The 66,101-nt window shown below is 41.1% G+C and overlaps 4 protein-coding genes across 8 annotated transcripts; 1 reads left to right on the top strand and 3 right to left on the bottom strand.

Moving 5' to 3' along the window:
• Positions 1–2,459: 2,459 nt before the first annotated feature.
• Positions 2,460–6,244, bottom strand: cfap263 (cilia and flagella associated protein 263). 2 transcript variants are annotated; one of them, XM_078256137.1, is made up of 9 exons: positions 6,161–6,244; positions 5,506–5,644; positions 4,953–5,108; positions 4,719–4,868; positions 4,165–4,275; positions 3,898–3,996; positions 3,639–3,746; positions 3,243–3,398; positions 2,460–3,029 (listed from the first exon to the last, which is right to left on the bottom strand). In XM_078256137.1, the coding sequence occupies exons 1-9, from the start codon at positions 6,232–6,234 to the stop codon at positions 2,889–2,891; spliced, it is 1,134 nt and encodes a 377-aa protein (XP_078112263.1). In that variant the 5' UTR covers positions 6,235–6,244; the 3' UTR covers positions 2,460–2,888. The 2 variants fall into 2 exon arrangements, with proteins under 2 accessions (XP_078112263.1, XP_078112264.1); XM_078256138.1 differs by having other exon boundaries at positions 2,938–3,094.
• Positions 6,245–6,625: 381 nt separating this feature from the next.
• parp12a (poly (ADP-ribose) polymerase family, member 12a) lies at positions 6,626–12,821 on the top strand. Its single transcript, XM_078257627.1, has 11 exons — positions 6,626–7,041; positions 8,530–8,665; positions 8,815–9,079; positions 9,164–9,313; positions 9,426–9,615; positions 9,786–9,960; positions 10,122–10,357; positions 10,487–10,574; positions 11,053–11,183; positions 11,622–11,773; positions 12,022–12,821. The coding sequence occupies exons 1-11, from the start codon at positions 6,722–6,724 to the stop codon at positions 12,276–12,278; spliced, it is 2,100 nt and encodes a 699-aa protein (XP_078113753.1). The 5' UTR covers positions 6,626–6,721; the 3' UTR covers positions 12,279–12,821.
• tbxas1 (thromboxane A synthase 1 (platelet)) lies at positions 12,818–26,605 on the bottom strand. 4 transcript variants are annotated; one of them, XM_078257630.1, is made up of 15 exons: positions 26,566–26,588; positions 26,035–26,110; positions 25,650–25,800; positions 23,913–24,006; positions 22,735–22,787; positions 22,457–22,553; positions 22,216–22,332; positions 19,775–19,863; positions 19,538–19,686; positions 19,088–19,218; positions 17,923–18,276; positions 17,695–17,783; positions 17,385–17,522; positions 14,579–14,741; positions 12,818–13,613 (listed from the first exon to the last, which is right to left on the bottom strand). In XM_078257630.1, the coding sequence occupies exons 3-15, from the start codon at positions 25,763–25,765 to the stop codon at positions 13,500–13,502; spliced, it is 1,704 nt and encodes a 567-aa protein (XP_078113756.1). In that variant the 5' UTR covers positions 25,766–25,800; positions 26,035–26,110; positions 26,566–26,588; the 3' UTR covers positions 12,818–13,499. The 4 variants fall into 4 exon arrangements, with proteins under 4 accessions (XP_078113756.1, XP_078113754.1, XP_078113757.1 ...); XM_078257628.1 differs by lacking the exon at positions 26,566–26,588 and adding an exon at positions 26,217–26,537; XM_078257631.1 differs by lacking the exon at positions 26,035–26,110 and having other exon boundaries at positions 26,566–26,605.
• Positions 26,606–28,992: 2,387 nt separating this feature from the next.
• On the bottom strand, positions 28,993–39,961 carry LOC144522511 (protein NLRC3-like). The gene is made up of 10 exons (XM_078257632.1): positions 39,892–39,961; positions 39,165–39,267; positions 36,926–37,051; positions 35,287–35,365; positions 34,442–34,670; positions 32,395–34,198; positions 32,111–32,284; positions 31,530–31,703; positions 31,113–31,159; positions 28,993–29,923 (listed from the first exon to the last, which is right to left on the bottom strand). Exons 2-10 carry the CDS (start codon positions 39,263–39,265, stop codon positions 29,391–29,393), a joined length of 3,267 nt encoding a protein of 1,088 aa, XP_078113758.1. The 5' UTR covers positions 39,266–39,267; positions 39,892–39,961; the 3' UTR covers positions 28,993–29,390.
• Between the last annotated feature and the right edge of the window lie 26,140 nt (positions 39,962–66,101).

Genomic DNA, 66,101 nt, shown 5'->3' on the forward strand with positions numbered 1-66,101 from the left:
ATCAGATAGCATTGTGCTTTCTTCACTAGCGTTTAACTTTCTTTGGCAAGGCATACCATCCGTTTGTGTCTCAGAAATGTACAAAGATCACCTCTGTGCTGGATTCACTCCAATTTATTTTGAACAGGTTTCCATATTGCCTGGAATGAGATATAACTATTGGATAAAACCACTACTTCATTTATGAACTTTGTTTGAATTTGATGCATTCTTGAATTCCTGCATCAAAAACTCATGATGCGTGGATACAATATGCCTCATAATAACTTATAACTTTGCATCTGTATAACAAATGAGGAGCAGTGTGAAAAATGATGATGACCAATCATCTCCTATCTTCAGAGTATATACAACACATACGCTATTATACAGTGTGGAACACATGCCATAGCTACTTTTACGCCTTGCTTGGCTTTATCTACCCAAAGACATGACTGGGGTCTCGGCCCTCCGTATATGATGTAGGCATTCTTCATATTGACTCGTGTATAGACTAATGGCAGCGCCCTGTGGGACCGCTGCCGGTAGCCATGGACCTAATGACTGTTAGTTTGAAAGCCTCCTAATATGCTCCCCCTGCTTCCTATGCTTTTCTGAAAACAGCAGCTTGCTTTGTGTCCCTCCAGTCTGTTTTATGTTCAGGTGAGAATGTCAGTGATGTGTTTTTGTATTGTTCTCTGACTGAGAAGAGTCTCTCTCTCTCTGTGTGTGTGTTTTCTGTATTTGTGGATGAGGACACCTCTAAAGACCTGGCGTGGCAGAAAACGGGAGTCTCCCACAACCGGTAAAAACGGCCCTTATGTGTGCCGTTTGAGTAATCATTTCAAATGCACTAGCCACATACAACTGTATGTGCCAGAGCTCCAACTGTGTGACTGACAGCACCCCCTGTATTTGGTTTTTAAATAACCTCAGTACTGTAGAAATAACAGAACTGGGTGCATGTCCTGGGATTGTTTGGCTAGCATAATAACACACAGAAAAGACTTGGGTTTGCGATGAATAAGCAATGCTCTCTAACGGCAGGTTTACACTATTCTTTGACTTGACAGATATTGTGCATAATAATCAAAAGAGGAATAGGACTTACTAACTTTCATTATTTTTGTAATCATTTTTGTTATTTTGTTTTTTCTGACTTAGAACAAATGATGTAGAATAAATATCCGGAGATACAGCATGAAGCCAGTTGTAACCATGTTATCATCAACAGTAGGACTTGTAGGCTTAAAGCTACTCTGTAGTGTTATGTACATCTGTAGTATGTACTCGTGAAAGTGCCTTTGAAGATGTTTTAGAGGAACTTCAGACATTCTGTACTGTTGCATTTTCATGTCGGATGCTTTTTGTGTTGAGAAAATGCAGTGCAGAAAGAAGATGCGTGAATAAGTAACGATGCCATTTCCCAGTTATGTCAGAATTAATAATAAACAGCTTACCCATTGTGACATTGCACATTTGATGTATATAACTGTATATATGGCATGTAACATCTTAACATCTAGAGTTCTTTGAGGGCTTATACCTCCAAGGATTTCTTTCTAATAAAGGAAATAGTTTGTCGAGTTTGAGGTGGATTTCTTTGCTTTTTTTTTTATTGAGTTACTTCAACTTTAGTTTATTTATAATCAATGGTGGGAGAAGTATTCAGATAATTTTACCTGGGTAAACATAGGAATACCACAATGTAACAATAGTCTATTCCAAGTAAAAGTCCTGCTCATTATGCAGAATGGCTTCTTTTCACAGCGTCATATTATATATGGATTATTGTATTAAATATTATACATTATGTAAAATGCTGCTTTATTGCTGTGGTTGGTCAAAACCTATGAAATCTGGTGGAATAGAAGTATACAGTAGCCTAAAACGATAATATTAAAGTAAAAGTATAGCAGCCATTCCCACATCATTAACAGTAACATCACCCGAGGAGTCTCTGCACACTTTACAGTATAACACACGCATGCACACATACACAGTGACAATCATCAGAGTTAAAATATATAATACATAAAATGATGGTATTGTCATGGTATGGAGGTTACTGATCAGAAGGTAGAAGGCATTTGGAATGTTTTCCGTCAGTGAAACTATAAGGGACCAGAGAAAAGATGTGTTGTAATAAGCCTAGGTTTAATAGAATCTTGACAGCTGCAGTGGGAGCTTTTATTCCAAACGAGCAGCGCAAAGGCTCAAGATTTTCTGTTAAATCTAGGAACTTTTCAAATAGCCAGCATCAGGAGAGCATACATTACAGAACAACTGGATTGAGTACACCATATTGATGGCATAGAAACCAATATAGTGTAGGGAATATATATATATATTTTTTTATCATTCAATATAATTCAGGCAGGCACAGACACAGCCGTTCTGCTGCTGCGCTGGCTACACGCTTCTCTGTTCACAGCACTGCCTGTCTAATGCTTTTTTGAAAACGTAAGGCTTTCTTCTTCATAAAACTTGTCAGACATCATCACATTTTTGTATACATTTTTATTCATTTACATTAGTAAGCTACAGGACAGCGTCTTTCAAAACATGACTTGCGCAAAAGAGGAAAAAAAAGAATGAATGCGTCTCTGTCCCCAGCACATTTCAAACCAAACTGACGCCCATGGGTGCATGGTAAAAATCTCCCAAGGACACACAGTGAGTGTCAGTGGGAAAAAAACTAAAAACGAGACATGATAAGGATTAAAGCTTCAAGACAAAAGTACGTTGTTTTCTCTCTACGTTTCCCAACATGCATTAAAAGAAAGTATGGAATGATTGTGACAAATCATCAGATGTTAGATGACAGGGCATTTGCAACAGTAGCAAAGTTTCCTTTCCGCCACACAGATTTTTTTTTTTTTTTAGGCTTTTTTTGATTCTCTATTTCTCTATTTGCGGTGTTGTGCTATGTTTGGGAGCTTCACTGGGATTTGGTGCTCTCCTGATCTAGCTCCAGCCTCAGATCTGTATGCAGGCGTGAGAGGGGCTCTCTGTACGCTCCAGGCTTTAGTGTGGTTCTTCAAGGCCATCTGGTGAAAACAGAGAAGAGAGAGCCCATTGTTTTGACTGCTGTCACGCTGCAGCTGGGCTGAGGCTTGGTGTGGTATGATAAAAGTGGAGAAAACAAATACGGAACTTCAAAATCTTATCCCATTTTTCTTTTTACACGGTCGACAGAGAATCCTGGAGAGAATTTGGGGAGAGAGCTGGTTTCTATTTGGAGGAAATAAAATATAGTTTACCTCAGCGATCCCAACCTTCCTCTCCCAAGTGTGGATGCTCTGCTGCAGCTTCTTGTGTTTGTCCTTGACACGCATGTACTCGGTGATATCAGGAGCCTGATAATCTGTCATCTGGCGCCGCAGGTGTTCGTTGAGAGCCTCTGCCTTCAAACGCTCCTGAAGAGGGAGAAAATGAAGTGGAAGGGCATGAAGTACACAAACATAATTAGTTAGTTTAAAGAGCAGGAGATACAGTAAGTATGTGAGAGGGAGAGACATAAAGTATTGAACAGATTTATGTGTTTTGGTATTTGGTATACAAACCATGTTGGAATTACTACAATGGATTTGGGTGGCCACATTGGACTTAAAGTTGGGTCAATAAACGTTTGTCTAATGTTTGGACTTGTAACAAACCTCTTCGGCATGTTGTATCTCCTCCTCAATCTTTGCCAGCATCTGCTTCCTGTTGGTGATGTCATTGCTCAGCTCTGTGGACTCCAATGTCACTCTCTGCAGCTTCTCCTGTGGACACGCACGCGCACACACACACATGCACACGCCGATGTAACAAGCTGGAGCTGTACTGCAAAGGTGCTTTCATACTGTACATCTACACTAAATTACACAAAGGACATGACCTCGCTCTCCCACGCGCGCATGTCTAATGAGATACCTTGTGTGAACTGAGGACACGTTGTACTTTCAAATTGTTGACTTGAAGTTCGTCCAGGTTTTTGTCAATTCTCTGCTCGCTGTACTCCTGGAAAATGTCCTGAAAACGACACATAGTATTTATTACCGAGCTATGTTCTCTTGCGTAACAGTCTTAACTGACAAACCACACAATCCACTGACAATCCACTGAGACCTAATTGATGTCTCTTTTCCCAGCTTTCTTTTAGCCTCTCTGGATATGCACCCTCACACTCCGATTCTCTACCTCGTACTCGGCTTTTCCCATCTCTTTTTTCTGTTGTAGCTGCTGCTGGAGCTTCTTCTCGTGGGCCTTCAGCCCCCGGTTCTTCAGATTAAACTTCTCCAACTGGGGGACCTGTTTGAGTTTGTGAACAGAGCAGACAATGTGGACAAAGGGAGGAAGATGATGAATATTGGTAGGGGTTAGGACCATTCCCTTTTAAAGGGATATGAATATTATGTGTTATTTGACCCCATCTGACTTTTCTGCAGCATGAAGGAACAACCGGTGAATCAAAACATCAGACTACGGAATAATGATCATGCTAAAATAGCATTTTAAGGTGGAAAGGTGAATGCAGGAGCTGACAATAATGATGATACGTTGACAGAAGAAAAATAACAGACTCAAATTCAAAATGTCTTGAAATTGTATAAACGTAAACTATGAGACGTAACACAATGACATATGTTGTAAGTTAGGTTAAAATGAGCAGTCCAGCTATTTTTTTTAACAATTTATTCAAATCCTACTTTGCACAGGTTGATGTCATTAGACTGAACCTAAGCTATTTCTACCTTTGACTTGTCTTCGATGTACTGGAGCACCTTCTCAGGCTCCGTCATTTCCGACCTGTTGTCCTTCATAGGTTTGAGCAGTCTGCGTTCAAACTCGTTCTTAGCCTTCGTGATTTCTGCAAGACGCAATTCTGCTTCTTTCAGAGAGGCCTGGACAGACACGCAGAGTTACTGAAGGAAAGAAAATGCTCTGTGAGTGTGCGTTTTGTGTTTTGTGCAAGGGTGTATTAAAACCTTGTAGTTGTCCTGAATTCTCTCATATCTCTGTTTGAGTTTCTCCTGGTCCCGTCGTGTCTCTGTTACTTCCGTCTGTGCCACATACAGTTTTTGTTCCAAAGTCAGCTGATGGAGGCGATCTGATATGTTGGACCTCTGCCTCTGTCCACGACCCTGCCAAGGCGCGCACACACACACATATACACACACACACACACACACACACACACACACATATATATAGAGAATGATGTGGGGCTTTCAGGAGTAACAGTGCAGAAAGGTCATCTGTCCAGGGAACAGAATTAGGATCAGGATTGCCTCTAAGATTGTGGCAGGCCGCAGAAAGGGTCGCAAATATGCAGCATGTTCTGTCATTTTTTTCAACCTAAAAAGTATTAGAGTAATCCTGTTTTGTGACTTTGCATGAGTCTAATCCTGAAGAAAAAAAAATGTAGCTCTCCATCTACATACTGTTGTCCTTTTGTTGCTGTCTGTTCATTGTCAGTGGGAAACCTACACTCACAATATGTATGAATGTAGAAGTCTTGGGTCACTGGGTGGCACTTACCCCGCCCTCCAGCTGGGAGGCTCCCCCTGCTCCCCCTGGACCATCTTCCCCAGCATGGGACGCCAGGTCCTGAGGGTCCATGCGGCCGATGAACCGTTCAAACATGTCGATCTCTGCCAGGAGGGCTGCATTGGAACATCTTGGTGGAAGTGAATATCAACAATTTTAAAGTCAGCTAAAGAAACAGCTTGAAGCTAAAAGTTTGTTTGCTTCAGCACTCACATCTGATCATTTCTCTAGGGAAACATATTGCTTATCTTAATATGCAGTAACGTTAAGTTAGTTAACGCTAGTAGCAAGCTAGCTACATAAGACTGTATAAGACAGTCGTTACAGAAGATACAATGCAAAAGATACAAAAAAAAAAGTATTTTAACATGTCACATTGTGAGTCATAATATAACCTAACCTATTTTAAAGTATGTGACTCTATTCTTAGCTAATAGTTCTAGGACACAGCTAGCTAGTTAGCTAGTTATGCTTTTACTAACGTTAACTAGCTAGCTAGCTAGCTAACGCTAGTAATATTTAACTGCTACTAACCATATTGCTCAACAACAGAACTAACGTTAGCTTTAGCGGGCAACGTTAGCAGGCTGCGCAAAATAGGTAAACCGACTTTAGGTTGACAGACTTTAATCATTATTTTCATTACTTTAGTTCTTCGAGTTGGTCGTTGAGTTCTTTCTGTTCTTGTGTGACATCTTTGCCGTTTTGCTCATCCTCCATGGTTGCTAGGGTACACTGAACCCTAGCAGTGGTTGCTAGGGCTAGTGTTGCCTTCAAGTGCTTGCGTAAACCTCTGTAATCTGCCTTATTTAGCTAAGACTAAATACAGAAAAGAAGAAGAAATCGTGATTTTAATTTTCACAGTCGATTGCCTTTTATTTATGTGGACACTATATGGTGGTTATTAGATGTGGATTTATCTTAAAATAGTAAACCTATGGAAACATTGGCGTAAACCGTATAACGTTAAAAGAAAATCATTTTTCATCTTTGTTCTCTACAAACTGTTCCCATTTCCTCTCAACTCATCTCCTATAACTGAATGTGTAAAAAATATGAAGAAGCGTGTTATTCTTCTAGAGCCGTGAACTACCATTGCTTTTTTAAGTTTCAGTTTCATTTCTCTCTAACCAGGCGTCGCTAGAGCTGTGATAGCTTACTCAGTCTAGTCCAACAGTGTAGGTGACAAGGCGAAACTCATTTCAAAATGACTTCTGTAATCTCTAAATTTGTCATCAAGACTCTGTGCGACCATCACGGTTCTTTGGACTTTAAGTGCCTGGATGAGAAGATCGCACAGAGTTTCACTGTTGCGGAAGAAGTCCTGCGGACTGTCCTCTTCGACGATGGTAAAATAGCTATTCAAGAAGGCAGACAGAAAGTCGTCGGTAATCAAATAGTCAGCCCGGACAGTCTGATAGTGGCTAAAACCAGCCTGCGGCTCTGTCAGAAAAAACCCGGAGAGTGTCCACAGTGCGATGGGTTACACCTGTGCAGGTATTTTGTTTGCGGAGACTGCACGTTCGGGTAAGTAGCCTACTGCTGTGCTACATTTGGAAGGGTTTGTTGTGTTTTATCAAGCAGTACGCCTAGTTACAATGACATAACTTATAGCCTACATATTACTGTACAATCAAATTGGTTAAATTAAAAGACTTCGTTGAGTCAACATCCCTTAATCATACAGCCGATATCAAACTGTACAGAGACGATATGAGATATGAACAGAGGAAGTGGGGTTAAAAGTTTTGAAATGTAAAGCTCTACATCTACACAGGTGTTGTCACTTTTATGTCTTGATTAGAACTTTTCTGGTGACTAGCTGGTCGCTTATGGCCTACCATATCGACTGAAGGGCCTATGTAGAGGATGATATGTCCCTAACTTTCCATATTGGTGCATCTGTTGCGGCAGGACAAGTCAACTCTTTGTCATCTTATTGCTGCAACAGGTTTAGTAACTTTATGTAATTTCCAGTAAAGCTCCACCCAATTTAAGCCTGAACATAGGTCTAATCAAGAGTAAATAAACAATATACATTATTGTAAGTCCTTTACTGAACCAGAAGATGGCAGTAATTTGCATCATATTATGACCTAGAACAGTGGTTCCCAACCTGGGGTCCGGGGACCCCTCAGGGGGGCGGCGAAGATCACAGGGGGGGGGCGCAAGTCTTTATCTGGTTTGAGGTTGAGGTAAAAAAAATATTTGCACATGTTAAACAAATTATGATAATACACTAGAATATATAATGTATACAAAAGTCTGTATAAAAACTATATATTTTTGTTCTGGCTTAAAATTGTAGGCAGGCTACTTAGTAGGCCAACCCTCCGGGACCTCTTAACCTGGGACCCTTGCTGTCATCAGGTCAGCTGTTAGCTGCTATCATCCTCATTTTCCTGCCGCCACGGCATCACTATTTTATGAATGAAACATGACGGAGAAACGTAAAAGTGCTGATAACTCCTCTGTATCAAAAAAGAAAGTAAGGCTCTATCTCGAGAGTTACCTCAACTTCGGTTTCGGAGGGGGGGGGGGGCTCAGCTTTTCTTAGGAAAAAAGGTTGGGAACCACTGACCTAGAATAACCCACTCTAACTGTAAGTAAACAACTACAAAGCACCAATGAGTGCTGTTGTTCACAAAGGAAGTGTAGTTTAACCCTCTCTAGACTAAAGGGGGTTATGGCCAAAATGTGTCTTGCAAACAAACATGAGATTAAATAACATGGCCGCTACATGGACAGAAGAATGTAGGGATATTTATGGAGTTGATTTACTGTCCCAGTAAGAAAAGACATGTAGTATCCCGGCCGATCACCCAATAATAACATCAACCCCAAAAAATACTAATTAGTATTATTAACACCTAAATATACACAACACAAACCTAAAATGCCTGTATATTGCAGAAACCAAATGGAAACTTGTAACCCTTTTTCCAGTGGTAAATTCAGTAAAACTAAACCCCTTCGCCGACATTATATTTTATTCCTTTTTTGTTCATTTTTCAGACCCAAGTGTAAAAATCCCCATAGTCTGGCTTCTCCATACAATGCAGAGCTTTTGAAAAGATATGGTCTTCACGATTTGACGGAGAAACAGCTGTTCCAGCTGTTACTGCAGAATGATCCATATCTGCTTCCTGAGGTAGGTTGTACTGGCAATGGTACTGCATCTATTGCTATTGTGTAGAAAACGATGTATAATTTTGAATAATCTCTCGTACATTTTTGGTGTAATGACATGGTCGTGTCCCCACCCCCCCCCCACCCACCCTCCCCTGCACACCCCTCTAGATCTGCCCACATTACAACAAGGGCGATGGTTTGCACGGTTCCTGCAAGTTCACCACATCCTGCAGCAAGCTTCACATATGCCAGCACTATCTCCAGGGTGACTGTAAGTTTGGCTCTTCCTGTAAGAGAACCCACAATGTTGAAACGCATGGAATGAAGATTCTGCGAGGATTCAGTCAGGAGAATATCAAAAACCTTCTTGAGATCTACAGAAATAAATTCATCGTCATGGGTCAACAGGAGAGACGAGCTACTGCTGTTTCTGGTAAAGAATAAGGATTTTAGAAAACATTTTCAAGTGGGTGGTAGCCTGCACAATAGATTTTATTTATGTATGCATTTCCCACAGCCCTGCCCAAGGTGAGAACCCCCACTAAGCACCCTTCCCACAACAACCCTGAATCCCCCACTAGTTCTGCTTGTCTGTTTAAACCCATGAGCGATGCTGACAGGAATGAAATCTGCCTCTTCTTCATTCGCAGACACTGCAGCTTCAAAGGTAACTCTGAAACTAGTCATATCTACAGTAACTTCTTAATACGTGTGTGTGACGAGAAGATGACGTTTACCCCTACCTAATGAGTGCCTCTGTATGATGGTTTTTTCCCTAGAGAAGTGTGTTCGTGTCCATTGGCACCTGCCTTACAGATGGCAGGTGTTAGACAGTGATGGTGAGACCTGGAAGGACCTACAAAACATGGAAGACATTGAGAAGACCTACTGCGACCCATATAATGACACAAGCTGCATTGATACACCATCGCCCACATTGGGGATTTTCAGATTTCTGTCTTTACAAAGGTGCATGAAGAAACGGAACAGACCACTGCAGCGTACACACACTTCTCTGGTTTATAAAAGTATTCTTGAGCAAAGAAACTACATTTTTAACCATTTTTTCACATCAGTTCAAGTCTTTAGAAAGGTTGACTCTCTCCAATTGGTGATTTACTTTCACTGCTTTCTTTCAGCTCTGCATCGCCCGCTGTGCAATCCATTGACTTCAGGACGATGAAATACGGAGGGTCTCCAGTTCGTCGCCTGTCCACCGCCTCCTCTGTCTCAAAGCCCCCTCACTTCATTCTTACGACACAGTGGCTGTGGTACTGGAAGGATGATAGCGGGCAATGGCAGGAATACGGACAGGTCCGTCAAACGTGTACCAATAATGCAGCTACGTGTCTTTATTCTGATACTTTTATAGTACCACTTTAGTAATGCATTTTTACCATTTCATCACTGACACATCATTACATTAAAACGTTGATAAATTGCTGTCTGCTCTGTTGTTGTTTTTTTCTCTATAGGGTGATGGTGATGTACCAGCCTCTGTCACTTCTCAAACTCTGGAGAATGTCTACCTGGCAGACAGAGATACAGAGATTCCCTTTGGTGCTGGCAAACAGCAGTATATCCTCCACTTCAAAGGTGAACTGGGAACAGAGCAGATGTTTCAGCAGAATGTAAAATTCAAAACCAAGAGGGAGGTCAGAAGGAGGCCTCACTTTGTGTCTACTCTTGATGTGGAGGTGAAGCTAAAGAGGTATTTTTTTAAATTTAGTTTTAGATGGAAATTTAAAGGTTATGCTTGCAATTCTGACATTGCGGTTTTGGATTTCTCTGTGTCTCAAAGTAACTTCTCAGACAATTATTATGTTTGTCACCTCTATAGCGCGTCGTCAAACAGCTCCAGCTCCTCCACAGCTGAATGTCTCCCATCCCACTGGGACAAGACTGCCCAACCGGATTTTGGATACAAGGTATTTTTATGGCATGTATTACTTTGTGGGAAAAGGTTGCTTTTCTCCCTGTCCCCCAAAATTAACAGTGGTTTGTTCATTTGAGAAATTATGAATCAGGTTATTGAAACAGCACAAGCTTGTTTAACGTAGTTGTTTTATTGGGTTTTTTATAGTATTAGGATCGATTTTAAACCAGCTCTGTTTCATCATTGTGTTGGCAGTGCGTTTAAATGAAAGGTGTATGGCTTCTCTTTGTGGCGCCAGTTCACGGAGCTGCTTGCGGAGCAGAGCAACGGAGGTCTGCCGACGAAATGTGTCCAAGAGGTCCGCGTTTCGTGTCATCAAGCGGATCTCAGCAGACCTCCGCTGCTCTTCTCCGCGAAGCCAGAAACAACGTTCATCTAAGCGCAACTGCCCACACAGCTATGACGCAGAGCTGGATTTAAATCAGCAAAATATCTCACCTGTTTATCTGCATTGTACTCTTATCTTTCAGCTCGTACATCTCTCCAAATCTGCGAAGGAGTATATTATGATTGAGCAGCTGTTTAAGCGCACCATGCCCCAGGGTAAAATTAACAGCATCCATAGGATCCAGAACCCCTCTCTGTGGAAAGTCTTTCAGTGGTAAATCAATGTTTTCATAATAACAATGTCTCAAATGACAAAGCAGAGGCAATGTAAAAGTGATCTCACGTCTCGCAGTGACGAACCTACAGATTACTTAACCCCTGAAACTGCAGCTCCCATTAGCTTTACAAAGCCCATAGTGAGTTTCAGCTCATTTGTTTTTTCCAGCCCGCAACTTTTCTGTTTTAGGTCACTTTCAACCATAGTGTCGTTTTCAGTAGGAAAAGCTCTAAAACAGTAGACAGCAGACAGACACAGTAAGTGATAGCTGATGGAACGTAGTGGAGCATTTAGCAGCTAAAGAGCCAGATATTTTTCTTCAAGAGTTGGTAGAGACCAAAAACAGAGCGAAAAATACTTTTTGGGTTAATCAAAAGTGAAAATAATAATTAGTTGCACGTCATCGCATTTATGTTTTCTGTATTGTGTGTTCAGGCAGAAAGATCAGATGAAGGGGAGGATCGGAGGGAAAGCTGTGAATGAGCAGTACTTGTTCCACGGGACCGATGAGTCCCTGATTGAGGCCATCTGTGAGCAAAACTTTGACTGGAGAATGTGTGGTGTCCACGGCACGGCCTACGGCAAAGGTACGGTAGCTTCAGCAGCCTTTCCGGTAATAAGATGAATATACAGTATACAATATTGACAAGCCACAAATGAAATGTCTTTTCCTCAAATATACTGTTACGTTTTGGTGTGGGAGCATTACACTTTAATTCCAGGTTCATCAGGGTTTTAGAACTCATAAAAAAGCATTGTACTTTACCACAGCAGTAGAAAAGAACCTAACGCACACTTGGGCTGTGTCAGTAGTAACGCTCTCCTATTGCTTTAGGGAGCTACTTTGCCAGAGATGCATCCTACTCAGACAGATATGCCAGGGTCAAAGGAACCCTGAACAAGATCATGTTTGCTGCTCTGGTCCTGGTGGGGGAGTATACCAGAGGAAGAAGCAGCTATGTCCGGCCCCCGTCAAAAGGAAACAGCACAACCCTCTACGACAGTTGTGTTGACAGCGAGAGCGATCCCAGCATCTATGTTGTCTTTGAAAAACAACAGATTTATCCAGAGTATCTAATCAAATACTCGTAAGTTACAATGCCGTTGTTTCTTTTGCTTGTTGGTCAGGGGTAAAACTCTATTATGAAACGCTCTTTACTTTGACTGAAAGAACATAGTGGCTTTGTTAAAGGTTTGTGGAGTTTTACAGTGGTGTAAGAAGTATTCAAAAGAACAAACCATCATTTTATTAGCTGATAATGTAATAATGTCACAATTGTTTCCTCTGAGGAGTAGTGGAGTAGAAGTCTAAAGTATGGAAATGCTCAATGGGATTTTTCTCTGTAGTTGTGACAGTGTGTTTGGGGGAATTAATGTGTTACCAAATACTTTTTGCAGAATGTATAGAAACACAAAATAAGGCTTTTCCTTGGAAAATGTCTATTCTTATGATGGGAGTCTATGTTGTGATAAAAAAATGTCTGCCATTGTCATGAATGAAGTCTAAATGGAGGATACTGAAGGTTACCAATAATACTGTGATCAGATCTGGAGTGAAATGGTTATGTAATAAACATATTACAAATTGGCATTAAAGTAGTCAATGTAATATATAATAAAAAAAAAAAAGAGAAATCTCACATTATTTAATTACACACAGGTGGTTCAGTATATTCAAATATAATCAGTAACACAAGTGACAGGTCTGTCCTTTTGTCAGAATATGTACCTCTGTCTATGTCAACCTTGGAAATCTGTGGCTGTATGGTGGTAATTATAGTTAATTAACTGCCATTAATGGGACGAAGAAGAGTGAGCAGCATCAATGGGAGCAGCTCAGTTGAACACACTGGCCATTTGGTGGAGTGTGCAAAGGTCTAATTCTACAGTGCAAAGAAGAAAAAAAGAAATGGTAACCTGGTTAAAGTGAAATTAAAACCATTGTTCAGAATAATGGTTAATGAAAGAAAAGGTTCCCCTAAATAACCTTTTATGACAGACAGCAATGTTGTAGCCTATTCAAAATCGATTTAAAAAAAACAATATTGCTACATACTGAGGTAGAGGCTGAGAGACTAAAGTAAAGTACCCCTACTTTCCTTTATACGTTCCTCTCTTTATTCGCATCTCATTTACTCAAACTCGTGTATTGTAACTTCTAATTTACTTGATCATGTTGTTACCTATGGAGATACCTATCTGTCAAAGGAACAGATCTTAAAAATTGGGCCATTGTTACAACATGGACCTGCAGAATGCTTTGTAACTGTTCATAGGGTTTTTCTACCATCCAAGAAGAAGAACGGTGAGTTTCTAATCGTCTGGTGGAGAATTCTCTTGACCTTCTCGCATGTCTCTTCTTCGAATTTTTACAAATATGCCGTTTTTTGGTCCTAGAGTGCTTGCTGACTTCAATTCAAGAGGAACCTGCACAAAGAAAAGAATACCATATGTCAGGAGTGTCAAACTCAACTTCTCTAAGGGCCACACGCATCGAGGGCCAGACAGTTAATTGACAATGAAAAACATTGAAAATAGCACCAGAAATGTCAGAAATAGCGTACAAAATTACGGGAAAAGCGCCAAAAAGGTTTAACAAAAACACCACATTTTCAAAACATTTCCCCAAAACATCTAAAAAAAGGGTAAATAATGTTGATAAAAGCCCACAAAATTTCAAATAGCAGCAACAATGTCGAAAAAAGCACGGAGACTGTCGGAAAAAGCGACAAAAACTAGGCGGGCAAAAAGTTATTGTGAACCTGAATTGATATACGGGCCGGATCTTCCAAACATTTTACATATATTCTAAATGAAAAATTACATTCATTTAGATGCACATTGAATTTTTATCATAAGTAATTGGTTAATTTGTGAAAATGACAGCAATCTCAAATGTGTATTATTGATAGTTAATTATATATGTTGACAGGAGAACCAATTACATTAATATGGAGTCCAAGCAGCTGTGGCCCAGCCTAACACTGAGAACGAAACAGCTACACATTCACTCTCTGTGTAGGCAGTGTTTTGTCTTTTTGGATTATCATATCTGGGTAAAACAAACCAACTACAATAAGTGAACATAACAGCCGTGACTACACTCTCGCATCCCTTTGTTCTTGCTGGAATTATTGACACAGATGATGATGGGACGTTAATTGATGTAAATGGCAGACATGCTGTATAGTTATTTTCACTGCTTCACCAGAGTAGCTACTAAATGTGACCGGCTGTACCTTGGCCAGTAAAACGTACACGGACAGTTCCCTTTTTTTCCTTCTTCAAATACGTGTGTAGTGTGTAAATATGTCTTCTGTGTTTACGAATCATTTCTAAGACTCAAAAAGTTTTTTCACAGATGTCTTTAGTGTTGAAAGTGTCCGACCCACCTTGGTCTCGGAGCAGGCCACAATGCTGAACCTGCGGAACAGACGCACTAGAGCCATTTTGATTTCCAGTTGCGCGAGCCTCATTCCCACACAATTACGGGGACCGGCCCCGAATGGCAGGTATACAAATGGATGTCGATTGGCTTTGGCCTCTGGTGTGAATCTGGAAATCAAAAATTCAAATCATTATTAAAATAGTGCGTTTCATTCAGTGCTATAAAGGGACTTTACTACCTTCGTTATAGCCGGGACACGTAGACAGAAGAAAGTTTCAAGGTGGTATATACTGTACGCGTTAACGCCTAAGACTTTAACTGGAAGAACTAAAGAAATGTAGTTGGACAAACTTGCACTGGTGAATTGCATGCAACTTAACTGTTAACAGAAAACAAAATAGTCCAAAAAAAAATTGGGTGAGGTCCAAATTGATCGGATGGCCCTGAGAAGGGACCCCTCACCCCATACTCCAGAAGTGTGATACTCCTGTAATTGGCACACACCCTCTGGTCCCCCTTTTTAAACAGGGGAACCACCACCCCGGTCTGCCACTCCTTAGGCATCGTCCCAGACTTCCATGCAATGTTGAAGAGGCGTGTCAACCAAGACAACCCCTCCACACCCAGAGCTTTAAGCATTTCTGGACGGATCTCATCAATCCCTGGGGCTTTGCCACTATGGAGTTGTTTAACTGCCTCAGCGACTTCCACCAGGGAAATTGACAACAATCCCCCATCATCCTCCAGCTCTGCCTCTACCATAGAGGGCGTATTAGTCGGATTTAGGAGTTCCTCAAAGTGCTCCTTCCACCACCCTATTACCTCCTCAGTTGAGGTCAACAGCGTCCCATCCTTACTGTACACAGCTTGGATGGTTCCCCGCTTCCCCCTCCTGAGGTGGCGAACGGTTTTCCAGAAGCACCTTGGTGCCGACCGAAAGTCCTTCTCCATGTCTTCTCCAAACTTCTCCCCGCTGCTTTGCCTCTTTCATGGCAGAGGCTGCAGCCCTTCGGGCCCTTCGGTACCTTGCAACTGCCTCCGGAGTCCTGCGGGATAACATATCCCAGAAAGACTCCTTCAGTCGGATGGCTTCCCTGACCACCGGTGTCCACCATGGTGTTCGAGGGTTACCACCCCTTAAGGCACCTAAGACCCTAAGACCACAGCTCCCCGCCGCAGCTTCAGCAATGAAAACTTTGAACATTGTCCATTCAGGTTCAATGCCCCCAGCCTCCACAGGGATGCACGAAAAGCTCTGCCGGAGGTGTGAGTTGAAAGTCTGTCGGACAGGGGCCTCTTCCAGACGTTTCCAATTTACCCGCACTACCCGTTTGGGCTTACCAGGTCTGTCCAGAGTTTTCCCCCACCCCCTGACCCAACTCACCACCAGATGGTGATCGGTTGACAGCTCCGCCCCTCTCTTCACCCGAGTGTCCAAAACATTCGCCCTCAGATCAGATGAAACGATTATAAAATCGAAAATCGATCATCATCCCTATGTTCGAACATGGTGTTTGTTATAGACAATCCATGACTAGCACAGAAGTCCAACAACAGACAACCACTCTGGTTTAGATCAGGGAGGCCGTTCCTCCCAATCACGCCTCTCCATGTATCTCCATCATTACCCACGTGCGCGTTGAAGTCCCCCAGCAGAACTATGGAGTCCCCGAGTGGAGCCCCATACAGGACTCCATTCAAGGTCTCCAAGAAGGCCGAATACTCCGAACTCTTGTTTGGTGCCAATGCACAAACAACAGTCAGTTGTCAGAGTTTTCCCCCCCACAACCCGCAGGCGTAGGGAGGTGACCCTCTCGTCCACCGGGGTAAACTCCAACGTAGCAGCGCTCAGCCGGGGGCTTGTGAGTATCCCCACACCCGCCCGGCACCTTACACCCTGGGCAACTCTGGAGAAGAAAAGAGTCCAACCCCTATCCAGGAGTATGGTTCCAGAACCGAGACTGTGCGTAGAGGTAAGCCCCACCAGATCTAACTGGTAGCGCTCCACCTCCCGCACAAGTTCTGGCTCCTTCCCCCACAGAGAGGTGACATTCCACATCCCCAGAGCCAGCCTCTGCCACGTAGCTTTTTCGGGCTGTGCCCGTCCGTCCGTGGCAAACCCGGCCACCAGGCGCTCACTGACGGGCCCTCCATCTGGGCCTGGCTCCAGACGGGGGCCCCGGGCTTCCTCCAGGCAGGGTCACTCTATCTCTTCCTCGATTTCTCATAGGGTTTTTGAACCATTCTTTGTCTGGCCCCTCACCTGAGACCACTTTGCCATGGGAGACCCTACCAGGAGCACAAAGCTCCAGACAACACAGCTTTCAGGTTCATAGGGACACACAAACCTGGTGATGGTTCCCGGAGATAGGAAATATAATAGGAAAATGTTGGCGTTATTTTGTCACTTATTGGGAGCAGTAGGCTAGATGGAGCCGGTTACCTCCAGGATCTGTGCTAAGCGAGGCTAGCGGTGGGGGCGTCAGACAGAGTTACGACATGCACGGAGATGAGAAGGGTATGTATGGACTTATCAAACTCTGGGGGATACGGTGAATAAGCTAAAGTCCCAATAAGTCGGCGTGTTCCTTTGAGTTATGTAACACCATATGAATATTTTGATTGCATGTTGCACACTACTTTTCAGTTAACTGCAGGTAGAGATTAACGTGTGTAAAATGTGTTCGTAATGGCACCTTTATAAAGTTGTTAGCAAATGCAGTTCAGCCATCTCCATGATTTAGATGATAATAGAACACAAGGTGCAGGCACTATAGTTTAGCTGATCTGCTGTAAGAACAGCCTCGTACCGCTCAGGGATGAAGCTCTCGGGCTCTGGCCAATGCTCAGGGTCGTGGTGGAGGAAGCCCGCTGGGATCTCCAGCGTCGCTCCTTTAGGGAGGAGCTGGCCGTTCAACACACAGTCCTGGTCGATGTCTCTTGCAAACCTTTGGTGGGGCAAAAATGCCATGGATGCATGTTTTATACACCTGGACTCATTTTTCCTCAGTTACTCCATATGATTACTGTATGATTGTGAGTAGTATAAACCTAACTAAAAACATACTCTATGCACAGAAATAAGTTTACTTTTATCTCCATTTAATGTTCTTAATATACCTGAATCCAGGGGGGTAGAGGCGCAATGTTTCACTTATAACCATGTCTAAATACTTCAGCTCCTGGACATTTGTGTAATCTGGCGACTCCTACAACAAGAAGGAAAAAAAAGATAACCTGAGCAATTACAATTTACATTTATAAGAAATTAAGTTTGTCCACAACTAAAATCTTGTAATGATCTTCAGAAAATGAGATCAGGTCAAAACGGTAACGCAACACACTCACGTGTCTGGTGAAGAAATCGTCCACCTCTTCCTGTACTTTGCACTGACATTCGGGGTGGATGGCCAGGAGGTAGCAGGTGAAGGCCAACGTGTTGCTGCTGGTTTCGTAACCTGCCAGAAGAAAGACGAAAGCCTGACCCACAACCTCATCCTCAGTCATCATCTTTTTCTGCGGACGCCTGCTGGGGGGCTTCTCTGGGTGAAGACGGTCGTCCGGATCAGAGGCAGACGCTTGTGTCTGCTGGTTCCTGGGATCCAGCTCACCGGCATGCTTCGCCGTGTCAAAGTCTTCCAAAGACACGCACTCCTTGCTGGTTCTTGCATCCAACATCAGCTGAAGGAAATCGCGACGCCTCTACATGAAAAAAACAAAACCACCAATAAATTTGGAAAAACTACTCGAAAACCTTTTATGGGAAATTGTAAGCTGCTCTGTATTAAACCCTTGTGTTGTCTTTGGGTCAAATTTGACCCATTTTCTAAATGTCAATATCAGAAATATGGGTTTCTTTTTAACTTCCTAATTTTAATTAACCAAAAATAACATTGATGATTCCATACAACGCGTTTCGCAAGTACAACAAAAGATCGGGTCTCTAATTTCATTGAATTTGGGGTGTTTTGTTAAATTTTTTTAGCCTAGAAATCTAGACGCACCCTAGCGGCATCAAATTTAATTTGCAGCCAGGGTCAGTCTAGCAACTCTCCGTTGGCTTGCAAGCTGGAAAAACCAAACTCTAGTCAGGCCAATCACATCGTATAGAGAGTCGGTGGGCGGGCTTATGGCTGCTGCTGCTGCTGCTGCTGGGAACAGTGGTCTTGTGGAAGACTTTCTTTGAGAAAAGAACAAAGAACGGAACTGAAATCATTCTTAAAAAAGGAAGATGGTCTTCATGGTCAAATTTATTGGCCATGAATTCCAAAAATAAGTGTAAAACTAGAATAAGTTGGTGTTAGTGGTGTTTATACATGGTAGTGAAAAGAAGTGTAAAACGGCAACAACAAAAAACATTGAAAAAAAGCACCTGAAGTGTCGAAAAAAGGGACAAAAACGTCGTCAGAAAAAGTGTGGCTTTTTTGTGTTTTGGCCCGGGAGGACGACAAGTGCATGGTCCAATGGAAGACAACACAAGGGTTAAAGGTGATTAAATGTCCATGAGACTGACCTGCTCAGGAGGCTGCTCCTCTCTCTGCTTGATGATCCTCTGAATGCTGTGGATGAAGAACTGATTCATCTGGTCTCGTCTTTTGTTGGGGATAAGTCTCGCCAGAGGAGCCATGACGAATGGAAAAGCAACTGGACACACAAACCAAATGTGTTGGTGTAACTATCTGAAAAATGGGAACTTTACACGCTTGCACATGACCGCACAATATTCAAATATATGTATTTGTTTTAAATATATTAACATCTTTTCCTTTTATGCTTAATTAAAAAAAAAAGGTATTGTCCAATTGAGAATTTACTTATTTATGTACCAGAAGATAGTAAACCCTCCCGTTTGTGGTCTATGCTTTAATAATATTTTATTCTTTTGCCTTCATTGCTTTCCTATATAAATAATGTTTCGAATAATTTATACATATGACTAACAATGTAAATTCATTTGACTGACGGAAAAACAGCATGATGGGCCTGAAGAAAGAAAAGGAGAAGAACATCTGCGCATGGCGGACAAATGGGTCGTCTGGGTTGTTCTGAGAGTCCACCTGAGTGGCAAATGCTACACTGGCAATAACATCCATGGTGAAGCAGCCAAAACACCTGCAAAACACGCACACAAACAAAAATATGAGGGCACAAAACGACACCATAAATACTAATAGCCTATGTTTATTGCGCGTGTGATCACCTGTGGATGTCAAAGGCCTGTCCTGACTCAGCGGAGACACTTAAGTTGCTCATCATGGCATTGGTGGCTGTGTTGATTAGAGGAACCATCTACGGGGGAAATAGAAAAGGCAGTGATAATAGTCACCAAAATTACGAATCCCACTATGGCCACGCCAAGACCCATTGGCGTGGCCATAGTGGTCGATTGGTTGGGGTTAGGCATTTGCCCTCGAGTGGTTAAGGTTAGGATAGCCGATTGGTCAGGGGATAGGACCTGAACAAATCAGGTTACGTTACCTTGCGTAAGCATGGACGCCTGGCCAATAGTAGCTATTGAAGGGCGGGTCTTGGCGTGGCCATAGTGGGGAAAGGGAAGATACACAAGAACCTGAACAATTGGTCCATAAATACTGTTTTGTTTTTTAGAAAAAAAGGTTCCACAAACATAAAAAGCACACTCACACTACATAGCTGAAAAAGCCTTTGTAGATCAAACACCGATGGATGTACAGGAACTGCTTCAAGATGGAAATAAAAGATGAACATGTGATTCACTTTGAAAGCAGACATGCAGTAAACACCATGGGGATGAATATTCTAAGTTACTACTGGCTGAAAAGGAATTTAAAAAAGGATGTATTCAGTGTGACTGAATGGTTGACATGAAGACATAAAGAGGGTGAAATTAAATTTGAACTTAAAACTAAACCAGTTTCATTCATTCAAGTTAGTAAAGAAGACCAGAAAGAACTTCATGAGAGGCCCTCCAAAAGTCAAAATTGTGTTTTGACAGACAAGAGAATTTGGATTTGAAATGTACCATGAACTCAACACTTGGAAATATGCCCTTTTTCAACAAAGGAGTCCTTCACGTCCTCTCCACTCCCTGCACCTGGACTGAGAAGCTGTCTCTAAAATGTTGCAGATGTGTATTTACTACAGTTGAAAGCAGCAGGGCTGCAGTGCTGTAAATTCATTAGACAAGTTCATCAGAAGTACCAGGCCACCACGCTTCACCCTGAGATCCCAAAAAACACTCCTGAATAGTTACAGCTGTCAGTCCTCCAACTTCACACCTCTTATTCACCTCCATTTGTGACAGAAAGTAACTTATTAGACAAAAAAAGTGTCTGTGAGCTGTAGGGTTGGGTATCGTTTGGTTTTTTTCCGATACCGGTGCTAAATCGATACTTTTAAAACGGTGCCTGAACCGAAATACATATAATATATTTATAATGTATAGAATATAAAATATAAAAAAGGAGCACAAAATGAAAGTTGGCGACAGTAAAGAACGGCTTGTTTATTGCTAAGGCCATATGGTCAAAATTAAATGATTGATTAATAATGTATGACAATAACTTATAACAATGACTTATTTCACCAGTAAATTGCTGGTAAACGACAAAAACAAGTACCAGATGGGTAAAAGGGTATTTTACAATAACTTTAAATGCACCACAAGTGAACGCACCGTCTGTGTGTTGTTTTTTACATTACGCAAGTTTGCCAGATCGGGTAGCGGATCTGTAGTTCGAATGAGACATAATGAGACATTACAACAGCGTTAATGGACAATTCCACTTCCAACCTGTAGGAGGACCGAAGCGGGAAAAAGTGCTCTAGTGTTGCTTTAACGCCACATAATTAGGGCTGTCAATCGATTAAAAAAATTAATCTAATTATTACATACTCTGTGATTAATTAATCAAAATTAATCGCATACATAATTAACGGTGCCTGAACCGAGTAAGTACAAAAAGAAAAGAAAAAAAAGGGTACTAAACAACAGTTGGTGACATTAAAGAACGGCTTGTTTATTGCTAAGGTCATATGGTCAAAATGAAATGATTTAATAATAATGTATAACAATAACAATAACTAATTTCAGTAGTAAATTGCTGTTGAACCATCAGATGGGAAAAGGACATTTACAATAACTTCAAATGCACCACGAGGCTGTAGTTTACCAGTTTCATTGAACGCACCGTCTGTGTTATTTCTCCGACGGCAGCTACAGATTGTTACATCCCGGTGTTGAATCCTCTACAGTAAAACACAGTCAAACTTCACACCGTTTAGCGTTAGCTGTCAGCATTGTAACCGTGTTTAATCCAGCTACTAGCTAGCGGTAGGCTAACGTTAGCTGCTGTCGAGTATAGTGTTAACTAGCGTCATGTGCAGCGGTGTTTGTGTTTAAGAGCATCAGAGAGAAGTGCAGACATATCAGTGGCACCAGATTCTCGTCTCCCTCCTTCATTTTACAGTCCAATGGTGGCTAGAATGGCTCCGGGTCAAACGTCAATATGGAATGTATTAATCTGCGTTATTTTTTTTTAACGCGTTATTTTTTCTCAGATTAATTAATCGAAATTAACGTGTTATTTTGACAGCCCTACACAAAATACATACTTTGTAATAAATATTGGCTGAAACTCAATGGGCACATTCATATCTCACCTCTTTCATCTTGGCAGAACTGAATGATGGGGTCAGGATGCTCCGCACCCGCTTCCAGCGTTCGTTCCTCAGCATGAGCAGACAGTCAGTCATGGGCTTGGTGGCAAAGCGAATAGTCTGCATAGAGAGACAGGAGAGTAGGGGGCACAAACGCGTGTTATCGTGACATAATCGAAGATCACGTTACAATCAGGGGTGAGCACAAACATGTACATGTGCATGCTTTGGTTCATGTCCTCACCATTCTGTTTGGGAAGCTGCTGAAGTCCCTGACCATCACTTGTCTGAGCATGTCAGGGTCCGCTATCACCACCACCGGTCTCCGGCCCAAATAATACCTAAAATATATGAATTATAAATATAAGTGAAGTCTCAGTCAAATATAACGAAAATCTTAATGCTTCGAACATAGGCTTTTACCAAGAATGTGTTTTTATTACTTCATTTTACAATGTGGAAGAATTCCAGACCATCACTTCATCAGATGCTGACGTAGAAAGTATTTCTCCTACTACTTACCCACAAACTCTGCCATGTGTCTTTATGAGATCATTGAGAGGGTTGAAAAAACCCTGAAAATAAAATAAAGAACAACATCAAAATAGATGAAAGATAACCTCCTACAGCATCAGAAATGAACAACAGAAGCTCTTCTTAAGAATGAAATAACTCCATGTTAGAGACAGGTGATATTTGGGCTGTTGTCTTAATGTTAATTATAGAACAGGTAACAGTATAACAGTTTATCAGCTTTACGACTCGGTGGGAGCTGCACATATAACAGTTTTTCTAGCTGATGATGATGATGAGGAAGGCCTCCCGTCCATTTCATTTTTCATTAATCTCTGAGACTAAAATCAGGCATGTTACAGTTTTTTCCAACTGCTTACACACGTTTTCAAAACTATGTGAAACACTGCATTCAAAATGCCATAAACACATCTCAAAATGAAGCATTTGCATCAAATGGCAAACACTTTGCGTTTTTTTTGTTGCACTTGTTTTTGGGGATTGTGTGCTTTTATTTTTGCATCGTTTGTGTATTTGCAGCGCGTTTGTGTATTTGATTGTGTTGTGTGTATTTGCAGCGCGTTTGCTAAACGCTGCGCATGTGTTGTCAAATTAATTAAGAGGTTTTCTTAATTTGCTTGTGTTTTGTCTATTTGCGTGTGTTTCATAAAGTTGCAGCGCGTTTGCCCCTGTCGGGACACCGTAAACCAGAGCAACATACGCCCACCTTGTCATTATCCATACAAACACTTTTCATAAAGAGCAGGGACCACATATAAAAAATAACTGATACATTTTGCTAGAATCTTTTTTTAACAACTAGGAACACGATTTTCAATGTAGTAAGTAAACAATGTGAGAACATTTCCTTCGGCAACCATTAGTGTCAATCCCGACTGAGTGAAATGGCAGCTCAGCTAACACTCCTCAAGGAGAGACACCAAATGCTGCTGGTTTTCTGACCCCTACTAGAGTGACCTGCCTTGCTTCAAGATTCTGAAACTCGCTTGAAGGAGTGGCAGATAAAGGGGTCATGGCCACCTTTTCTGACCAAGTGAGTATTGGTAACTAAATTACATCAGGATCTGCTGTACAGAGACACCCCTGTATACCATTAAAATCTGGAATGTCATTGTTTGTTTAAAATTGTTGTTCTCAGTTTGATGGAAATTACAGAAATATCTTACCTGGCGAAACATCAATAAGTTGCCCAAAAAAGGTATTGGCTTTGGATGTTTGATGCCACAGCGAGAAAGGACCGAAAAGGGGTAAATTGAATACCTAGAAGACAGAGCACAGAGCAGTGTTGATTAATTACATTTTTTTTTAAAATAGCAAGAGGGGAAAAACCTGCAGCAAAGGGCCCGCTGTGGTAAGGACTCAGCCTTAATGGTAAGCTATGGGGCCTTTATTGTAGCAAAGCTGTTTGCAAATGTGTGTGGAGAGTTGTGCAGTGAGTGAGTCACATGGATTCAGAATACACATTTGCAGATTCCTGTACACATTCACAAATCTCAGTATGCATTTAGAGATTATTTTACACATTTACAAATCTGATACCAGGGTAGCAACTATTCCTCCTGGGGGCCACACAAAAAAGCACACCACCACCATACAACATAAATGATCCCAACCCGTATACGTCTCAGCCAAAACCCAAATTCCCCTCACACCCACCCACCTAGATTGCCCATACCCACACAGAACCCTCTCAACTTCAAAGGAAAATCATACCAGTAGCAAAACAGATAATAACTAAAAATAGACAGCTAAGACAGAATTAATTAAATAATAATTAAAAACTCTGTTTCCACCAGGAAGGAAAGCACTTAGTAGCGCAAAATAAAACAAACAGAACAGACTCAACGACACAAAATAAAATCTCTAGAAAGGTTCACACCAAGAGAACAAAACCAAAAGGCATACAGCCATACACCAGACAGTCGACAGGTCATTTTAACCAATCAAAACAATTCCGTTATGTATCTTAAAGGTGCCCTGCCACATGTATTTCAGTACTTTGTGGTAATGGCTGAAGTTCTACCATGGACTCTGTAACATTTCTTGTAGAAAAAATGCTTTGGTTACCTTGTTTCAAGCCATTCTAGCGTGGTATAGAAAACCTGCAGGAAGACTCAGCTCGATTTGTGCCAGTTCTCATTAATATTCAACGAGCTAAGCTGCTTGACCCTGATTGGCTAACAGCTAGCCAATGAGAGCCTGGCTATCAGCATCCTTTACCCAGCGCAACTGGGCGAGCTCATGAATAGTAATGAGCTCAGGCAACACCACGTCAGACTGACCAGCTTTTGTAATTGGCCTGATTTCTCCGCTTATTTCTTTTCAGAGGAGGTAGCAGTTCATTTTCACATTCACGACATAACACAAACACATATGGACCTAACATATTTCAAAAAATACAAGTAAAAACGGTTTTGTGTGGCTGGGCACCTTTAAAAGAAAATGTTTAGGTGACTTTAAAAACTAGCTTTACTTTAGCGAGTATGGTCGTATACTCTATCAAGTGGTAGCTCTGTACAAAACCGTTTTCTGCATTGTACAAGTTCTGGGTGCAGGAACTACTACATGACATTGTGTTACCTGTCTGGTAGTATGACTGTGTCTGTCATTGACATGTGAAATATTTGAGTGTAAGGTTTTAGGCCTGACCTGAGTACAGATGTTACGAAAGAGGACCCGGTGAGCTTTAGAATATTTGAGGTGTTCCTTCAAGAGCTTCCCCATAAAGTTTGATCAGAAAACCCAACATGCAAAGGAGCAAACATCAAATCCAAGGAGTGTACTGAATATCTATATTTTGACAAAGTGTGTGGTTTATGTTAATGATGTCATTATTTTTTATGATAACTCACTTTATTTCCACAGAAGCCACAAACAGACAGAGATTTAAAGCATTTACTTACCAGTAAAGAAGACCCAGAAAGATGAGGAAGAGGCTGAGTGTCACTGACAGTCCACTGGCCTTGATATGGAATACATTTAGGAAGTCAACTACAGCCTCCATAATGTAAAAACTCATCTCAGTTCTCCCCTGCTGGCATTAGATCAAGGCTCCTGGAAAATTAAAGGAAGACAGAAAAAGGTTAGGCTGCTGAATAGCATGGCTTTGGTCATCATCAGTACAAGTATTTTAACTACAAATATGAGTTAAACCTAAAAAAAAAAACGTATACTGTATCGTTTCTCCGAATCATGACAAGTAGACCACATCTTGATGTAATGTAATGTAATAATAATAATAATAATAATAATAATAATAATAATAATAATAATAATATAGGCTTTTACTCTTTCAACAGAGGAAAGCACAGTGACATCTCTTTGTGGACTATGCTCTCAGGCGTGTTTGTCTTCTGTAGATTATCTGTAAAGAGTTCCAAGACAACTTGTTAATTATTTGTTTTAGCAGCTTTGTCTGAACTTGAGAGTGCTCACCTTTCCCCTGCATTGTCTATCCCCCCTATACTCACCTTGTTTGGCACAAATGCTGCGTTTGGAACCTGTTAACGTGCCACGAATATTAATGTTATGCCTAAAGCACACACCCTTAAACAGCTAACTACATAACCCATCTTTATTTTGAAATACTGCGTTTAAAACCCCGATGTCAGGTCATTTAGGCTAGGCTACTCAAGTTAGCTAAAACTAAATATCGCAGGTTGTCTAACGTACTCGTTAATATCTTTGCTGGCCGTCTAGTAACACAATGTCAGCGCCATTCATATATCCGGAGAAAGTCCTATCTGTTATTTTTAAAATTGGGCATTTAAACCGTTCTCTTAATACATCCATGATTTAAACGAACGAGCATACACTCACCTCACTCTCCTCACTTGTCAATATTATTATAAAGTCCTCTTCGTCGTGTTAATCGGTCGCAACCCAATAAAAAGCCGAGGAGCATACTGCCACCCACTGTACGGGAGGGTATAGCATCCAACGCGGGTTTACTGGTGCGTTCATTACTAGGCCATTGACTGTAATGGTAATGTAATGTAACGGCGTGGGCCGTTCTCTTAATACACCCTTGGTGTGGGCCTGTACAGCAAGAAAAGATGATGCAGAAAGAAGAAAAAGAAACAAAGGCAAGTTTATTTATAAAGCACATTTCAGCAGCAAGGCAATTCATAGCGCAAAAAACATTAAAGAGCCATTAAAAACTATTAAAAACAGTCATTCAAGAGCCCACTGCATGCTACTCTGTTAATACAACTTGACCTGTTAAGTTTCACCTTGTGTAACAACTAATTAGGTATAACAGGGTACTAGAACTAGAGTAAAAGTTACAGTGCAGTGTAATAAATAAATAAATTAATTAATACTTTAATTAATTAATTATTGATAGGCATACTTAATAAAAAAAAAGAAAAAGTCAGCGTCAAACTATTTTTTTTTAGGTTTGGTTTAAAAGAACTGAGAGTTGCAGCGGACCAACAGTTTTCTGGGAGTTTGTTCCAGATACATGGAGCATAAAAGCAGAATGAGGCTTCTGTTTAGTTCTGACTCTGGGGACAGAAAGCAGAGCTGTCCCAGACGACCTGAGAGGTCTGGACAGTTCATAATGTAGCAGAAAATCTGAAATGTATTTTGGCCCTAAACCATTCAGTGCCAACAGTAGTATTTTGAAATCAATTATTTGACAGACAGGACAGACAGGAAGCCAGTGTAAACACCTCAAAAATAGAGGGATGTGTCCTGCTTTCACATTTAAAAAAAATCACAATCTGACCAGAGCAGTCAAACACAAAGACACTCAATTGACAGAGCCAACAGAAAGTCATGGTCTTCACATGGATAAATCCAAAGTCAAACAAAGCTAAAAATAAAATAAAAAAAAAAGGCAAGAACACAGAAAAGAAAAACTGTACGTAGCCAACGGGGAAGTTATCAATCTCCTTTCGATCCTGGAATAACAAGATTTCCACTCTTCAAAAGTGGAGTGAGGCTGCTTTGTCTGCAGCGGTAAACCCTCCAGAGACCCAAAGCAAAACTCTTCTCACTAGAATGAATCAGCGAACAAAGATGACGCAACTCTCATTAAGCGGCTTTGGCCTTTGCCTAACATTTATTTTTAGGGTTATTTGTCAGTCAAGAAATACCGTTAAACATACAGTGTGCTCAAGACACAAGAACAAACTAAGATAATTTTTTGGGGCTTTTCAACAAACTATAATATCAGAAAAGATCTTGATACAGTTGGTAACCATGGACAGTGACATACCAAACAGCTATAGTAACTTCACTCAGCTTTATACAGTGTATCTATCCCATATCATACAATAATGCGTAATCACGGTACCAGGGAGGCAAAATTATGTTGTGTAGCCTGCGGTCCAGACTGTTTACCATGGGAGTTGGGAACATGTAGAAGTCTTTTTCTTATCTTAACCTCCACACACCCAGAGCCTCCTTACATGAAACATAACAAGTGTGAAGAACTCTGGGGCCTCTCAAAATACCAAACCATAACTATACAAAAATATACATTTATTCATGTCTAATCACTTTCTACCAGAGCTGATGATGTTAAATGTTTTAACATGCGGGTAAAGAGAGGCAAGTAATGACAGAAATGATTAAGGTGACTATATAAACAAAAAGCTAGACCTCAGGAGAAAAAGCAAAGATTTTAATAAAAGTATTTAGAAACATTAGAAAATAAGGTGATTGTTTAAAAAAAAATGCTTTAAATATATGACAGTATAATTAAAAATTACCAAAAGTAGTTGTTTTTGAGATGAGATCATGTAGTCTATATCGACGACCTTTCATTTAGGGGATTGCTCCGGTGCAGTGGGAAGATCCGCCAAATGTCCGTCATTTTCAGCCGAATGTCCCTCACCTTTCGCTTTGTTTGTGTTGGCATCCTAATCTCCGGTCGATTTATGAGGACTATGGTTAACTGCCGATCAGATCTCTGCAGGGTAAATCCAGACAGCTAGCTAGACTATCTGTCCAATCTGAGTTTTCTGTTGCAGAACTAAAACAACTTTTTTGTTCCACCAAAACAAGGTCCTTCCCGAGGCTATTTTGCAGAGGCACTATTTTGCAGAGGCACCATTATTGCTTCCAGCACCCATGACAATTGTGATTGGTTTAAAGAAATGCCAATAAACCAGAGCATGTTTTTCTCCCATCCCGGAATGCTGTGTGAACTCGCCAGACCTTCCTCCGCAGCGCTGTGGAGGAAGGTCAGGCGACGCAAGACTACCTATCATTAAATGTTTCTAGTTACTGTTAAACTGTTAAACTGTTGAAATGTTGGGCGCCCGGATAGCTCGGTTGGTAGAGCGGGCGCCCACACACACATATATATATATATATAGAGGTTTACTCCTCAACACAGCAGGCCTGGGTTCGACTCCAACCTGCGGCCCTTTGCTGCATGTCATTCCCCCCCTTTCACATCTTCTGCTGTCCTATCAAAATAAAGGCTGAAAATGCACAAAAAATAATCTTTAAAAAAAACAAACTGTTGAAATGTTGATAATCAAAGTGATGAAATCAGACAAATTAATGTTTTGTGTTTGAGTCAAAGACAGATCTGCTTCAAAGGGCGCAGTGTGTGTGATGGTGAACAGAGTGAACTTTGATTTCAGCAGCTGATCTTCAGTCAACAGCATTTCTGTCCACAGGAGAGACTCTCAGACCTGCAGAGAACACAGAGACACTGAGGAACCAGAGGAGACCACAAACGCAGGATAAAGAGGCTTAGTGAATGTGGTGTTGAAGGTGTGGAGGTGGATCAGTGAGTCAGTAGAAACTCTGTAGAAGGACAGAGTGCCAGCAGGACAGTCCACATACAATCCGACTCTGTCAGAGACAGAGGAGGAGAGGCGTTTTCTTCTGTTATTGTGGCAGACAGAGAAACTGTCATCATCAGCGCACTTCAGACTCCAGGACTGATCATTCAATCCAGGCAAACTGTTTTTACTGTTTCCTCTCCTTGTGATTCCTCTGTAAGTCACTGCTATATAAACTCTTCCTTCCCATTTGACCTCCCAGTAACAGCGACCAGTCAGACCATTTCTACACAGCAGCTGGGGCCAGGAGACAAATCTGTCTGGATGATCAGGATACGACTGATCCTCTCTCACATATGTCACCTTCCTGTTGTTGTCAGACAGTTGGAGGTTTCTGTGTACTGTGTTTGTGTCCAGTTCCAGTTTACAGACATCTGATGGAGAGAACAAGACACAACACAGCTGCAGGTTATCATCTGTTGAGTTATCAACGACTTTACTGACAATTCACCCACTTCAGATGTTTTCACTCAGCCCATTCAATGGCCGTTACCAGTTTGATAGTTTCACTTTCCTTAAGTGTAGGTGCAAATCGACGTGGTTAGGTTTAGAAAAAGATCATGGTTGGGCGTAAATATTGGTTTCACATGGGAGCTGACCCCGGTCTCCTGGGTGAAAGCCCTTTTAAGGGAACGGCATTTCTGGCAGAGAGTTTAATTATTTCGTAAATTCAGAAAAAACAAGCAGAATTTTTTTAGATGAAAACTTTTCACAGAAAAGTTTTAAGTTAGCTTGACCGCAACTAATGGACCACAGTCTGAACTGATGTCATAAAGTAAGTCAAACTTGTATGTGTGTTTGTGGTCCTGTTGTGTGCATGGCTTTATCGAGTTAACCTCTCCTACCAAACACTGTTTAAATTGTTCACCTGGCCATCAGCGTAGCTAATTGTTAGCTTCAGAAAATTACAAACATTAGCAATGCTAACTATTGTAACGTTCTCTAACAAATTGAGTATTCGTGGTATTTGTATGAATGTGTCGTACATCTGGTCCCAGGTCTCCCATTCAGGGAAGAACTAGAAGGTAAATCCACCTCAAATCGCTTTAGATAGATAGATAATTAACTTTATTTATCCCCATGGGGAAATTAAGGTGTCTTCGCAGCTAGGTACTTAAATACAACATAAAACACTATTATTAATACAGTACAATACATAAAAATATGATACAATGCAAATGCACTTAAAAAGGAGGGATACAAATACAACTACAGCGGGACTGCATAATAAATAAGGTGCAGAGAGGACATAAGGCAAATATATACTTATTCAACTTCTGTAACATCTTTATGACAATAATTGTTGTATTGTGTATAAGCACAACACAGTAGGTATTTGAACACTGATTTATTAAACACATCCGGAAAAGAAAAGTAGAAACACAATTTATATCTGTAAAACTTCTGTCAAAAAGCTTTCTGTTGGCCAACTGTTATTAGTTATGTTGGATCAATGTATTCAGTTTGTTGTATTTGTGGGTTTTTCATTGATTGATTGATTTCTAATATGTTTCCAGCCACAAAAACAAGCTAAATACAGATCGAAACTTAAAACACACTTACATTTCCTCACACCAGGTTTCAGTCTCGGCAGTCCACCATGGTCCACCCTGGAGGAAGAAACAAAGTCAGAATCAACTTCATGCAGCTTCACTCATACCCTCCATTTAACATGAACCAGAGTTCTTTGATTAGTCAGAGGCTGCGCTTCATTAGTAGTTTCACTTGCCCTCGTTCACACATGTATTTTCTTGCACTCAATGCATTGTTGGTTATATATACCTCTGGAGTGACCATTGTTGTTCACTCACTCCCTCAGCCCTCTGAGGGTCGATTAGCAAGTTTACTTAAGTTTTTCAGACACGTGGAACGACACTTATGATGGCAACGGGGGTTCAAGTGAACAAAGGCATGTTGAAAAACTAATGGGACACAGAGAAACCATGTGAGAGCTGCTGTTGTCTGTCCATCTGTCCATACCTGAGAGTGTCCAGCCTCCAATGTTGATCCTTCATTCCAGCACACAGCAGTTTCTCTCCCAAGTCTTCTGGATGATTGTAGCTCAGGTCCAGCTCTCTCAGATGGGAGGGGTTGGACCTCAGAGCTGAAGCCAGAGAAACACAGCCTTCCTGTGTGATCATACAACCTGATAGACTGAAAACACACACATACACACACACACACACACACACACACACAGTGTAAAATCTCTAATGTATGTAAGACATTCACATTACTAAAAAATAGCTAAAAGATACGTGCACCCAGAAAACACACACACACACACACACACACACACACACACTTTTCCACACATAAACTGTGTTTACATGAATAAAAGAGTGTGTGGACAGAATGTGTGTCACATCCTGCTAATTTGTGCGTATTATTTTCATTTATTGTTTTATTTTGAAAGACATCTCCTGTTGTTTCAGTTCCTGCTCGTGTGTCTCCCGCCTTCTTGATTATCCACACCCATCCTCAGTACTCACCTGCCCCTGATTTTGCTATCAGAGCTCAATGGGTCATCATTTTACAAACACAAACAGCTGTACACTAACCTGAGAGTTTTCAGTCTGCAGTATGGACTCTTTAGTCCAGCAGACACCAGCTTCACTCCTGAATCCTGCAGGTTGTTGTTACTCAGGTCCAGCTCTCTCAGACGAGAGGACTTGGAACTGAGAACTGAGGACAGAGCTTCACAGCTTCTCTCTGAGAGGTTACAGCCACTCAGTCTGAAGAGGAATCAGCAAAACACAAGAAAACAATTACAATCAATGGCTGTTTTTCTTTGAATGAAGAAAAACTATATTATTAAATCTTGGATTGGTATGTGTGCACGTACAGAGCTTTTTTGGATGCTTTAACCACTGGCAGCAGCCTTAGAAGAGCCTCCTCTGAAGCAGAGTACTTCTTCAGGTCAAACACCTCCAGATCTTTTTCTGATGATAGTAAGACGAAGACCAGAGCTGACCACTGAGCAGGAGACAGTTTGTCTGTGGAGAGACTTCCTGAACTCAGGTACTGCTGGATGTCCTCAACAAGAGAATTATCATTCAGTTCATTCAGACAGTGGAACAGATTGATGCTTTTCTCAGCAGACAAATTCTTACTGATCTTCTTCTTGATGTACAAAGCTGTTTCCTGATGGATGTGTGAGCTACTTCCTGTCTGTGTCAGCAGGCCTTGAAGGAGAGTCTGATTGGGCTCTCGTGAAAGACCCAGGAGGAAGCGAAGGAACAAGTCCAGGTGTCCATTTGGACTCTGTAAGGCCTTGTCCACAGCACTCTGGTAGAGATGTGTTGGTTTGGGTGTGTTTATAAGTTGAAACCACAACCAGGTGGTTGTTTGTTCTTCTGACAGCAGATTAACACCAGAGTTGATGAATGTCAAATGGACATGAAGAGCAGCCAGAAACTCCTGAACACTCAGATGGATGAAGCAGAACACCTTGTTCTGGTACAGTCCTCTCTCCTCTTTAAAGATCTGTGTGAACACTTCTGAGTACACTGAGGCCTCTCTGATATCGATGCCACACTCTGTCAAGTCGGATTCGTAGAAGATCAGGTTGCCTTTCTGCAGCTGTTCAAAAGCCAGTTTTCCCAGGGACAAAATCATCTTCTTGCTCTCTGGACTCCAGTGTGGATCTGTCTCAGCTCCTCCATCATACTTTATGTTCTTCAGTTTGGACTGAACCACCAGGAAGCAGATGTACATCTCAGTCAGGGTCTTGGGCAGCTCTCCCTCCTCTCTGGTTTTCAACTCATCCTCCAGAACTGTAGCAGCGATGAAGCAGAAGACTGGGATGTGGCACATGATGTGGAGGCTTTGTGATGTTTTGATATGGGAGATGATTCTGCTGGCCTGTTCCTCATTTCCGCATCTCTTCCTGAAGAACTCCTCCTCCTGTGGGTCAGTGAACCCTCTCACCTCTGTCACCATGTCAACACACTCAGGAGGGATCCGATTGGCTACTGCAGGCCTTGTGGTTATCCAGAGGCGAGCAGAGGGAAGCAGTTTCCCAGTGATGAGGTTTGTCAGCAGCACATCCACTGAGGCGGGCTTTGTAACATCAGTCAGGATCTCATTGTTGTGGAAGTCCAGAGGAAGCCAACACTCATCCAGACCGTCAAAGATGAACACAACCTGGAACTCTTCAAACCTGCAGATTCCTGCTTCTTTGGTTTCGGTAAAGAAGAGATGAACAAGTTCCACCAAGCTGTACTTTTTCTCTTTCAGCACATTCAGATCTCTGAAAGTGAATGGAAATGTGAACTGGATGTCCTGGTTGGCTTTGCCTTCAGCCCAGTCTAGAGTGAACTTCTGTGTTAAGACTGTTTTCCCAATGCCAGCCACGCCCTTTGTTATCACTGTTCTGATTGGTTCATCTCTTCCAGGTGAGGGTTTAAATATGTCTTCTTGTCTGATTGCTGGTTCTTGTCCGTCTTCTTTCCTGGATGCTGTTTCAATCTGTCTGAACTCGTGTTCATCCTTGTCCTCTGCCGTCCCTCCCTCTGGGCTGTCGATCTCTGTGTAGATCTGATTCACAAGGGTTGGGTTTCCTGCTTTGGCAATTTCTTCGAACACACACTGGAACTTCTCCTTTAAATTAGACTTGAGTTCATGTTGGCACACTGTAGCATGAGTCCCTGAATAAAACAACAACAAATGAAATCAGTAAGTGGATCCAGAAAATCTGAGAATCTAAACCTTTAAGTGTGACTGTACAGTTTTTCCTCCATCAGTTTCATTTAGCTCAACAGTGGCAAACAGCCTCTGATCTGATGCAGATTTGTGCAGCATATTAACATCAGAGTTTGGAACCGTAAACTTCTCCCATGGTTCCTCCATTTCCCCTTTTCATCATGTTAAATCTGATCAAATCCTCTTACTGCTCTGCAGACAGTCCGCCAGCTCCTCCTGTTTCATTCTCCTCAGGAAGTGCAGTGCGATCTTTAGAAATGCCTCTCTGCTGCTCCTTCTCTGCTCTCTATCGTCACTGTCCAACACCTCCTCACCCTCCTTTTGAATTTCTAAGCATTCTGGGTAATGTGGATTCAGAACCCTCTGGATTCTCTTCAGCTCGTTCTTCACAAAAGTGACGATGTTCTCATCCAACAGCTGAAACAGAAGGATAAACTGAACATTTAATTTAAAGAACACAACTTGTGATTCAGTCAGTCTGAAAGCTTGCTGGTCTAAACAAAGCAGCATTGCTACTGTTAGGAGCTGAATGGTAGTTTACATTTTTAGTCGATTCTTTTCTTCTTAAAAACAAACTTCAAAAGACAAAGGATTTATTCAAATAAGTCTGGTTTTTATTAACAATAAAAATGATTAACAAAAGCAAACATATTAATTTCCCTAATGGGAATAACTAAAGTGTAAACCTATCTCTAGTCACCATCCTATCTGCATGGGTTGCCATGGTAACGACGTAGGCGCAGCTTTCCAATACTGAAGCATGAGCTAGCTAGCTAACTAGCCAGCCACTAAATTATTAACTTCATGTTTTCCTCCACACACTCTTGTCACAGTGCAGTAAAGCACATTGCTATCGGCAAATGAGCCTGGCGGAATTAGCAAGTTAGCTAACTAGCCAGCCACCTGCTAGTTAGCTCCACCTGGTACCAAGTTTAAGTAAAAATCGATTCTCATTTTAAAATGTTGTCCTAAACCATAACTTTGAATTAATCACCCAACACTAATTTGATCTGTAGTTTGTACATGTACACACCATAAATATGGAGTCCAGGTCTGTTTGATGCTGCTGGGCAGACTGACCACCGAGGCCCTCTGAACTCTCCTGCTGAACTCTGTGCAGAAAATGTTAAGTTTAGGGACATTTCATGAGTCAAATCATAGATGACAGAATGACAGGGAAACTGGAGCTCAGAAGACACAAGGCAGCTGAGACAGCAGATGGATGCAGCAGTTGAAATAATGTATTATGTGGGCAAGAATGAATCTAGATCCCTGGTACTGCATAATGTATGAGTGGGTTAAATTATGCTTCTCTATAGATGGCACCCCAAAGCCATGTATTTCTGAGAAAACAGTCAAAATCTTTGACTGCAGTCTTTCAAATACCAGTCCTTCCAGAAAAAGATGATTTCACGTCACGTAATTACGTCACTTCATACAATCCCATGGCAACATGCTCTTGTGTGAAGTAAACACAACATTTTTCAACTTTCTGCTAAGATATATGTGACTTTTTTGCAACAACAATGCGGGGATTATGAAATCATGCAAGCCCTGCATATTTTGCGCGGAAATCTGCAATTTATGCGGCGAAAGTGCGGCGTATTTGAAAAAATGCGGCCCCCACATAAATATGCGGACTTTAGCTGATTATGCATTGAATTATGCGATCGCATAATCACGTTTTTCTGGAGGGACTGAAATACATTGTATGTCCAGTCTACTATCAAGAGACTTGAGGCCCAGTTCACTAGTTTAAGGCCTGAATGTACCAACATGGCAACGTGTCTTGCATCCTCTAACTTTATTTGGCTTACAAGGTACCACAGACAACTGTGGAGTTGATGGAGAGGAAGATCTGCAGCTATCTCCACATAGCCTCAGCAGCATAGCTCTTCAATGGAAGGAGGAACATACTTCATAGGTTCTACAGTACCAGGACTCCAATGTCAGCCACAGGCATAGATGTTCGATCAGAGAAGAGTTGGAGAGCCCAAAAAGAGAGTCCTCTTAGTCTAAGAAGATTTGGTCAGACATTGATAAGATGGTAAGTAGAGGGCAGCAGGCAATGTGGACCAGGTAAGAGAGTGTGCTGAAGGTGATGCTACTGTGGTTCTACATCTGACAGGCAGAACCCTAGAACAATAAGTTCATGAGTTCAAGAGTGAGACACCTACGTGTCCTCTTTGCCCTGGTTGAGGAACCTTGGAGAAGATCCTGAGCAGCTGCATTTATATTGAAACATATACAGGAAGTATCAGCAGTAGCTTTGAACATTAACTTTATCTCACTCAGTAAAGTGTAATAAAATCAGTATCGGTGCTGATACCTTAATCTGTTCGCCGAGTTTTTTTTAATCCTGAGAGCCATATTATCAGCTTTGAACCAGCAGGTTCCATCTTTGAAGTTAAGTTGCCAAAAACGACACAATCAAGTTAGCTGCTGCTGATTATCAGTTGTGACTTATTCAGAACACACATATTGATATAGTTTACCATGTTGTGCCTAATTTTCCTAAATTATTTGACAGGTAACTGTAACCTGTACACTGTGATGTCACTGTTGAAACAATATATTGTTGAGTCCTACAACAAGCTATGAAGCTCTGGACCAAGACCAAGATTCTTCTTCTCAGGACAGTCAGATAGTAAACTTCAGTTTTAAATTTTTACCTTCCATCAAATGGTGGTCTATTAAACTCCTCAAAGCGACCCATAGAACCGTCACTATCTATGGGCACACAGATGGATCCAGATCCTAATCCAGGTCCAGGAGAGTCTAGTCTCTGCTGATGCATTCTGTTACAAACAATTGACTGATGAAAAGCAGTTTAACATAAAAAAAGCTTTTGACCAGATTCATTAATACATTTGCTGTGTTTATCATTATAGCAATATTAGTAATACTTACTACGTAATACTTATTTTGAGAATATTTTGCTCACGATGTCACTTTGTATCATCATGAGTCTGATGACATTAGACTCAAAGTGACAAAATCAAAAAAGACTTTGACAACTTTGACTTTAACACCAATGAATAGTGTTTTCACTTGGACCTTTTGATCAGGAATGAGTGACTTGATATCCTCCCAAAGCCCAAAGAATAATAATTATCTTATAAGAAAGTGTGCAGCGAATCAACTCTTTATTTTTTTAAGAAAAAATTAATGGATTGGACGCTCAGCCATTCTAAGGAAGGTGTGTTTGGCAGTTCAAACCAGTACGTTATCACATTCAGACAATACATAACATAACCAGTACGTTATCACATTCAGACAATACATAACATAACCAGTACGTTATCACATTCAGACAATACATAACATAAACATTCAGGTAAAGCTCTTAGGTGGATAATTGCATCAGCTGTTGCTAATTTACATTAAAGGTGCTCTAAGCGATGTTGGGTGATGTCACTTCTTGTTCGAAGTATTTTCAAACAAAACGGAGGTGTCACGTCTCGTCCAGTGTCAAGTTTCTGTGTTTAGTTGGTTTCAAGTTTTCTGTTTTTCCATTTCCTGTTTTATTTTGTAGTCCCTCTGTTCTCTTATGTGTTGTCTTGTTTTACTTCCTGTTGTATATTTTCACGCCTTTGTGATTGTCTGCTCCACCCTGATGTCTTTCACCTGTTCCCCAGCCGTGTGTCACCTGTCCCTTGTTACCTCATTATCCTGTGTATTTAGTTTATCTTAGTTTGTTGTCAGATTATTGTTTCTGTGTCGGTTTTTTCAGTTGTGTTGTGTTGTGTTGTGTTGTGTTGTGTTCTGTGCTGTCTTGTCTTTGGATTTATTCGTCTCTGATTCCCTATGGTTTTGTTTCCTGCCTGGATTCCTTTTGTTGTTAGTTTTGCCTGCCTACCTCAGGACACCTTTTGTTATAGTTTTGTTAAATAAATCCTCTGCTCTGCATTTTTGGGTCCTAGCCTTGTTTTCTCGTGACAGGAGGCTAGCTCGCCCCTCTCTCCTCCTTATCCCGTCCCCTCCCTCTCCCTTCCGTGCACTAACCCACACCCCCAAATCCTTCTTGTCGCTTATTTGCTGGAACACTGTTATGTTTCGTGGTGCAGGTTGGCGCAGTTTGTTTTTGTTGCCGTTTGTGGAGCCTGGGCTGTCTACAGAGACCGTGTTTTTTTTTTTTACAGTGTGTTCAGGGGACAGGCAGCTAGCGGACAGTGAGGAGATGTTTGCTATATGTGACAAAAATGTTGTAGCCTAAAAAACATGTGACATCACTTAGAGCACCTTTAATTGAGTCAGTTGTTTTCCAAAAGACCAGAATTCAACTTTGAATAGGCTGTCTGTTTATTGTTCTCTCTCTCTCTGTGTCTGTACTCGGCCAAAGATAATTTGTGAAGTAAAAGAAGAAATCACTCTGTAACATTAATCTTATATCACAAGTGGATGGTGTGTTTTCACTCTTCTATAGTGAACATTTCTATCTGCTTGAGTTTCAGATGTCAGAATCTCCCAGGTAAACTTTCAATCATATCAACAATAACATTTGAAGCTGATCAACTTCAAATATCTGAATCAGGACCTCTAGTACTGAAGCAAGAAGAGCAAGTGAACAATAAAGTGTAAGTAGTTACAGGTGTGCGTCAGGTACATGTTTAATCAGAATGTCACCGGCTGCTCATCTCTTTATCAGGTTGTATTTAACTTGCGATCAAACTTAAAATTTTAGTGCTCTAAAAGTTGCCTTCTCATCCAACAAAAACTTTTAGATAATTTTTAACTTAAATACAAATGTTCATCACTGAAAATAAATGTTGACTAATAGGCCGACAGTTAATATTGTATAGTAGTTCATTGGCCGATGTGACATTGAGTATGAATAATGAATGATGGTATTGTGATTTGAGTGTGTGAGCTCTGACATGGAGAAGAGTCCTGACAGTCAATGATTCTCACCCCTGAGCTTTGGTGTGGCTGTCATGTTCCCCACACAGAGTGGTTTTAGAGGCAGGGACTCCCTCCTCTCTGTCCTCACACGGATTCATAGCAGAGTCCATACCTGCTGGGAGAGATGCACTCTGTCACAACAAAAACAACAACACTGACTATGTTTACATGCAAGAAATATTCTACATTCGGAATAAGGCCTAATAACTTACATTACTTAGGCCTACATAACATAATGTAGGCTACGTTACATAGCCTAACTTACATTGCTGAGAGGAGATCTCCCCTTTTTGCAACACTTTTTTTAGGTAAAGCATTAGTTGTCTGAAACCCACTTTGAGATTTGTGAAATATAAAATCAAATAAAAATTATAATCGTCTTCTATACGTGAAATTGCAATAAAGGGGAATTTTACTAAGTCTTTCACATTAAGAACACATTGAACCATGTCGAGATAAAAATCACTATACCTGGACCAACTAGACTCAAATCTGGACTAGGCTACATTATGAGGCTAAAGGTGTTACAACACGAGAAACATATCTGCGCCACAACAACGGGACTGACAAACCGAAAGTAAAAATGTTGCTGAACACGGTGGCCAACAGCTAACTGTTAGCACAGAGCTAATAGCTACTCTTTAACAAACAGTTTTTTTTGTTTTGTTTTTTTTACAGTTTGATGAAACTAACATGAGCTGAGAGTTATTGAACACTGAAGAGAAGTGCCACTTACCAAAAGTGTAACATGGAGGAAAAATCTACGCCACAACCAGAAGTGAAAGTAAAAAATGATGACACCAGAGAGAGAGAGAGAGAGAGAGAGAGAGAGAGAGAGAGAGAGAGAGAGAGAGAGAAAATGTATTTATTTATTTTACTTTGGCAGAACACTACATGCAGAGTTCGTTACCATAACATATTAAATAAATAAAGTTATCATATCATATTACTTAGACGAACAACTCAGAGCATTTCAGCATTTCATTTTTCGCATATGAAGAAAAAAATGTCTTTTAAGGCAAAACAAAGTCAGCAATGCTCCTCTTTCAGTGACATACTGCACATGTGCACAGTGTCAATTCTCATGAGTATGACTTCTTCTAGGAAAAGTGACAGATCACCAGGGCAACTGGGCTATTTGAATTCAGATGGCATAGTATTCTAATTATGCAGACTCAATGACAGTAACTTATCCAAATCCTCCAGGTGAGAGAGACAGAGAGAGAGAGAGAGAGAGAGAGAGAGAGAGAGAGAGAGAGAGAGAGAGAGAAAATGGATTTATTTATTTTACTTTGGCAGAACACTACATGCAGAGTTCGTTACCATAACATATTCAATAAATAAAGTTATCATATTTCGGAAACTCCTCTCTAGTAGTAGGCTTTTACTGTCTATGGTAGTAACCTATCCATTTTTTTTTTAACTTGTTAATTTCAACAGTTTAAATCACAAGTTAAATATAGAAAACAATACAAAAGTAGGCCTATAACATTTGTTTTGCATATCTTTTTAGTATTTTCTCCCACCACTATTCAAGGTCTGAAATCATGAGAGGACTTTAAAGGAAAGGTTCACCCTCATGTAGCCTACTCCTTTCAAAGGTTGTTTTGTCAATATCTATAAAGAACACAACGACACTGCTCTCCCATGTAGTCTAAGATGGTGTGTCAGCCATAAATTTTGTACATATTTACATATTGATAATATGATTGCCATTGGGGAAAGTTGCAAGTTTCAAACACGAAGAGACAAGAAAATTAATCATCTGTTCAATCAAAACTATGATACATGGGTTCTGAAGCATGTTGGACATGATACTGTCCTGTCATATAGGATGAAATAAAGATAATGAAGTCCAATGAAGTCGTGACAAGGCTACATGTCAAGTTAGGCATCATTCCTGCAGTGAAAAAGGCCTAAATGTGTCTTGAAATCGAAGCGGTTTAAGTCCTACTGTAATAAAACCACAAGGCTGCCTGTTTGCAGTTCCTCAAATTGCCTGTAGAGTGCATTCACACACCACATTATGTATGTACTAATGATCACCAAGTCTACAAACATGGGTAACAGTTTCAACTACGGCTTTAGAAACAATGTTTACAAGGAACCCTTCATTTCTCTAAAGATCAGAGCTCTATCAAAATAAAAAAGCCCACATACTGTATATTCACATCAATTAAAAATGCATTAACTAGCCAATTTCTACACACACCTTTTTACAGTTTAAAAGCATGAAACTTTTACTATCTATGTAAGATACTTTACACCACAAATGGCTAAATTTCTCCTGTCTGCAGAAGTAATGAAACATCTTTCTTTAGCATCGGCACATTACACAATCCTTTCTAATTACAGTATGAACAGTTTAGCATGTCCACAGGTCACATAAAAAAAGATTGAATGTCACTTGTTGACAATGTGGCCTTTATGACTCCATGTTCAACTACTTTGATGACAACAGTGGAGAAAAATGTGAAGCCTTGGCATATACTGCACAGACTGTCACTGAGACAAATATAATCTACTCGTCCACAGCATAGAACAATGCAATACTTACTTAGACGAACAACTCAGAGCATTTCATCCATCTTTACAGTTTTTTTTTTCGCATATGAAGAAAAAAATGTCTTTTAAAGCAAAACAAAGTCAGCAATGCTCCTCTTTCAGTGACATACTGCACATGTGCACAGTGTCAATTCTCATGAGTATGACTTCTTCTAGGAAAAGTGACAGATCACCAGGGCAACTGGGCTATTTGAATTCAGATGGCATAGTATTCTAATTATGCAGACTCAATGACAGTAACTTATCCAAATCCTCCGAGGTGTTAAACAAAGCTGACTCTACAAGTTTGTAGTGTGTCTGTGTGTGTGTCTGTGTGTGTCTGTGTGTGTGTGTGTGTGTGTGTGTGTGTGTGTGTGTGTGTGTGTGTGTGTGTGTGTGTGTGTGTGCGCATTTGATGTGATTAATCAGTCAGCATCTTTCCGCATGGAGACGCATGTCACAGCGTACAGGATGTGCAAAGATCTATGTGCTGATTTTTGCACAGCGGCTCTTTAACTAAGAAATTAATACACACTCCCGATTGCTTCCAAAGGCTCCAACAGCGATCCACTCTTCACATGTAACTGAATTAGTGCAATCTGTTGAGCAGTGCTCTGGCCCAAGAGCTTGGGGCAAGAGTAGGCCCACTGTTTACCTTTGGTCTGAATGATCGAGAAAAGGTCAAAGAGAACCACAAGAAAAATAAAGTTTAAGAATACAAGGACATCTGGATTCAGAGGAAGCTTTCTCCCAGAGCAAAGGTGCGCAATATTTCTGGTCTGATAAGCATGTGACATCCTTTACACAGCATCTTTGCACAGCATGCAGCCAGGCCAGAATAACAATGGGAGCTGGAGCGACACTAAGCTATTAATAGAGAGACTAGCTGAGGACGAAATAAGGAGTTGGGTATCGCCTGCTCTGAGGACCGCCAGAGGGCACTGGGAGCCTGGAATGAAACATGATGAAGACCCCTCTCCCCCTCCTCTGCCAGTCATCTACCACTCAGACTGCCCAAAGCCACTGGGTGTCAAAGTTTGACGAATGGCTGAATGCAGTCTGAAATCAATATAGCAGAAATGATGCTAAGAGAGTGGGGCAAATAGGCGCAGTTAAATTCAATGTACCCATTTCTTTTTTAGCAAGTTTTGACTTGCTGTCTCCCCCTTCACTTGTGGAAATGTGGACCTTTTCAATGATCTTCAGACCCTTTTAAACTATTAAAAAATCTTTCCCCACTCCATCAGGGCACAGTCTGTAGGACAACCTTTAAAAGGGCACCTGCAGGAGGGCTTCCATCATACACAGAATCATAGCCTGCTGATATTTCACTCTGTTCTTTTGTTGCCAGTCCTCGTCTCTGTTGCTAAAATTCAAATAGACATGTAGTTCATTTGCAATTCAGACCATGTATGTCAAAGTTGCCTTGAAACAAGACAGCCAAATAAACTCTTAATTCAAGACATTTCATGGAATTGTTCCATTTTCAAAACATAAAAATATTTGTGCACCCTAGTACTTCAGCGGATTGTTATAAAATGTGTATGCCCAAGCTCATATAAAACACTACGAGGGCTCAAATTTATAATTCATGAGAAGAGCTATTTGTGTGTTCTTAGCATACTCACACTGCTGTTCAGGTTCATAAATACTGACTGATTCAAGACCTCGAATAGTACATCTGAATTCCATTTTAAGGTGGACCTCCCCTGCTGACAGAACAGAGAAAAAAACTGATTTTAGACAGTTTGAGCCCTTAAGGTCTTTATTAAAGAGGCCCCAAAAGAAATATTTAATAGGTTTTAATTTAAGCTCTTGAGACTTGAGAGATAAAAACATTTTCACCCTTACACTTCCCAGCACATAAAACATGGAGAAGCCGCTATTTTTTTGTGCCGAGACTAAATACTCAGTTTAAGACAAACGTGCACCACCAAAAGGAGAGGAATTTTTTAGGGCATGAGAAAAGAAAAATCTCTCAGCTTTGGCAGATTATTCAGAGAGGGCAGACCTTGGCATACTAACAGCCTGAACGCTGGCAGAACAGTCTCTCTGATATGTCATGTCTGATTCTTAATGAGTCAAGGTAAAATGTTTGCTCTGAGACAGGGGCAAGAGAGCTGATGAAATCTACCACTCTGCCTTCCGAAGCAATTACCTCAAAATAAATATTAACCACCACACGTTTCAAATAATGTCTAACAGCTCAAATGTAACATTGCATAAAATTCACAGAAATTCCTGGAATATTTCTGAATTCAAAGGAGCATCCCAAAAAGTTCAAGGGGGACATTCCAGCATTGCCAGGCCAGAACATTAAACATGCTTATATTAGCCTTTCCTCTGTGAAATTAGGTAAAGTAATGAAGGCATTTTAAAAAAGAAGCTTGCGATGCAGTGCAATCTGTTGGTCTGCCTCCTAAAGAGCCGAGGTGTCCTTATTTCTATTTCATTTTCAATCCATTCATTAACAGGCCTCATTTGATGGAGACAAAAACAACCTATTACTGTGCAAATAATGTCAGCTGTGGTGACCCTCCCTTTGATGCCTGATTTGTCATGTTCCTTTGTCTTGCCTCCCGTTCCATTAAGTGCCAGCCTGGCTTCCTGGCCCTGGCTGCTGCCGCTGAAGTCTCATCCTGGCTTATTTACATTATATTACACCAGATTTGAATAAGGTCCTGCTGAGAGATGAGTAGAGACATAGACAGACAGATACACACAGTGCAGAGCGAAGCAGAGCAGGATCTCACAGGATCACTGGTCTCTTTCCTCACCCTTGCATTCATGTATGGTCATCATAAAAACCATTACTTGTAGCAAATGTGTATATGGTAAAACAATGAAGAGCTTTGGGGAATTGTTGAAATGCAAAAAAATGCAGATGCAGAGGGGAAAAAACAATTTTACTGGAAATAGGGTCAAATGTAGGATCCTATACACAATGAGACTGAATACTGTAGGGCCAGTCAAGGTCATGTCAAAAAGCTTAAAACTGCTTCATACTAAGTTACTCCTCTAGTAAACTAGTATTCACTTAAAATAAAACAATAAAATATTGAGACCATTCAGCAAGGCACTCTGGGTAACATTCAACACACAAACTGGTTGCTATGGACTCGTCACTAGGCTTCATCCACTTCGCCGTTTAAACAAAGTGGAATAAACGTATAAAAGTCCAAATCTACACAAAACCCGTATTAATTAGTAAGCTGACATCAAATGTGGCATTTAGGAAACCTTTATTGCAACCTTGGAACGGTAAGATGTCCAGACTAGCAACAGTCATTTTCGTTTTTTTTACGTCCTGCTTTTTTTTAAAGCAGTATATGAAATCAGATGTATTACCTACCACCATTTAGTTGTTTTGTGTTATTTAAGATATTTATAAAATATCTGATCATGTCAGACGTAATTATTCCACTCATTTTTTAAACAATGCAATGATCCATTTCAGCCACCAGGGGGCAGCTCCCCCTGCCCCACAGCAAACTCTTAATACATCCATGGGTCAGACCCATCTGGTAGCGAAGGAGGGCTGAGACTAAGAGCTACATGGAAAAATATGCACCAAACAAGCCACTTTGAAATGTTGCTGTTTCATAAATACAAAAGTTGGGTGACCCCCCCCATCTGGACTGAAAAATGTTGGATGACCTTCCCCTCAGCAAAGAATAAAAAGACATGACCCTCCCCTATTTTCCTCCGGTGGTCCATTCCATAAATACCGAACGGTCCCTTAATCAATATTTTTATGTTAACATTAGATCAAAATTACTTATGTGTAATGTGACAGTACTGCAGCACTGAAAATTAGTACCTGACTCTGCAGTTCTCATCAGCTTAATCAAGCATTTTAGCGGTTTTAGGTTAAAGTTTTGGTTTTGGAGCCTGCAGCTTTAATGCATACGTTTTCATTAAGAAAACCCAGCACCAAACGTCAAACAGACAAAGTTAGTGACTAGCTGATGAACATAGTGGAATATTTAGCCACTAAAGGGCCAGATATTTACCTAAGGAGTTGGTCAAAAACATGAGAGAATGTCTTTGACTTTGCCAGAAACATGCCCTGTGTTGCCCTGTATCTACTGGATGTGTAAATATGCAATTGTTGGCTTCCCCCAAGTTCCCCATATCAACTCAACAGGTGATAATATGTCAGTGGTGTGTTTACAGCTTGTTTCCGCTGCCCCAAGTGGCCAGAAAAAACAATTATTGCATCTTTAATGAAGAGTTAGAGCTCTTGCAGTGTCCGGGTAGAGGAAAAATCTACATTTATCTGCAAAAATGGTCAGTCACAATACAGGAGCAAGAATAAGGATAGAACTAAACACTTGACTGTGCCTCTCTGCTTTACTAGAGGTAATTATTCCAATGGCCAAATTGTTAATTTAGTTTGATTAACTGCTAAAGGTGTGTGTTTGGAGCTGGTGGGGGGTTGATTGTGTTATTGTCTGGCTAAAGACCAGAGAGAGAGAGAGAGAGAGAGAGAGAAGCACTGAAAACAGAGCCGGTCACTGTGAGTTGGTTGATCAGGTTCACTAGCTAGCCACCCTTAAGCCATCAAAGCAATGGAAAGCAATTAAGATAATGATTTGAATGACAAAAACACAAAGCTACCTGTCTGGCATACAGTACAATTTACACCACATTTGCCTTTCGGGCCATTCCAAACAGAGGCAGTGCAAAACAAAGAACAGAAAATGAGAGTTGCTCTGGGAAAACAAATTAATTAAAATAAAAAAGGATAGACAAGGTTTCTGTGAAACTCATTTATGCAAACACAGCTACACATGTACACCCACACTCACCCACACATTGTCCTCATTATGGCAAAATAGTGAAGAGCTTTTGAAGGCGTACACACTAAATCTAAGGAAAGAATTTTCACAATCTATTAGCATATCAGAGTCAAGTCTTTACTGATGTGGAATGAAAATGAAGAGAAGTGGAGAAGAGGGAGATGCAGAACTAAATTCACACTGACTGAAGAACATACACACTTAACATAGTCTGTGGATAAACACCAAACTAACTCAGCCTTCGACTGAAGTGGGAGTGATTCAACCAATGAGTTTTGATGGGACGATTCTCTCCCTGTTCATTATCCAATAAGGCCTGGGATTTGTGGCTGAACACAGGTCATCATCCTGTATCAGAAAATTACCATTTCAATTACCGTGTCAGCGAAGGCAGCTGATGGCTGCAGTATACATTCATCAGCTGCCTTTCTTCTCAACCCCACATTTATACACAGTAAGCTGAGGATCATAGGAAGGGATTGGGGGAGAAATTACATGGATAATGAATAACTATTACCTGAAGAAAAAAAAAGCCCTTTCTGTTCTTATCCAAGACACTGACAAAAATTTAATTTTAGGGCCAGAAATCAGAAATGTATTTACTCAATCAAAATCAACAATAATCACTTTGAATAAATGCATACATATGTGATGGTATATGGTGATGATACAGATAATAATAATAATGGTGATAAAACGGATAATAATTATATCAGACAACAGAAACATATGTGTAATAGTTGATTCCAAAACAAAGCCTGATCCATTGACAGCTATGAGAAACTCCCTCTGTGACATGAAAGCGTGTAGGAGCCCCAAAGCCATGGGGTTTCCCTGCCAGATTAGCAGGGGGTTAAATAAGAGTGTGGTTTTTAATGTTGATGAATACAAAATACTGAGGGCACTATAGAGCCACATGCCTTTTATACAGATAGAAATGGGAAGAAAAACTAAAGAAATGCAAAAGAGGCAGAGATGAGACTAAAGTTGGACTTTTTAAAGCTGCTATAATAAATATATTTGGCTGAATCGCAGCAAAGCAGGGGCCAGCCCTACAAACGCAAAGGTCTTTCACTGACACAGTCACAGAGTGAGTGATGAAGTTACACCACTGGTCAGTGGAGTGTTGGAGTTCCCCCACCAATCGTTGCTCTTTCAAAATGAATAGCAGTGTTTCCGCTAAGGTCGTTGACTCCGTGACCAATCATCTGATCCACTTCCTCAACTCATACACGGTTCTTGTTGTTGTTGTTGTTGTTGTTGTTATTGTTGTTGTTGTTGTTGCGCAATCCTATATGGTGTTGACACAGTTTGATGCATAGGCCAATAATTGATATAATTGCCATGGGATGCAATTTAGGTCTGGTCTGTTTAACAAAGTAACGCAAACCGTTGCCTGTCCACTGTGTCCGGCAATAACACTTTAGATGAATAATCCAGAACAACAAATTGTTGAAAATAGAATATTGTTGAATTCTTTAAGTTAAAGCAGTCCTCAATTATTTAACTCAAATGTAACCATGTGATATTCTACAGTACACTTTAAGAACAACATTTTACATGGGACCACTACAGAAAATTGCAGATTAACATTTCATTTTCATATTCACATTATAGAAACTGCTGACTATCCCTGCTTTGCTCAAGTTCTCTCCAAATCTCAGGATCCAGCTGTAATGCAAACATCTGACAATATGTACATACATTCAGATACCAAAATAAAAGCACCTGTTTTGCTGTGTTGAAACCTATAAAGCGCAATTGTTTTTCAAAGATGACAGCATGCATACTTTTCTAAATGTCACTTTTTCATGTCAGCAATCAGATAATAATTCATTCCATTTGTTTTATTCTATATGTACTCCTTTCCTGTGTGCACTGATATGGCAGGCATCAACAACATAACTAAATAGTCCACAAGGCTTTACTGGAGAAGGGCTTTGTCTGTGCATGCAAGCTGTTAGATAGCTGCGTTGAAGAGGACAGATAGCCTTATAGTGGAGGAGGGCAGCTTACTATCACAGTCATCAGGGGCAGGGAGACAGGATAAAACCAGAACTTCAGCACAATTAGCTATGCATGAGGAAAAACACAAAATGAGAGATGAGAGATCTCTCTCATTTATTACCCCAACTGAGCATTGCATTTCATAACAGAGAGGAAGAGAATGTGTTTATTCTGTATTCAATAAGTGTTTGTGTTTGTGTGTGGCTCAACGTCCCATTGGTTCTCTGTGGAAAAGACGGCTTATCTGACAACGTACGCGGCATGACAGCCGTTGGTATTCAAAACATCAGTCAGAAATGCACTGCTGAATAATTCCAGAGTATGTTTAAGACCATTCAAGACAGGCACTTGCACAATTCCTTCTCGAGAAAGAGCCATTTTCATCTCATTAGATTGACAATATGCACACAATGTCACAAAAAAGTAAAGTAAATACTCAAGTTTAGCCTCGGAAAGATGACATTTACGTGTTTTTTTTAGTTTTTTTTAACAAAGAACAGATACATGTTTCAAAAATGACAATAACATGCCAGGACAAACCACTCAACTCATTAGTATTATCAAAAAGGCTACAGCTATTGTATGCTTTTCAAGTTTATTCCTCCACTGAGCCAGGGGTGGTAGTTGCTTTGCCCTGTCGAGATAGGACCTGTCTAGGTTGATGCTGCTTGTGTGAATAATGCATTAGAGATGATGACCCTACCCGACCAAGAGATGGACAGAAATAACACTGATGTCAGCCCACAAGCCTCATGGTACCAGGCGGCACAAAAAGAGGATATAGAGGGGATATAATGCCTGCAGTGCTTCTCAGGGATCAGCTACACCTCTCAATCCACCTGTCACTCCGTCAGGAGGGGATGCATCTTTGTCAGGCTCACGCTCTTCCTAGTCTTTTCATGGTGACGTGACAGGCATCTGTGAACGCCAGGGAGCAGAGAGGAAAGGCCACTCGCTGGGATGAAATAGGACTGCGGGGAGATATTTTTGCCATGTCTGCATGTGCATGCATGCACACACAGAAGTGCATTTTTTTTTTATCAATGCTGGATATTCATAATAATTCAGTGGGCTTTTGCTTACACAAGCCCGTCATATTTCAATGTGATGTGTGAGATTTCAGCCAATTATAAAATAGAAGGCTCAGATGATTTATCCCACTGATTGTTTTTCCTCCACCTCCATCTGCCTCCTCACCAGTTTCCTTTCTTTATTACATGCTTTCCACCCTTTCCCCATGTCCTTTCCCTCTATCAAGGTAAGGTTATTGTGTGCTCTAGGGTCAGTGGGGGGTGTTGGTGTTGGAGGTCTACAATTAGAGGCTCAGTACTGCTCTTATTCCGCCTTCTGTCTGCAGGAAACCCCTCAGGGAGTTTTTCTCTGCTACCCTCTATACCAACATCTGCACTCTTTCATAGACAGCACTGTAAGCCTACAGTCACAATGCACGGTCACTCAGCCAACCAACCACATATCAACAGATAATACCAGCATACTAACCAGCTGGTCAGCCAACAAATCACTCATATCTCAAGTAGCCAGCCTCCCATCAGCGGAACCAGTCAGCCAGCTGGCTTGCATTTAATTTTAAACACGGGGACAACAAACAAATATTTATTCATGTATTATCGAAATACAGAAGAAAATTCCCACTTTAGAAGGATTATTCTAGAGCTTGGCCACGGTCATAACGCTTGCCAATACACTTTGATTTTCATAAATATATATATAGGCAATATATACTCAGATTTGATCAAAATGATAAGTGTGTTGTGTATGCAGAAATAAACTATAGGAAATTATCTTTTCAAACCCAGAGCACAGTTAGAGGTCAGAGGTCAAGGACTGGTGCTTAGCATCCTGCCAGGTTAACTGGAGGCTTATTGAATTTCATTACTGAGAGGAGTTGTGTCATATTTGTGTTATTTTAAGAAGCATCAATGAGAGTCCCCAGTCTCTTCTCTACTGTAGCATGTCAAGGTATGAATACATAATTTAAACAGAACAGGTAGCTGGGTGATATTCAGTTGTTGCATAGCCTGAAATCTCTCTCTCTCTCTCTCTCTCTCTCTTGCTCTCTCTCTCTCTCTCTCTCTCTCTCTCTCTCTCTCTCTCTCTCTCTCTCTCTCTCTCTCTCTCTCTCTCTCTTTTTCTCTCTCTATCTACTATGTCATTTATTCTTTAATTTCCCTTGCCAAGTGTCTCTTGCTGAAAAAGGCTATTTCTATTTCGTTGTTAATGAGAATATTCAAATTTTACACATCTTCTAGGCTGCTAATTCAGCATAACTATATCTTGCATGTCTGCAGATCTGTAAAAGTGGGCTCAGACTAAATTTACTCAAGGCAATTTGATATCCGAGACTTTACTTGCCTCGTTAGTCCGATGTAAGGATGTAAATCTTAATGTTGTAAATGAATGGTACGCATCATAGTAAGTGGCATTCGGGTTTTCACAAGAATCTGTGAAGTGGGCCAACTCTTTCGCTGACTTGGATGTTCAGACTTTCTGTAAAACTGGTTTACTATACAGGGTTCGTTCTTGCACATGTGCAAACAGTCAAAATAGCTCTGAAATCTGTAGGAAAAGCAGAAATACACACATATATTTACTCTTTTCTACATCAGGGAAAAGGGATGCATATAAAATTGAAGCACATAACTAAGTTTGTCTTGATCTGTATTTCCATCAGCGATGAATCAGTTAAAGCAGAATTGAAAAAGAGAGACAGACAGAGAGTTCACTCAGAAAGCTCTCTTCGTGGAGACTCCCTCCCCTGTGCGTGGGGGAAAATGAAGCATTGGGGGTGTGCTGGCATGGCAGAGAAGAGATGAAAGAGTGTCTGACTCCAGTCACTGAGATCTCCTCCTCCCGTGTTTGATCCTGTCTTCCGGTCGGCTGGCTGCCTGAGAACAGCGGAGAAAGCCAAGGCCGTGGTCAGGGCATTAGCATGGAGGAGAGGACAGAATGGCTTTCATAAGCTACAACCGTATCCCCAAAGGTGCACACACATATATACACACACGATCACTCAGATACAAGAGCAGCTGGTACAAAACCTAACCCGAACCAGTCGGTACAGGACGTTCAGTTCAGTACATCCAATTACAAGATAATTACAATCTTTTAATTTAATACAGTTTAATTACAGTGAACAATTAGCACATGCAAAATATAAATTCAACTGTCTCACCCAGAGCTTTCAAATGCTGTGTCCAAAATAATCCCTCATTTACTAGTATTTACTATACTGCATTTTATTGTGGTGTCTTTATGTGTTGAGTCCTTTGTTTAGTGCCCTCAAACATTCCACAATGGAACAAAAAAGTGGCGTCAATGTCATGTAGGCTGCAATACTTTCTGCTAAAAAATCCCCCAGTGCAATGAGTTGCTTTTTATAGATGCAAAAATGACCATTGTGTGACTCCACGCCTGTCAGTGATGACACAGAAGGGCACTTATTGATGATTTGCTGCTCACTATAGTGTGCTGCAGGAATGAGTCCTAAAACCCTGAAATGAGCTAGCATCTCTGCAATTCTGGTCTTGGCTTTTTTGAATGGGTTTTTGGTTAGATGCCTGAAGTAAGGTCTGTGGGTAACACCAGGGTTAGGGTAACCCTAACCCCCTGACCCACAAGACAAGATTTTACTGTTTTGTTCATAAAATACATCAGTAAATACCACACTCGTTAATTTTGAAGCTTGTACGTGTATTAAAAAAGGAGGTTGCTAACAAATGGCTAACAGACTACAAACGTCATAGTGCGTGGTAATGTAGTCATGCGACCGTGGTGTAGTTTGTATAGCCTAACGTCAGCTTTTAACTTCTGCCGTTTGCATTTACCCTTCAAAAATCATAATAGTGGTGTTCATTTGTGAAGATGATCTTGTTGAACAAAATGTGTAAGTGTCATACGTCAGCCACAGAGCTTATTTTCTGCTATGATCCAAAAATGAATGCAACCCTGCAACACTCTATTGAGTAAACTCTTTATCTATTATAGGGAGTAGTGAATACGTGAAGGGGGGAGTAATTTCAGACAGTGTGATGGTTTCTGTCCGTTAGCTAAATCATGCTAATAAATTTAGCCGCTCATGTATTTAAATCAAGAGCTTAAACTCATGTTTACAAAATCTCGATTTACTGTTCACTATTGAATAAACTACAGTATTTAGTGTCTATTAGGCTATATAAGGAGTAGTAAACGAGTGAAAGAGGGAGTCATTTCGGACACAGCTAAAGTTTTATGGTCGTTATCCGTTAGCTAAACTGTTTAGCCGAGCTAGTATTCATCGGTATGAAACCAGAGCTCAATGAACACTCTCAAAACGGTTGACAACACACTGTTGATAATTTTCATAGCGAAAACATGCTGCTCAATTTTCAAATGTAAAAATTAAATACGACAACGCTGTGAGAACTGCACACAGAATTCCATTCACCTCAATTGTATTGAGACCGTTTTCTCAAAACCTGAACAAATAAAAGCAAAGGTATATGCTTTACGGGATACCATTAAGATTGAGGGAGAAAATGTGTCTATTGGAATTTGGCTGAATTGACCTTGAGTTTAAATCACACTTGCATCATACATTTACATAAAACCACAATAGTGTTTTAATGAAATACACAGTATCAGCTGTAAACCATTTCTAAATAAATATTCAGGCAACTATGACATTTAATAAACCTTTTAGCTAGTCATCTGAACATCAAATTAAAGGGCAACTGATTGAAAATGAGAATCCTAGTCGATAACACAACCAAAAATAGAGTGATGGTTCATTTTTAACTTCCTACTTGCACAAATTGAATTGTAAGATGACGATGCACACACACACACACACACACACACACACACACACACACACACACACACACACACACACACACACACACACACACACACACACACACACACACACACACACAGTAACCCACTTCACCTCCATGGTCAGCAGGGTGATGAGAGCAGGGGAGCACAGCAGAGAGGAGGTTATTACAGTGCAGCTGCAGTGGTAATGTACTTTATTTATGACAGGCGCTGGAACATTGCTAGCTATCTGCACTCAGAAGCTTATCAGCGGAGGCACCTGGACTAATGATACATGGACAATAACCACAAACCTATCACAGGCAATTATAAAAGGAAAGAGTGAGAGTATAATGAGGAACTGAGTTTTCAATTCCACATGAATCTGGGTGCTTATCCATGCTTACAGCTTATTTTAGTGTTACAGCACATAAACAGAAATTCCCACATGTTTTAATGGTCAAACATTTGAACTATTGGATGTGTATTTGATCTATCTGGCCAAATACGTTTTACAAGATTAAATTTGAGTGTTGCTCATGTTTTATGATGGAAAAATGTCGTAATTTTCGGTTGTGCCAAAGGCTTCCACTCTAACTGGATGAAGGAACTTATGTAGGTCGACCAAAACCAGAGACATTTTGCATTTTCAAATTCCTTAATTTACTGTAAAAAGTTGTTGGTTCAGTATGTGAATAACAGAAGTCAAATTCATTTAAATTGAAATACATTTCCTGTTTGCACTACCCTATTTCATACTCCCCAAGATAAATTTGAGTTCTTCGTGTTTTATTTTCAGCTGTTAGATGGTACAAAAATGGTGAGGATGCATACAGTTCTTGATCTAGCTAACATAGCTTAATATGGTATGTGACTCTTTAAGGATGCATTTCAGGATTGTGTGGTGTGTTTCTTTAGGATTGTTCTTCTGTTGCATGTCTCACAAATGATCTAATTCCTCTCACAGTGACATAGAGTGAACAATATTAGCCTTTGAGATCCTGCTCATGGTTTTCAAACAACTAAGCGGATTGCTGCCTGAATACATATCTGATTATCCCTTCATTACTGTTACACTGGCTCGTAATAAGACCTACAGAGAGGTAGGTTTAGTGTCTTTGGTCTGAACCTCTGAAGCAGCCTGCCAGAGGACCTGAGGGCATCAGATGTGTGAACAGTTTCACATAAAACCTTATGAAAGGTCTTTTCAGCCAACCATTTATATAGTCAATCAAATCAGAGTTACTTTGTAGTGCACTTTTGCCTCATTGGTGCTGTAAAAAAGGTTTGAAAAAAGGGTTTGATTTTATTTGATTTGATGTTTTACAGTTTAGACCATGTTGGAAAAAAAGAGGACATGATACAAATGTTTTGAGTGGTTAAGGATCAGCTCCTCTGCTCACCTCTGTCTGACGAGCGCAGGATACACGCACGCCATCAAACTGAAGCAGCTAAATCAATTAAAATCCCATTAAAGTCAGCACCATTATTGAGGTCATTACCAAGGGGGAGAGACGCTTGATGATGATGGTGGATCAAACAAGATCTAATTAATTCATTTATTCATTAACGCGCAGCTCTCATGCGAGCAGGGTAAGCGCAATGTAATGAAAATGGAAAAAGAGAGTCAGACATCAAGTACAGCTTCTCTGCAGAAACATCAAAACTGACACAAGACGGAAAATATGAATATGAAACGTGACGTGAACATCAAAGGCAACTTATTGCCAGTGTAGCGTATTGGCTGCTTTTCAAAGGACACGAAAACACATGAACATTTTCTGGCGCTACAAAGGACAGCTGTTACGCACACACACACACACACACACACACACACACACACACACACACACACACACACACACACACACACACACACACACACACACACACACTCTCACTCTCTCTCTCTCTCTCTCTCTCTCTCTCTAGGTGTCAGTCTGGTTGCAGAGAAAGGCCAGGAGTGAAAACAAGAGTCCAAATAAGAGGAAAGAAGGCAAAAAAGAGAGGAAGCTTCACTGTCTGTTTCTTTGCTTTATCTCCCACCAGTGGAGCTGTGATTGGGGAGCAGCAGACATTAACGTGTGGTATTGATCCATCCTCAGATGGCTCTGGGAGGAAATGACAGAAACACAGAAACATGCTATGTTGCTTCCTCAGCCTGGGGATGTTGGGCTGGTGGAGGCGTGTGTATGTGTAAGTAGGGTGTTGGAGAGAAAAAGAGAGCAAAAAAGGTAGAAAAGAAGAGACAGAAAGAGTTTGCATATGTGTTTGCAGGTGTGTGGTTTTGACTATGTGCATGTTGTTGTTTTGAAATGAAGACAAAAACTGGAAGACATTCACACATCTGAGCCCTGCTGTCTCCCCTCACCATCTCTTGCTATCGCCTCTTCTTCTCCACCTTGGCACACCACACCACACTGCCTTTCAATCAATACATGCTGGAGCAAATGAAAGATGAGATCTTTACATTGGTGTGCACGATAGGATACCGTGTTCAGGAGTCCGTACATGCCACAGTCATGTCCTCGACAGGATGACTTTCATCGCTGTGATCTGAAACAATACCTTGACATTAAGTAGGATTTGACTCAAATTTAAGCTGAAATGTAGGGGTTTGAGTGCAGCAGGGCGGAGGGTGGATGCCAGGTCAGGGGCTGAGGCAGACAGAAAGGGGGGTGAGATAAAGACAAACAGGTGAGCTGATTGGATGTGACATGAGCAGTGTCCTCCTCCTCTGCAGTGCTGGGTGTCCCAAATGAAAATGTATATGGCATGACGCTGGCAGCAGACCTTCACGGGCTAGAGGAGGCCACTGGTCAGTCAAACGTTAAGGCCGTTTTATGGTTCTGCGGAGGCTCCACACAGAGCTTTCACCGTAGCCTACGTAAGTGGCCTTATGTTTATACTTGTGCGCTGGTGTGTGCGTCTAGCCGGCATGTGTGTGTGGGGAGTGTGTGGTAGAGCGAGGGAGAAGTGAGAGAGTGACGGCGAGTAGCGACTCTAGAGTCATAGTGAGAGAAACAAAGTGTCTCCCCTGTGCTTTCTGACCACGGTGGAAAATCTGGAGCAGGAAAAGTTAACCCTCTTCTTGATTTCATGTTGTTTATGGAGAAGGACAACCAGGAAATGAAATGCAACGCTACCAAGCCACGGCCGAGCGACGTGTAGTTACATTTTTCGAGAGGTACACGTCAGGCTACGGCGTAGAGTCCGGCGTAGACGCAGAGGGGTCTGTGGGGGTACGCCGTCGATTCGACGCCGAAGCATAAAATGGCCTTCAGTCTCGCTTTGTCAGACCCTCCTCCAAAGCGTGCTGAAGGAGGGTCTGGCTACTCCACATAGCATTAGGGGATGGAAGGAAACCGTGCTCTGGTTTAATGGCATTTCTTTAAACCAATCAGAATCGTCATTGGCGGTGCTAAATTCCGCACAGAGCCGTGGCAAAATAGTCGTGCGAGAGAAAACTCAGATTGGACAGATAGTCTGAGATAGAGCTGTCTGGCTTCACCATGCAGAGATCTGAGGAGCAGTTAACAATAGTCCTCATAAATCCACCAAATTTAAAATTCCAACACAAAGAAAGCGGAAGGAAACAAAAAATACACGCATCCGGCGGAATTTCCGGAAAGTGGAACGCAAAGGATATAGACTAGTCAAACGTTGGTGGACTGTAGTGCACATGTGCACATACATAAATACATGGCATGCACACACACACACACACACACACACACACACACACACACACACACACACACACACACACACACACACACACACACACACACACACACACACACACACATATACAGATAACAGCTATTATATTCTATTAAGGAGAGGGCTGATTTCAAGTATATAACACAAACGACAGAAGAAAATCCTGCTTATTTACAAATTCTAATCTTGGTCTGATGCATTGCCCGACATCATGCTGATCGTCAAATACACAGACGAAAACACTGAACACATGCACATTACAGTAACATGGCCATAAACACAGATACCCATGGGTAAATAGAATCACACGTGTGCTCCACGGATGAAAACTAAGGAAAGATAATGAGATAGTATTTATAATAAATAGAAGTGATCTCATCACTTCTATTTATCTCATCAGTGATTATAGTCTCCTCTTCCTTGTCGGTCATCCCACAGGTTTTCTTTTCTCGACAGAGATAGCTGGTAGAAAGTCTAGCTCAAAGCTATTGATACAAATATTTCATTCAGCCTGCAGCAGCCAATAACAAAGCTTTCAGCCAAGTTAGCTGGTCACAGAACCAATCTCTAAGGGTCCAGTTATATGCAGTGTATCACCTCTGTTTATATGCTGCTGTCGTTTTTGTCACCATATTACGTAACACTACGCTAGTATCTTGTCCCTGAGTAAAGCTCATTCTGTGTCATCTCTGTTGAAAGGGATTAAATTAGCAGGTTAAAGCAGAAGACGATTCAGCCTTTAATGACTCTTTTATTTGATGGAGGGGTATCTTTATCTCTATTTTTTAATTACTGTAAACACAATCCCATACTACTCAGGTCCTTGTTCAGATCTCCAACAGACATATTTTGTCTGTCTGAAATTAGTGAGCGTTGTTTGGGTGAAGTCTAGCCTCGTGAGACCGTCCTGATCTCGCGAGCTCCAGTTTTCCACTCGCAGATCAGTCTGGCATCTTGAGATAGAGAAAATTTGGAGCCGTTCGCCAAACGACCGACCAATCAGCGTTGGTTTTGAGGCGGGTTTAGGTGTGACGCAACGAGAAGCGACTAAACAACAGTTCAGTTCAGTGTTCAGTCTAAACAACATGGCGGCTTCCACGGATGAGATGAGCGTAGCTATCGCGCAAGTTTTGTCCGAATTAGAAAGTATTCCTTCATTGAAGGAAGAGCAAAAAACGGCACTGGAGGCTTTTCTTGGAGGAAAAGATGTTTTTGCTCTTCTCTCGACTGGTTTCGGCAAGAGTTTGATATATCAACTGGCTCCGCTAGTCGTAAAGAAGGTGGTGATAGACAGATGGTTTATCCAATCAGCTAACCAGTATTTTTGCCCCTTCCCAAAAGTTCTCCAACGGAAAGTTCCCAGATGGATATGCCGAGCAAATGCGAAGCAATCCATCTGGCGGAGTCAGGTTAGGTGAAGTCCCCAATCTATTGCATGAATCCTAAAAAACATCAGTTCTAACAGTTCTGCCTGATTTTCCTCCTGTCTTCTAAATTCACTTGCTCTGACTTACATTTCATCTGCCATGTTGGAACCTTTAGCCGGCTTGTTAGGCATTTATTTAGTATTCACTCATGGCTACCATGTAGTCTCTTATTGGATCTCGTAGCTCCACCATCTTCTTCTCTGGTAACACCTGTGTCTGTTTCTGCTGCTGTTTCACTCCCAGTTGCTGCCTTTCCAGTCCAATCAGCTGCTTCTCTCTTTTCTTTTCTGTTTTTTCTGAACATCTCAGCTTTGTCCTGTCATGAGCTTACTTTCATGGCCTGCTGATCACTGGGCTTACTTAGGGCTTTGGGTTTTGGGTCTTCTTGAGTTTAATTTGAGTAAGCCTAACAAAATACTCTAGAAAGAAGTCAACAAAATAAATTGTATGTGTTCCTTTGAGTCTTTTCCTTTTCCTGTCTTGTGTTGTCCAACTGGCATCTTGAAAGGCAAAAAACTTTGTTCTCCCTGACACTTTTCTGCCACTGATGCTCACCAGAAGACAACCCAGTTCATCAGATTAAAGTCTCAGGTCAGGCACAAGATGAAACTTCAGATGCTTTCACAGCTTTTTTCTATTCATCCTTATCAGTGGTGTTTGTTTGGCATGAGATGGAATTCTGAATGTTGTGGTCAAATTAACTTTTGGGTGTTGCAGTCTGTGTATGTTCGGTAGCCTGACAAGCCAGACCCACATCAAGATGTTGGGTCTGGGAACTCACCATTGGCAGGGCTCAATCCTAGGGGCGGGATAAACGGTTGTCTTTCAAATTCCCTCTGCACGCAATAGGATAGCGCTACAACCAACCAGAGCAACGAAAAAGGTATCCGGTCGGCAAAACTCCGAACACATCTTCCTTTTTTAAGAATGACTTCAGTGCCGTTCTTTGTTTTTTTCTTAAAGAAAAGCAGGGAATTCACGCTCGTAACTCTGCCGTCATTATGTTAAGCCCACCCACCGACTCTATACACGATGTGATTGGCCCAGCTGGAGTTTGGCTTTTCCAGCTCGCAAGCCAACGGAGAGTTGTTAGACCCCCTGGCTGCAAATTACATTTACTGCCGATAGGGTGCATCTAGATCTCTAGGATATATGTTCAGTTCTGTACTAGATATTCTGTTGGATCTTGGATGTTGGATGTGACAGAGATGCTGAGTCATGACTTTATGACTTTCATAATGCACTATGAAATAAAATCTCTGTTTTCTGGGAGTTGTCCTGTAATTGATTAATTTAGTATTATTATGCATAATGGCTATACATTTAATGAACCATATAGCAATTCAAAGTAAAATACTGCATATTTCATATAACATGGGTTACACATGTATTACATCAAGTTTACAGTTATTTCATAGATTCCAAAGTCTTTCCCCCCTGTTGTAAATGCAGTTTCTGAGGCAGACTCTCCTCTCAGGATATATACAGAGCCACTGTTTTTTCCCCCGCTTAGATCCATACACCGTAATCTCACTATGACCCCAACCTGATAGGGGTTGTTGGGGGCAGTGTTGCCTGCAAGACTTGGTTCAGGGCGAAACACACTGTGTCCTGCAAGGCTGGCATGGACAATCATTGGTATAGCCAACTTGCAAACATCAACCAAGAGTCTGAAACCTAGACCTTGAACCAAAAGGAAAGACGAAAATAGAAGAAAAGGTGGGTGGACATTGGTGTAGCCTTTTTTTTTTTTAAGATGGGCAGCTCTGAAGATAGAACAAGGACTTTCTAATGAACCCAATGTTACTCCTTTTCTTTTGTTCAGGTAAAAGATAATTCATTTCATTAACCATGATGCTGACAGGTGTCACTACAGTCAAAGAGCAGTGTGAGAAGGAACCTTTGGCGAAAGGAAAACGCGCTGTGTGAAGGATTCAGTCTTCTTTCGTGGTAGTTTTACACTCAGATTTAAAGTGTGAATTATCTGGTTTGGCTTTTTGGTGCTCTTGAGCTGAGTATATTTCTCTCATCCACAAAATGAATAGTATATATAAATAAGCCAGTTCAATTCAACTTTGCATATTTTTATATGATATATATGCAGCAGATTGTGGCCACTAAAACGTCATTGACCTCGATTTAGTACGGCCCTTTAGAATCTGCTCAGAGATGTTGTGATATCATGTTTTATTCTAATCCCTACACAGCCTTTCTTTTCATTCTGTGCTTGCTCTGTAGTTGCTGTTTAAATCCAATCTTAGTTTTGCCCCTCCAGGTCCAAGCTTCAATATCTTAAGGTCAGATCCCACGTTAGCCCTATCTCTGCTCTTTTCCCAATCTCAACCAACTCTCATCCTAGATTTTGGTTTCCCCCTGCATTTCAAACTAGTCCTTAAAAATCTATCCACTGAGGAATATTAACAACATTCATTTAGAATTAACACTGCTGCCACAACGGGTTGCTTCCATCTGGGACACACTGGTCCTCTTCTCTTATTCCACTGGCCCCTTTGCAAAATTGTGTGCCCAAAAATCACATCGTGGTGTTTACTGAAAAACGGCTCCTTACCTACCCATTTTTATTTATTATTATGGAAGTTACATTTTTATCTTCCAGCTACCGCTCATTGGCCTTCATCTAATAGCTCTTTTCTGGTCCTGTGTGTTTACTTAATCACTTTTCCAACCTGACATGCATGATTAACTCACCAATCCCTGATGTCTAAAATAAGCAAATATGAGTACCCTGTGTTAGGTCGCTGCCCTTCCTCTAATAGCTGCCCTGGTAGCTGTTTGTTGGCTGGCCTGGTCTGTAAGGGAAACTTTCTTCTCCCAGTTCCTATTATCCAGTAAACCAAGGGGGTCATCTTAATTCATCCATCTGCTCTACTATAGCAGTGAATGGGAAAATAGAGTTTTTCACTCAAGAAGGTTTTAATTTCAGCTTCCAATTTAGCCTCTCCTCTTTTAACTCACCGTTTTTTACAACTGCTTACACACAAAATCTTTTCATGTCGTTGTAAAAAAGTTGTAAAAAACTATAATATTGTGCAACATTGTGTTTTATGGCATTGTGTGACTGGGTGTCACACCGGTGACAATAAAACCAATTACAACATTTTAGTTCATTTTGCCTTTTTGCCTGAAAATCACTAGTGGACTCTGACCTCTTGTGTCTTATTGTTTAATAATACAAATATGCTGGCACAGAGTCACAGCACAGAATATTTAGCTGCAGCCAAGTGGCAGCACTTGCAAAGCTAATATATGTGTCACTGGGAACGTTAGATTATCTAGTGTACTCTAGAGGTGCACATAGTCCTAACCACTGGCCGTTCCATGTCGCAGCGCGAACACAAAGCAGGCAGTAAACAGACACTGTGCTGGGCAACGAGATAACATTTGTGTGAGTCGTATATGTTTGTTTGTAACAGGGTTGGTAAGGTCCATTAACGAAGCTTTTTATAAACACGCAAGATCATTGCCACTGAAATCAGTCTCCCATGTTAAAACTTGGATCAGTGTTTCATGTGTGTGCGTGGGAGAAAAAGACACAGACGTGAGTGTGTGTGTGGACCCAGGCTCAGCGTCTGATGTCCTAGAGCGAGATGTAATTGGTGGTCTCATTAATCCGCTGGACAGACTGTAAAGTGAACAAAGATAACGCAATCCTGCTTACAACAGCATTACAACACTCAAATGCAAACACTCACCACCGTCTGCCAACATCAGCCCCAGAAAAACATGTTTATGCAAAGACTAAATGCAATATCCCTAATGCAAACCAAAATCAGTAAATAATGATTAACCCTTCTGATTACAGTCCTGGTGTTGTGCTAAGCTCCCAGAATGCCTTGTTTCCTTTGTGAGCTATCTTTGTGGCATATGGCCATGAATCACAGGTACAGTTGAGTTCCTAACAAAACACCTTCTCTTCAGGAGCTAAAACAAACGCACACATGCACACACACATGTAAACACACGGCTACAGTACGTGCAGAATGTGGAAAATAGAAGAGCTTTTGGTTGATATGCAGGATTATTTTTTATTTATTTACCTTTACTTCTTATTCCTTTACCAGGAAGAGACTCACTTAGATTAAAAATCAGTAAACAGAAACCAAGTAAGTACACTCTGTCCATGAACTACTTGTACTCTACGTGTATGATTAACGACTGCCATGAGAGGAGGAAGCAGCGGAGCAGAAAGCAAAACATCGGGTCAGTGTGGATGAGGGAGCAACATCGGGAGGCAAAAGCAAGAAATGGATGGGAGGAGAAGGATAAGCCTTAACCTCCTCCTCTCATCCATTCTTCTTTCTTAACCGTTAAGGGGCTACATGAGTGTGACACACACACACACACACACACACACACACACACACACACACACACACACACACACACACACACACACACACACACAGGTTTGTGGCACTATCTTTGTGGGGACCCGTCACTGACATAATGAATTCCCTAGCCCCTTACCCTAACCTTAGCCATCACAACTAAGTGCCTAACCTTAACCCTTAACCTAACCCTAACCATAACCTAATTCTAACACTAATCCTACAACCAAGTCTTAACCCTCAAACAGCCCTTTAAACTTGTGGGGTCCAGCATTTTGGCCCCACAAAGCTGTCGGGACCCCACAAGTATCCTGGACTCCTCGTTTTTAGACCCCACGAATATAGTTAAACAAGCCCACACACACACACACACACACACACACACACACACACACACACACACACACACACACACACACACACACTCATACACACAGTCTCCATGGTCAGGCCGAGGCCAACGATGGCGAAGGTTGCTATGGTGACATCCCACCAGATCGGTAATTACAATTAAAATCCCTTCTAAATGACCACCTCTCTCTCTTCTCCCCCAGTGTATCTTGGGTAATTATAGACTTCAGCTCAGCTCACCCAATCACTGTGGTTGGCCTCTTTTTTATCTTAAAGCTAAATATTCCTGTGTGGAAACAATGGAGGCAAACTGCCCACTCTTTCAGGCTAAGAGGCTGTTTCATCACATGTTTTAGTATTATCATCAGCATTAAAATCAATATGTGCCGCACACGTGAGCGGAGAACTTTCCTATTCATGCAAGCAGCGAAAGACTGCTGAAAGAATATTGCTCTATGTTAAGGTGCTACATTACATTACGTAACATGAGCTCTCGCTGCATAAATACAAACTGTAAAGATGCAGTGAATTGTCCCTGCAAAATGAACGAGCAGTTATAAGGCGAGTTTCACAGTCACCGCGACTTACTGTATCTCTATTTCGCAGAAGGACAGAGAAAGAGAAAAACAGAGATGAAGAGATGAGGAGTGCTACAAAGGCACAGAAAGCAATAGACCCTAGCCAGGTTGAAAAGAAGCCTCGTCAAATGGCACTCTGTCAACGGTGTCACAACACGTGCAGTGTCAAGGAGACATGGGGAGCGACAGTGATACAGTGGCAATGAGGGGAGCGCCTGAGACACAGCAAGGTGGCAAAAGAAATGAAAAGGCTGGAAAGTAAATCAAAGGCTAATTTTTTTGGGCACATTTACAACCTGTATATCTACTGTGCAGCTGTGGTCCACTGACTCTGTTTTGTGGATTTACGTCAAGAATCTTGTATGCTTAGTGTTTTGCTCCAAGATGGAACAAGGAATTGCGATGGTCACACATGCAGGTCCCGCTGGGAATATTTTTGCAAGATTATGCAAGATTGCTCCACTTGTTTAAAGTCTTGCAGCAGCAATGCAGACCCAGAGTGACAGAGACTTGTGGGTCGACGACCTCAGCACAGCTAAAATGTTGAATTCAGAATCAGGACGCAGTACATTAAGGAGTATGCAATCGAACCCCGAGCGGCGAAGAGAAACAGCTTCCGTGGATGTAAATAGATAGCGTGTGACGAGCATGTGAACGTGGACATGCATGTAAGAATCACATTATGAAAATAAATACTGGATGGATGAATATTTATGGTCATAGCTAAAGCAGATGGAAGAAATGAATACAGAGAATTCAGACACAGAGAATGCATGGGTTGGTATAAAAGGCTTGAGTGAAAGAAGAAAGAACAGAAGTATATGGCAGGTTAGAAAGGTGGAGAAAAGGTGAAGACTAGATGTAAAGAAAAAGGGGCATTGCAGACTGAGGAAGGCAGAAGTCACCCTCATCTCTTTGATCCTGGAGGATGGGATAAGGCTGCTCTGGGGACACTCTCCCTCTGCCTAATTGCGTCCACGTTACACGAGGGAATCAGACATCTGAAGAAATAGAAAAACGGCCATCCTGTCTACAACTCCACCCACCCATCACACCTCTGCTGCCCCCACTGTCATCCCCATCCTCCATCGGCAATTCTCTGGGTCATTATTTCATTCCACGGTCCCAGCACCCCAGACGGTCAAATCATCTCGACAATAGATGGAGGAGTCCGGGAGCCTGTCCTGTTGTGTTATTCCTGTCCAGTCCAGTGAGTTTGATCATCGCTAAATCCTCAATCCTTCTATCGCTGGGCCTCGGAGACAGAAATACAACAGGAGAGCAGTACTCTGGAGGAATACTAACTAAACTGACAGGCTTCAGCAGCTGCTAACGTTTTTCTGGAAAGAGTTGGCTTCAATATGGATCCCCTAAAATACATTGCAACAATGAGTGTGTTTACATACACGCTAACTCTCCTGGTTACGATTGAGTTTTTTATCCAAGTTATGTATTTGTGCAGTAGAACACCGGCCTTCCGTCTACTGTTTATGTGAAGCTTGCACTCAAACCTATTGGTCCATCCCACTGTCTATCGACAAATCAATAGTCCTGGTCATTATAAGCAAAATGAGCTATCATGCTCCCTTGTAACCCCTCCTTATGTGTTATTATGGCAATCCAATCAACATGTGTGCATCCAAGTTTGGTTGTGTCCCATTCTATTGAATGGGCTGTGTTATTAATTAGTTATGATGCTTTTATAAATAATTCATATTCTAGAAAGATTACTATTGACTTCTAACGTCACTAACTGCACTCATATAATGTTCTGTAAGAACACAATGAATACACAGGAGAGGCTAATAATGTGCGCTATGATGTGTAAATGATGTATATATTGCTTACTTCTCTCCTTTTATTGTTTATATTTACTTTGCACTGGCCGAAGAAGCACTGCAATTTCATTGTATAACTGATGTGCAATGACATTAAAGATTCTTATCTTATCTTATCTAATCTTATCTATCAACAGCACAATATCAAATAAAGCTGTCTGTCAGGCAGCTACATTCTCTGTCCGTGTAACTCGACACACATTATTTCTACAATACAGTGAGTCCGCTCACTTGACTTAACTGAATCAATGTTGTTCGTCTCAGAGTGTCTGTGTACACAACAGTCAGTGGGGAATTTAATATAGAATATACACTATTCTAGAAAATTCACCCCATGCAGCTCCCATCTCCTGGAGCGTTAAATTTACAGGAAAGTGATAAAGCCAATTACAGCAGATGCCTCCCACAATCCAGGTTGAAAGCGCAGTTCAGACCTATTCATTTCAGGTAAAATGTCAAAACAGGTCTGCGTCATGCTTTTGTGTGAGCGTGTTTGTGCTGAAAACAAAAGC

Source organism: Sander vitreus, chromosome 8 (assembly GCF_031162955.1).
Source record: "Sander vitreus isolate 19-12246 chromosome 8, sanVit1, whole genome shotgun sequence".
Taxonomy (NCBI): Eukaryota; Metazoa; Chordata; class Actinopteri; order Perciformes; family Percidae; genus Sander; species Sander vitreus.

Coding starts and splice junctions, on each gene's coding strand:
- cfap263 (XM_078256137.1), bottom strand. CDS start 6,234: ATGGAGGATGAGCAAAACGGCAAAGATGTCACACAAGAACAGAAAGAA. Junction 4,869..4,952: donor GAATTCAGGACAACTACAAG/GTTTTAATACAC, acceptor GTGTCTGTCCAG/GCCTCTCTGAAAGAAGCAGA. Junction 4,276..4,718: donor ACATCGAAGACAAGTCAAAG/GTAGAAATAGCT, acceptor AAACTCAAACAG/GTCCCCCAGTTGGAGAAGTT.
- parp12a (XM_078257627.1), top strand. CDS start 6,722: ATGACTTCTGTAATCTCTAAATTTGTCATCAAGACTCTGTGCGACCAT. Junction 7,042..8,529: donor TGCGGAGACTGCACGTTCGG/GTAAGTAGCCTA, acceptor TTCATTTTTCAG/ACCCAAGTGTAAAAATCCCC. Junction 9,616..9,785: donor AGATTTCTGTCTTTACAAAG/GTGCATGAAGAA, acceptor GCTTTCTTTCAG/CTCTGCATCGCCCGCTGTGC.
- tbxas1 (XM_078257631.1), bottom strand. CDS start 25,765: ATGAGTTTTTACATTATGGAGGCTGTAGTTGACTTCCTAAATGTATTC. Junction 18,277..19,087: donor AGGAGCAGCCTCCTGAGCAG/GTCAGTCTCATG, acceptor TTTTTCATGTAG/AGGCGTCGCGATTTCCTTCA. Junction 13,614..14,578: donor TGGCCTGCTCCGAGACCAAG/GTGGGTCGGACA, acceptor TTCTTTGTGCAG/GTTCCTCTTGAATTGAAGTC.
- LOC144522511 (XM_078257632.1), bottom strand. CDS start 39,265: ATGGACTCTGCTATGAATCCGTGTGAGGACAGAGAGGAGGGAGTCCCT. Junction 31,160..31,529: donor TGGAGGCTGGACACTCTCAG/GTATGGACAGAT, acceptor TTCTTCCTCCAG/GGTGGACCATGGTGGACTGC. Junction 29,924..31,112: donor GAAACCTGGTGTGAGGAAAT/GTAAGTGTGTTT, acceptor TCTCTCCATCAG/ATGTCTGTAAACTGGAACTG.